The sequence below is a fragment of the Psammomys obesus genome, unplaced genomic scaffold, assembly GCF_907164565.1.
Source record: "Psammomys obesus unplaced genomic scaffold, mPsaObe1.curated_primary_1811, whole genome shotgun sequence".
NCBI classification, from domain to species: domain Eukaryota; kingdom Metazoa; phylum Chordata; class Mammalia; order Rodentia; family Muridae; genus Psammomys; species Psammomys obesus.
Window position 1 is genome coordinate 2127142 of NW_026596402.1, and position 72089 is coordinate 2199230.

The following is a 72089-nucleotide window of genomic DNA, read 5'->3' on the forward strand; positions in this document are numbered from 1 at the left end:
CTTTACAGACCTTGAAAAAAAGATTCTCAGCTTCATATGGAGAAACAAAAAACCCAGAATCTCCAAAACGATCCTGTACAACAACAGATCATCTGGAGGTATCTCCATTCCCGATCTCAAGCTGTACTACAGGGCAATAGTAATAAAAACTGCATGGTATTGGCATAGAAACAGAAAGGAGGATCAATGGAATCGCATAGAAGACCCAGAAATAAACCCACACACCTATGAATACTCAATATTTGACAAAGAAGCCAAATCCATTCAATGGAAAAAAGACAGCATCTTCAACAAATGGTGCTGGACCAACTGGATGTCTACATGCAGAAAAATGAAAATAGATCCATATTCATCACCCTGCACAAAACTAAAGTCCAAGTGGATCAAGGACTTCAACATAAAACCAGATACTCTAAATCAGCTGGAAAAAAAAGTGGGAAACAGCCTAGAACTCATTAGCACAGGAGACAACTTCCTGAACAGAACACCAACAGCACAGGCTCTAAGAGCAACAATCAATAAATGGGACCTCATGAAACTGAAAAGCTTCTGTAAAGCAAAAGACACTGTCATCAAAACAAATAGACAGCCTACAGATTGGGAAAGAATCTTCACCAACCCTTTATCTGACAGAGGGCTAATATCAAGTATATATAAAGAACTAAAGAAGCAGAAAAGCAACAAACTAAGTAATCCACTTAAAAAATGGGGAACAGAGCTAAACAGAGAATTCTCGAAAGAGGAACATCGAATGGCAGAGAAACACTTAAAGAAATGCTCAACCTCATTAGCCATTAGGGAAATGCAAATCAAAACGACCCTGAGATTTCACCTTACACCCATCAGAATGGCCAAGATGAAAAACTCAAGTGATAGCACATGCTGGAGAGGTTGTGGAGAAAAGGGAACCCTCCTCCATTGCTGGTGGGAATGTAAACTGGTTCAACCACTCTGGAAGTCAATCTGGCGCTTTCTCAGACAACTAGGATTAGTGCTACCTCAAGACCCAGCTATACCACTCCTAGGTATATACCCAAAATTTGCTCAAGTACACAACAAGGACATTTGTTCAACCATGTTTGTAGCAGCTTTATTTGTAATAGCCAGAACTTGGAAACAACCCAGATGTCCATCAACGGAGGAATGGATACAGAAATTGTGGTATTTTTACACAATGGAATACTACTCAGCAATCAAAAAGGAGGAAATCATGAAATTTGCAGGCAAGTGGTGGGATCTAGAAAAGATCATTCTGAGTGAAGTATCCCAGAAGGAGAAAGACAAACTTGGTATATACTTGCTTATATAGACCTACAAGACATGATAAACATAATGAAATCTACACACCTATAGAAGATAATCAAGAAAGTGGACACAGGCGAAGGTGATTAATCCTCATTTAGAAAGACAAATGGGATATGCACTGAACTTATGACAGGAGTCTACCACAAAAGGCATCTGAAAGACTCTACCTAGCAGTGTTTCAAAGCAGACACTAAGATTCATAACCAAACCCTCGGCAGAGTGCAGGGAATCATATGAAAGAAGGGAAGTTAGTATGATATGGAAAGGATAGGAGCTCTACAAGGACCAAATATATCTGGGCACAGGGTCTTTTCTGAGACTGACACTCAACCAAGGACCATCTATGGATATAACCTAGAACTTTTGCTTGGATGTGGCCCGTGGTAGCTCAGTAACCAAGTAGTTTTCCAAAGTAAGGGGAACACGGACTATTTCTAACAGGATCTCAAGGGCAGGCTGTTTGACACCCCCCCCCCCAGGGGAGGAGCAGTCTGTTAGGCCACAGAGGAGGACTTTGCAGCCAGCCCTGAAGATACCTGATAAAACAGGGTCAGATGAAAGGGGAGGAGGTCCTCCCCTATCAGGGGACTTGGAAAGAGGCAGGGAGGAGACCAGGGAGGGAGTGTGGGGTTGGGAAGGGAATGAAAAAAAATAATAATAATAAAAAAAAGAATATCCCAGAATCCAGACACAGATGGACTCAGTATGCTGCATAGGTCCCAGGAACAAACAGTGAAGGTTAGGAATAAGGAGATGGCTAGAGACCTGCATAAGAACACATTCAACAAAAATCAGGACATCATGGCTTCACCAGCAACCCCAAAACACAAATGGATATTTTAATTCATCACAAACACAGGAAAATGATCTCAAATCAATGCTCATCCAGTTATTAGAAGCACATAAAGAGAAGCCAAACAAAGTTCTCAGTGAAATACAGGCAAACACAGCCAAACAAATAGAGGCACATGTAGAGGAACATTTAGAGGCACATATAAAGGCATACAGAGAGGAAACAAAGAAAAAAATAGAGGCCATCGAAAAGACAGGAATCCAAATAGAAATATATGAAGGAAATTGTGCTAGACATGAAAAAAATTAGAATCAATAAAGTAAACACACATAAAGGAACTCTTGCAGATGGAAAACCTAGCAAAGAAATCAGAAAACACTGAAGTAAGCATCATCAACAAAATTCAAGATATAGAGGACAGAATCTTGGGTGCTCTAGACACAACTGAAGAAATCAATACATTTATCAAAAAAGACATGAAATCAGAAAAGGTCCTGAAACAAAGCATTCAAGAAACCAAGGACACCATGAAAAGACAAACCCTAAAAAAAAAAAAAAAAGAAAGAAAAGAAAAGAAATAGACAAAAAAGAAGATTCCAGGCTCCAATGTCCAGAAAATATTTTCAAAAAAATCATAGAAGAAAATTTCCCCAACCTAAAGAAAGAGATGTCTGTAAACACACAAGAGGATTACAGAACACCAGACTAGACTAGAAAAGAAACTCCTCATGACACATAATAGTTAAAACAGTAAATCTACAAAACAAAGAAAAATATTAAAACTACAAGGGAAAAAAGCTAGGTAACATACAAATGTAGATGTATCAGAAGCACACCAGACTTTTCAACAGAAACTATAAAAGCCTGAAGGGCCTAGGGAGATATCATGCAGATTCAAAGAGACCACAGATGCCAATCCAGACTACTATACCCAGGAAAGCCTTCAATCAACAATGATGGAGAAAAAAAATATTCCATGTCAAAACTAACTTAAACAATATCTATACAGTAACCCAACCCTACAGGAGATACTAGAAAGAAAAGTCCAATTTAAAGAAACCAACTACACACATAAAAAGAAAGGATATAGGTAATTGCACAACAAAAAAAAATAAAAGAGAACAAGCACAGAAACATGTTATTACCACAAACTACACAATAAAAGGAACTAACATTCATTGGTCAATATTATCTATCAACATCAATGGACTTAACTCTCCAAAACACAGACACAAACTAAGAAAATGGTTGAAGAAACAGGATCCAGAATTCTACTTAATCCAAGAAACATACTTCTGCAACAAAGATAAACACTACCTCAGAGTAAAGGGCTGGAAAAAGTGTTTTCATGCAAACAGACCCAGAAATCAAGCTTAAAAAGCCATCCAAATATCTAATAAAATAGATTTTCAACCAAAATTTATCAAAAAGATGAATGAAACTTCCTTCTCATCAAAGAAAAAAAATCTATCACAACATCACAATCCTGAACATTTATGCCCCAAATACAAGAGTACCTGCATTTGTAAATGAAACATTATTAAAGCCTAAAACACCTTAATAGAGGCAGACATCAACACTCCACTCTAACAAAGGGAAAGATCATCAGAAATTAAATAGGGAAATAATGACACTTAAAATGCTCCTAATTCAATAGGACCTAATAGATGTCTACAGAACATTTCACCCAAACTCTAAAGAGTATACCTTTTTCTCAGCACCTCATGGAACCTTCTCCAAAATAGACCATACAGTCGGACACAAAGCAAGCCTGAACAGATAGATATAAGAAGATTGAAATAATCCTTTATATCCTATCATGGCATAAAACTAGATCTCAAAAATAACAGAAATAAAATAAACCCTACACATGAGAGAAAACTAAAGAACTCTCTACTCAATGACAGCTGGGTCACAGAAGAAATAAAAAAAATTAATTAGAGATGGTCTAATATTCCGTGGAAATGAAGGCACAACTTACACAAACTTATGGGACACCATGAAAGCAGGGCTAAGAGGAAATTTCATAGCATTAAGTGCCTTCAAAAAGAAGTTTGAGACATCTCATACAAGCAATATAATGGCACATCTAAAAACCATAGGAGAGTGAGGGAAGAAGCAGACACACCCAAGAGGAGAAGATGATTGGAAATAATCAAACCCTGGGCTGAAATCAACAAATTAGAAACAAATAAAAGAATTCATAGAATCAATGAAACAGGGAGCTGATTATTTGTAAAACCAACAAGAGAGACAAACCCTTAGGCAAACTAAATTAAAAAGCAGAGAGAAACTATCAATATCAACAAAGTCAGAAATTCAAATCGGGGACATAATTACAAACAGTAAGGATATCTAAATAACCCTAAGATCTTACTATAAAAGCCTATATGCCAAGAAATTGGAAAATCTAAATATAATGGTAAATTTTCTTGATAGATTTTATTTACTAAAATTAAATTAACATCAGGTAAATAGATAAAATAGTCCTATAACCCTCAAGGAATTTAAAGCGGTCATAAAAATCTCCCTCCCCCTCCCCCCCAAAAAAGCCCAAGGCAAATTGGTTTCCATACATAATTCTACCAGTCTTTCAAAGAAGAGCTAACTGCAATATTTTTCAAACTATTCCACCAAATATAAACAGAAAGAACATTACCAATCTCATTCAATGAGGCCACAGTTACCTTGATACCTAAACCAACACAACAAAAAAGAGAACTTCATACTTACTGTCGATTATGAACATTGGCACAAAATACTCAATAAATTTCTCACTGAATCTAAGGACACATAAAAGATATCATGGACCCTGACCAAGTAGGCTTCATCCCAGGCATGCATTGATGGTTGAATATACAGAAATTCACCAGTGTAACTCACCACATAAACCAACAGCTTGAATAAAACAAACACACATGATCAATTCCTTAGATGATGAAAAAGCATTTGAAAAAAATCCCACAAGCATTCATATTTAAAATCTTGCAGAGATCAGGAATACAAACCCCATACCTAAATAGAGTAAAGCTAACACACAGCAAAACTATCGCCAACATCAAACTAAATGGAGAGAAACTTAAATCAATCCCACAGAAATCAGGGACAAGGCAAGGTTGCCTACTCCATATGTTGAAGAGATATCTCCATATCTCTTCAACATAGGACTTGAAATTCTAGGCAGAGTAATAAGACAACTAAAGAAGATCAAAGGGATACAAATGAGAGAAGAAGAATTCAAAGCATCACTATTTGCAGATGATATGATAGTGTACATGAGTTACCCCAAAAATTCTACCAGGGAACTCCTTCAGCTGATAAAAAATTTCAGCCAAGTGGCTGGATGCAAAATTAACTCAAAAAATCAGGACCCCTCCTGTATACAAAAGACAAAAGGACTGAAAAAGAAATTGGGGAAACTACACCCTTCACAATAGTCACAACTAACATAAAGTACCTTGCTGCAACTCTAACCAGGAAAGTGAAAAGACCTATTTGAAAAAAATTTCCAGTCTCTGAAGAAAGAATTAGAAGATATCAGAAGATGAAAAGATCTCCCATTCTCAAGGCATGGCAGGATTAACATAATAATAATGGCCATCTTACCAAAAGCAATCTACAGATTCAATGCATTTCCCATGAAAATACCAAAACAATTATTTACAGAACTTGAAAGAACAAGTCTCAATTTCATATGGAATAGCAAGGAACCTGAATAGCTAAAACAGTCCCCTACAATAAAAGATTTTCAGGAGGTATCTCTGTCCCTGATCTTAAGCTGTACTATAGAGCAACACTAATAAAAAAAACTGCATGGTACTGGCATAGATGCAGCCTGGTGGATCAATGGAATCGAATAGAAGACCCAGAAATAAACCCACACACCTATGGATACTTGATTTTTGACGAAGAAACCAAAACCATAAAATGGAAAAAAGATAACATCTTCAACAAATGATGCTCTAACTTTATGTCAACAGGTAGAAAAAAGGCAAATAGAACCATGCCCATCACATCGCGTGAAACTGAATTCCAGTTTGATCAAAGACCTCAAAATAAAACCAGACACACGAAACCTGTTAAAAGAAAATGTAGGGAAGAACCTTGAACTCATTGCACAGGGGACAACTTCCTGAACAAAACACCAACAGCATAATCTCTAAGATCAACAATGAGTAAGTGGGAACTCATGAAACTGAAAAGCTGCTGTAAAGCAAAGGACCCTGTCCTCAGAACAAAATGACAGTCTACAGAATGGGAAAGGATCTTCACCAACCCTTTATCTGAGAGAGGGCTAATATCCAAAAAACATAAATAACTGAAGAAGTTAAACAACAATAAATGAAGTAATCCAATTAAAAAAAAAATAGGATACAACACTAAACAGAGAATTCTCAATAGAGAAATACCCAGTGGCAGAGAAACACTAAAAGAAAAGTTCAATGTCCTTAGTCATCAGGGACATGCAAATCAAAACAACACTGATATTTCAGCTAACACCCATCAGAATGGCTAAGATCAAAAACTCAAATGACAACACATGCTGGTGGGAATTTTACCTTGTACGACCACTTTAGAAATCAATCTGGCTCTTTCTCAGACAATTAACAACAGTGCTTCCTCAAGATCCAGCTATACATAGATCCTAGGCATATACAAGATCCTAGGCATATCTCCAAAATATGTACAACTATACAACAAGGACATTTGCTCGACCATGTTTATGGCAGGTTTATTTGTAATAGCCAGAAGCTGGAAACAACCCACATGTCCCTCAGCTGAGGAATGGATACACAAATTGTAGTACGTTTACACAAAGGAATACTAATCAGCAATTTAAAAGAGGAAATCATGACATTGTAGGCAAATGATGGGAACTAGAAAAGATTATCCTGCGTGAGGTAACCCAGAAGCAGAAAGACACACAGGGTATATACTCACCCATAAGTGGATGTTAGACATATAATATGGGATAAACATAATAAAATTCATACTCCTAAAGAAGTTAAAAAAGAAGGACGATGCTAGCAAAGATGCTCAATCTCATTCATAAGGATAAACAAAATAGACATCAAAAGCAAGAGTAGACAGGAAACAGGACAGGAGCCTACCACAGGCTACCTCTGAAATTTTCTACTGATCAAGGTATCAAAGAAGAGACCAAAACTCATAGCCAACCTTTGGGCAGAGTGCAGGGAATCTTATTAAAGTATGGAAGAGAGAAAGAGCTGGGGGGCCTGGCCCTCCCAAAGGATACCAACAGTTCAATAAAAACTGAGTCCTGAGGTCTCCGAAGAGAATGTTACCCTAACCTATGACAGGACATAGGTTGAGGACATAAAACCCTGGCTCATATGTAGCCCATAGACTCTGTCTCCAAGTGGGATCACTACTAAGAGGGATTTTCTATGTCATGAAGTTAGTGGCAGGTTCTCTGATCACTTCCCCCTAAGAGGAAGCCTTGCCAGGTAACAAAAGAAGACAATGCATTTGACCATGAGTCTCAGATGCTCCTCAATGGAGAAATGGATACAAAACTTGTGGTACATTTATAAAAGGGAATGCTACTCAGCTATCAAAAACAAGGTAAGTGTGAAATTTGCATTTTCATCAATACCCTGCTGGAAAGAAACTTTCAGAAGCCCTCTGTGGTAGGCTCCAGCTCTGTTCTTTGTTTTCTCCCTCTTCTGATGTCCATCCTGTTTGCCTTTCTGAATGAAGATTGAGCACCTTACCCAAGGTCCTCCTTCTTGCTTATCTTCTTTAGTTGTACAGATTTTAGTATGATTACCTTATATTGTATGTCTAATAACCACTTATGTGTGAGTATATACCATGTGTGTCTTTCTGCTTCTGGGTTACCTCACTCAAGATGATCTTTTCTATGCCAGTACTCTGAGGGTTTTTATTACTGTTGCTCTACAGTACAACTTGAGATCAGGAATGAAGATAGCTCCAGATGATCTGTTATTGTAAAAGATTGTTTTAGCAATCCTGGGTTTTTTTGTTTTTCCATAAGAAACTAAGAATTCTTCTTTCAAGTTCTTAAAGAATTTTGTTGGTATTTTGATGGGTATTGCAATGATTGTTTAGATTGCTTTTGGTAAGATGGCCATTTAAATTACATTAATTCTACTTATTCATGAGCATGGGATATCTTTATGTTATTTGTGGCTATTGAGAAGGGGGTTGTTTCCCTAATTTCTTTCTTATCCCTTTTTTTCTCATGTATACTGGAGGTCTACTGATTTTTTTTTTGAGTTAATTTGTAAATTAGTCCCATTGCTGGAGGTGTTTATCAGCTGAAGGAATTATTTGGTAGATTTTGTGTGTGTCACTCATATATGTATACTATCATATCTTCTGCTAATAGTGATACGTTGACTTTTCCTTTCTGATTTGTATCTAATTGTTCTCCTTTGATTGTCTTATTTCTCTAGCTATGACAATGTACTATGGTGAAGAGTTAAGGAGAGAATGGGAAGTCTTTTCTTCTCCCTAATTTTAGTGGGATTGATTTACGTTTCTCTTCATTTATTTTGGTGTTGACTATAGGCTTGTTATATATGGCCTTTACAGTGTTTAGGTATGTTCCTTGTATCCCTGATCTCTCCAAGACTTTAAACATGAATGGGTTTTGGATTTTGTCTAAGGCTTTTTCCACATCTAAGTAGAGATCATGTGGGTTTTTTTTTTCACGAGTTTCATAATGTTCCTTCTGTTTCTATTTTTTCTTTTTTAAAATTTCTTTATTAATTACACTTTATTCACTTTGTATCCCCCGTGAAGTTCTCTCCCTCCTCCCCTTCTGTTTCTATTTTTTTAGAATAGGTTGAAGAGAATTGGAGTTTATTCTTCTGGTTCCAAGTCCTTACTAATAAAATTGAATGACTGAGATTTTTGTTAAAAACAACTTTTAATATATTTTTTTTTCTTTTTCTAATTCTATTTTTATTAGTAAAAAATTATATATTTTTATGTCTGTTAAAATACATATGCATATTTTAAAGTATGTTTTATTAGAATTTACGTAAATGTAATAATAGCTTAGGGACTCTACCTATTTATACAATAGTATTAATATTAATGATTCAGGATATTTGAATTCATCAAAAGTATGACAAATTTATAGTAACTGATAAAATGAATTGCATAGGAACTGGTTTAAAATTTTGAAAGCTGAGGAAGTTAGCTTTTCCTACAAAATAATTAATTGTTTCTTTACGTCTGCTGGATGAGTGGCAGTTCTAATCACCCCTATCGCATGGGGGTGATTTAGCCTTTCAGAGTGATTTAAGTAACTGGGAAATACAATTTTCACATATCTGTGCTACATGAAGATTATACCACATACTTAGCAGTAGGCGAATGATACCTACTTTCAAGCCTGAAATTCTCGTTATTGATAAAGGGATACTTTAGCAAACTTGTAATATTCACTTTTACCTAACTGAAATATAATTATTATTGGTAACATACTTCTGTAATCCCAACACTAAGGAAACAGTCAGGAACATTGTAATTTTAAGGCAATTGTGGGCCATGTAATAAGACTTTGTCTTAAAAAAATCTTAGAAAAGCCAAATTATAGAGAAATTAATTTAACCATTAAGCATAAAATAAATTGAACAATATTACTCTTTATATATTAGAAAATTTAGTTTAATTATAAAAACAATACTACTCAAATCAATGCATTTATTCAATACTATCTCTAAAAACCTTGAAATCAGGGTCTGGAGAGATGGCTCAGTGATTAAGACTATTTGTTGCTTTTGCAGAAGACCTGAGTTGAGTTCTTATCACACACATGGTGGTGCATAACTCTTTTTCTATAACTCCAGTTCCAGAAGAAATTGACCTCTTCTGACCTCAACAGGCACCAAATACACATGCAGTTTACCTGAGAAAAAACACTCATATACATAAAATTAAAAAAAAATACAATCAATTTTCTTAGAAATTGACTACTACCCTTAAAAATAAATCAATAACAGCATGGGATCCAGAATTGATAGGCCAGCCTTTTCTTAGAAGAGTATTGAAGATTAGCATCTCTCTGTTTAAAAACACTACAAAACCATAATTATGAAAAAGATTGTTACAGACATTAAATATAGACATCTTTCTTTGACTCTGGAATTGGAAGTTCCATAATAAATTTATATCCGCTGGATTTCATAATCAATTTATTTCTAAAAAGTCATGCAGAATCTCCCTTAAGATAGTCAAAACATAAACTACAAAATGGAAAATATGCAAATAGTGTATATAATAGCTGACCTCTATCCATTCTTTGTAAAATCTTTCCAATTCTGGAATTAAAATGAGAAAACTCACTTAACATGAAAACTCAAATAGGTATTTCTCAAAAAATATGTACAAATGATTAATAAGTAAACTCAATAATGTTGAAGATCCTTATTAAATAAAAATATCCATTTGAAATCATGAACTATCACTCCATACACATTTTGATCTCAATAATGAAGACAAAGAACCAATGATACTTACTAATGAATATGAAATGTCAAGCAAGTTTTGTACTGTTGACCTAAAAAATAATTTGGTTTTCTTTGATAAATTTAGTGAATGCTAAGCAATTACCACTTGAAGGGATATTATCCAAAAATATGTAAAACAGTCAACAGAATCCAACTACCTATATGTGTTTGTAGAAGAATATCAATGGTGCTCAAAGGGTAGAAAGTATTCAAGTATTCATGAGCTTATGAATGGATAGAATAAAGCACAGACATGGAATAGGATATTATTATATCATAAGAAAAATGAATTACTTTTATATTCTATCATATAGACTAGTGAACACATGTTAAATGAAGTAAATCACAAATGACTTCACATTGAACAATTTCTTATATTTAAAATGTCTACACTATTTAAGTTTATACAAATGAGTAACTTCATAGAGAAACAAACTAGTAGTTCTCTAAAGCATAGAATTAAGGAAGGAAAAGGAATTACTGATAGTGAATATGAGATATCTTTGGAATTACAAATATGTTAAAAGATGAGAACTGGTGATCATTGTATATCTCTCTAAGTATACTACAAAGATAAAAATTAAGGGGTGTTTTTTAAATTTATGAATCAAATCTGATTTTAAATGAAAACAGATATAACAGATTCTGTAACTGAGCTTCTAGTCTCTAACATTGGATTCTGCCTTGTTTTTATATGGTTGCTGGTGTATTAATGATGCTTCTTCTCCCTATGACTATTGACATTTTCTGGCAAAACTGATTATTTTTGTTGACTCATTCATTGTTTTCGAACACCTCACTCAGCATATGTTATTTAATTTCTTAAGGGAATGGGATGCATATGTTGTTTCCAGGAAAGATCTGGCAAATAGATGAGCATTAGATTATAAGTGAACTGTAAAGCTTGACTAGACTCTTAAACCTGATACATAATTCATGCTTCTCACTCCTTCCCATTTTCTATTATATTCCAAACGCAGGGGAAGTGAGATGGCGAGGTAATCTATTTAACAATTTGAAATAATTAAAAGATAAGTAAAATAAATATGGTAGCTGAAACTAAAGACAAGAAGGTGATATTAGCAAATTGATTGACACCCTATTGTTGAGAGCTACTTGATGCCATTATCTGTCACTTGAGTAGCATAGCTGTGACAGGAAAATTCCATTTGTTATCTGGAAGCACTAATGTGTATATATCCTGACCTTTGATTTGGGTCACTTAATCTTAGCCTTGGTTCCTCTCTTATTCTCTTGCTACCATTTCTTCCCCAGCTATTTCTATTTATACAAAAAAAAAAAAAATACAGAATTTTTGTTTCTGTTTTCCTGTGTAGCTTTTGCCTCATATCTTGGACCTTGGCTCCTCTTGAAGTGTGCCTTATCATCATTTTTTAAGTTTTTATTTAAATAGAACATAATCACTGGTTAAAGCATCTAGTATCTGACCATTCCTAGACTTGCACTGTAAAGAGAACTCTAACAATATTTAATGTTGTGTGACTTTGGACATAGTTAAAGGATATAGTAACTCTACATCCTTTATGTTTTTTTTTTTACCTACAAATGGGATAATAATACTATCCAATATTTTGCTTGCAGTCAATATTTAATTTGTTAACACGTGTAACTGATCAAAAGCATTAGTACTACTTGAATAACACCAAGGGTAGTTTTTCAGTAGTCTATTGAGTATGCAGAGTAGCTACTTCCCTTCATGAGCATTACATCTAAAACCAGAAAGTAAGAAATTTAAGAAGCACCACGTTATATTCATTTATTCTGCCAATAGTAAGAACTTGTTCTTCTTTGCCTCTGAATGAAATTCAGTTGGAAATATGCTCAATATTTCTATATATATTCATCCATTGACAGGCATATGGAAATATTTTATATTTTACATGATTGTATTCTGTGTATTTCCTCTTATGTTGACAGTGTGAGATGATGAGAGTAAATTTGTTGAAAGGAAATTTAAGATCACTTGTGGAGCAGGAGAACTGACATTATACTGAAATTTCTCAGTTTTCAGAAAAAGGGTTTCAGATAGATATTTGTCAAAAACTTTATCTATATCTTTTCATAGCACAATCAGTTTAAACTGGAAATCCAAAAATATCTTCTACAATTCATTAGTATTTTTCATTACACTAGAAGATATTTAAATAATCTTGTTACTTATTATTTTTAGAAGCCAGGGTAAAAACACAATCAATAACAGCCAGGGCAATATGTCTCCAGAATAGCCCAGCTACCTTACTACAGCAAGGCCTGAATATTTCAACATAGACAAAGCACAAGCAAAATACCTTAAAACCAATTATATGAAGAAGAAAGAGTTCTTTAAGGAGGAAATGAGTAAATAAATATATTAATAATACGGAAGAAAATAAAAACAGTTGGATGAATGAATGAATCACTCAGATCAATCCAAGCAAACACAAAATAACAGAGGAATGAATTGAATAAAACTGTTCTGTAGCTGAAAATAAAAATAATATCAAAAGAAAACCACAAACTAAGGAAATCCAGAAAATGAAAATATAAGAATATAAACAGGAAAGAGGGACACTTCACTAACAGAATACATAGGATAGAAGAAAGCATGTCAGGTATTGAAGATATTATAGAAAAGATGAGCATATTGTTAAAAGAAAATGTTAAATATAAAAAGTTCCAGACATAAAACACCCAGGAAGTCTGGACACTATGCAAAACCAAATGTAAGAATAATAAGAATAGAGGAAGGAGAAGAAACCCAGCTCAAAGTCACAAAAAAATATATTCAATAAAATATTTGAAGAAAATTTTTATAACCTAAAAATGAAGCTGCCTATAAAGGTACAAGAAGCACACAAAACAAAACTGGATTGGACCAGTAAGGAAAGTTCCTTTAGCAAATAATAATCAAAATAGTAAATATATAGAACAAAGAAATAATATTAAAATCTGCAAGGGAAATATATATCAAGTAACATATAAAGGTAGACCTATTAGAATTATGCTTGACTTCTCATTGGAGACACTCAAAGTCAGAAGGGCCTAAACAGATGTCTTTCAGACTCTAAGAGACCATCCATGCCAGCAAAGACTACTGTACTCAGAAAATTTTCAAACACCCTTGATGAAGAAAATAAAATATGACATGATGAATACAAATTTAAACAAGTGCCTAGAAATTCATCCCTATGAAGTTGCTAGAATGAAAATTCAAATGTAAAAAGGTTAACTATACCCATGAAAACACAAATAATAAATAATTTCAGGCAAGAATAATCAAAAGAAGTTAAACACACACACACACACACAACAACAACAACAACTACCACCACCACCAACAACAGGAAAATATTAGGAATCAAAAATGACTGATCAATTCTCCAAAAAAGAGACATGGATCAATGGATATGAAAACAAAGTGCATCCTTTTGCTGCATTCAAGAAACATACCATAACAGCAAAAATAGAAGCTTTTTCTCATGGGGAAAGTTGGGAAAAATATTCCAAGCAAATGGATGTGAGAATTAAAATGGTGTATTCATTTTAATATCTAACAAATTAGACTTCAAAACTAATCAAAAGAGATAGGGAAGGCCACTACATACTAATCAAAGAAAAACCAAAAAAGGTTGAATTTTAATTCTTAGTATCTATGCCCCAAACACAAAGGCACCCAGGTTTGTAAAACAAACAAACAACAACAAAACAAAACAACAAAACACTATTACATCTTAAGTCATATATTAACCCTCACACTGATAGTGGGACATTTCATTATCCCACTCTCACCAATGGACATTTCATCCAGACAAAACCTAAACAGAGAATTATTGGCATTCGTAGAAGTTATAAACCAAATGGAACTAACATATCTATTGAAGATTTTACCCACAGAAAAGACTGTAACTTCTTTTCTGAAACTTTTGAAACTTTCTCCAAAATTGACCACATACTGTGATTCAAAGCAAGTCTCAACAGATATAAGAAAACTGAAATAATCCCCTGCATCCTCTCCGACAACCATGGATTAAAGCTCACAAACTCAAGGAAACTGAACAGCTCTCTACTGAGTGAAAAATTGTTTCAAGACAGAAATATGAAAGAAATTAGAGAATTCTTAAAATTCAATAAAAATGAATACATAACATATACAAAATTATTGAATATAAAGAAGATGTTTCTGACAGACAAGTAATTACATGAAAAAATTAAAACTGGAGAGATCGCATACTATCAATTTAACAGCTCACCTGAAAGTTCTACAACAAAAAGAAGTACATACACCTAAGAGGAGTAGATGCCAAGAAAGAATCAAACTCGGTGCTGAAATTAATAAAATATAAACAGAGAGAACAGTGAAATGGTAGGAGGCTCCAAGATAGCAGCTACCAGCATGCACCTTATCTGAGGGGGAGAGGATCTAAAACTATGAAACTGGTGAGTAGAGGGGAGGTTGAAGCTAGAACATTGCCTTTGAGGCTTCCAGGGCTAGAGGGGAGAACCCCTGAGCTGGGACAGACTGAATCCAAGTCACCCATGGTGAACTCTCCATGGTCTCAGAGTGGTGGACATTCAACTCCCTGTACTTTTCCTGGCCCAGTAAGCAGGTATTGCCCCAAGCACTGACTTCCTTGGTCTGCAGAAGCTGCAGCAGGTGCCCCAAGTACTGTCCTCCCTGCTCAGTGACTGAGATGACAGAGGCAGCAGAGGCTGCTCCAAGCATGGTACTCCCTGCTTGGTGGCTGAGACAGTTGAGGCTGCTCAAAGTATGGGCCTCCCTAAGTGAGTACTTGCAGAGCCCCAATCCAGGGTCCCTCTACACTAGCAGCCAGAAATCAATTCGATTCCACACACACTCCCACTGTGGGAAAAGTAGGGATCTTTAAGACAGAATTCTCAACATTGAAGCTCCTGTTTTGTGGGTTTTCCAGTGGAATCCAGGCAAACAATTCCTGGAGCCAAGATTGTCCAACACAGAGAGATCTGAGTACCTGGAGGAGATTATTATAGGCCTGTGGGAAACTGAGCCATTTAGGACACCTGCACACACACCTTTGCCTGCAAACCAAGCCAACACCCCCACCTGCATTTACAGTCCACCGTTCCAGGAATCTACCACTAGCACCTGGTCCTTCAACACACATTTGCATGCACATTCCCACACTTGCACACATATAATTGAGAACTTTATCCCTTGGCTATATCTGAAACACCAACATCCAAACTCAAACAGGTTGACCTGTCTTACTTTCCTAAAGAATACTCCAGAATCCAGACACAAACAGACCCAGTCTACATCACAGGCTCCAGGAACAAACAATGAAGACTATGGACCACCAGATGGCTAGAGGCCTGCACAAGAACACAGCCAAAAATATCAGGACATCACAACTTCACCAGCAAACCCCCAAAATCAATGAATATTTTTGTTCATTGGTAACACAGAAAAAAATGGTCTCAAATCAATGCTTATCCAGGTATTAAAGGCACATAAAGGGGAAATGAACAAAACTCTATAAAAATACATGCAAATACACCTACAAAATAGAGGCACACACACACACACACACACACACACACACACACACACACATACACACAAAAGATAGAGACCATCATGGACAGACAGGGATTCAAATGCACATAGATGAAGGAAATGGTTCAAGTCATGAAAACGGAATTAAAATCGATAAAGAAAGCTCAAACTGAGAAACTCCAGGAGTTGGAAAACCTAATGAAGAATTAAAAAACCACAGAGGTAACAATCACCAACAGAATTCATGATATGGAGGAGAGAATCTGAGGTGAAGACACCATTGAAGAAATCAATGAACATCTCTCAAAAAAGTCATAAAATTCAAAAAAGTCTTCACAAAAAATATCCAGGAAATCAAATGAAAAAACAAAATCTAAGAATAACAGGAATAGAAGAAAAAGAAGATTCCAGGATACAAGGTCCAGAAATTTTCAAGATAATCATAGATAGAAGAAAATTTTACCAACTTAAAGAAAGAGATGTCGATAAACATACAAAAGGTCTACAGAACACCAAATAGACTAGACCAGAAAAGAAACTCCTCACATCATATAATAGCCAAGAAAATTAAATCTACAGAACAAAGAAAAAATATTAAAAGCATCAAGGGAAAAAGACAAAGTAACATATAAAAGTAACCCTATTAGTATCACACCAGATTTCTCAATAGAAACTATGCAAGTCAGAAGGACTTCCGCAGATGTCATGCAGATTCTAAGAGACCACAGATGCCAGCTTAGACTACTATACCCAGCAAAGTTTTCAATCAACATTGATGGAAAAAACAAAACATTCCATGCCAAAACTAAAAACAAAGGGGAGGAATCTTACATGGCGGTGCTGGGAGGACACTGTGTCTGAGGAGCAGTGTCAGCACAGTGACCAAGAGGACCAAGAGAATGAACTCTGGGCCCTAAAACACCAATGATTGTGTTTCCCAGGTGAGAGGAAACCCCATAGTGTGGGAAGCAATTGGGTCTATGCTCAGGTCACCCAGATATAACCCAGAAGAGTTCCCAGGCCCTCGCAGGGACTTGGGCACCAGAGCAGAGCCACACACCTGTGTGTCCTGATAACCTACCCAGGACGAACTGTGGTCATCAAAACACCAGAGACTAGGATTCCTAGTTGTAAGAAAACCCCACAGGGAAGGAAGCAAACGAGACTGACCTCAGGCCACCCAGTCTTTCCCTGGAAAAGGACCCTGACATAAGCTGACACATAGCCGACAGTCCAGAGTGGGGCACCAGCCACCAGCCCAGAGACCTGCTGTGAACCTGACTCTCCCTCACAGACAGAACTGTGATTCCCAGAGCACCAGAGACTGCGTTTCCCTGTCGAAAGAAAACCCCACATTGAGGGAAACAGAAGGTGCAAGCTTAGAGAACTCATCCAACTCCTCATCACACATGGAAAAGTTATCAGGAACTTCCTGGGTCCCTGTAGGCGCCCAGTTGCCAGATTGGAGCCAACACCTGCCTGTGCCTCCATGCTCTACTTGCCAGATAGAACTGTGGAACTCAAAACACCAAAGACTGAGTCTCCCTGTTGGGAGGAAACTCCACAGTGGGGGGAAAAATATCTTGTCCTACCTCAGGACACCCAGCTACGGAAAAGGTTCTGGGTCCCTGCAGGTTCCAGGCTCTAGACTCCTGTGGCACTCATGCAAGCTGTGCTCTCCTGCCACTGATTACCACTTGGTTATTGGGGCACAGAGCTCCAACCTCAGACCTACCAAAGCCTTGGATCTATGGAATCAGCCCCCAGGTACTACTCCAAGGGGCAACCAGTTATCCCTAAATAAACAGACCAAAGTGTGAGACACACAGGTTACATCAGCAGCTCACTAATTTTAGAGCAAGAAACCCAGAAGCAGGGCAGCTGTCTCTAGGACTTCTCTGGGTGAGAGGAGAGCCACCTTGACTAACAAGGACCACAGTTACCACTCAGGTCTATATGCGTGAGGTGAGCTGTGGCAATTCCTCAGAAACACCAGCCTTTCAGTGACCATACAAAAAGCTGAGGAGGCCTCCTTCAGGAAAAATCATCTTCCTGCCAAGGTAATTCTCCCCACTCCAGGAATTCAGGAAGCGCTAGAAACTAACACACAACACCTAAGATAGCCTAATGGGTAGAGGCAAGCTTAAAAGCTCAACAAATAAAAGACAGAGCAATATGGCATCTTCAGAATCCATTTATCTAGGGGCAAGCAGCCCTGAACACCTCAGCATAAATGAAATTTAAGATGACCTTACATCTATGCTTATGAAGAGGACAATAGAGGAAAAAAAATAAAATGAGTAAAGAATTAGGGAAAATAGAGTCAAACAGATTACGGCCATCTGTAAAGAAATAGAGGAAGATAAAGATAAACAGATTATGCAATCTGTAAAGATATACAGAAAGATGCAGCCCAACAGTTTGTGGCATTTAGAAAGGAAATAATTAAGTTAGTGAAAAAAAAAATAAAAGAAACAGAGAAATGTTCAAACAAGCAGATGAAGGAGTTGAAGGAAAAATAACAAAATACAGTAAGACAGGTTAAGAAAATCAACAAAATTGCTCAAAATCTGAAGATAGAATTTGAAAAATTAAAGAAAATAAAAAAAGGAAGAAATAATAGAGAGAAAGAACTTAGGGAAGAAAACAGGAACTACAGAAGTAAGAAAAATCAATAGAGGGAGCCAAGATGGCGGCACCAGGAGAACACCATGTCTGAGAAGCAGGACAACACACTCCAAGCAGCGACCAGGAGACTGAACTCTGGGCCGTAAAAGAACAGCAATCGATCGTGTTTCCCAGGTGAGGGTAGGCTCCCATGGCGTGGGAATCGGTCGGGTCCACTCTCGGCTGCCCAGCCAGAACCCGGAAGAGAACCCGGCTAATGCGGGCTTTGGGTCTCCAGGCTGGTGCGGCAAGCCTGCTTGTCCCGATCAGTTTCCCAAGCTAATTGGTAGGCACATGGGAGCCTGAGGCTGGGAGTCCCAGTCGCAACAAAACCCAACGGGGAAGGAAAGTTGCCAGACTGGTCACCGATCACCTAGTCTTTCCCTGGAAGGTCTCTCCGACCTCGGCGGGTACCTGCCGCCATCACAATTGAGCTCCTGCCACGCACGGATCTCGGCTGCGCGCCCAGCTCAAAATCCCTACTCCCTCTTCGGAGGAGGCAGGAGGTATCCAGCAGAATCTGCCACAGACCACATTGTCTGTACCCCAACCCGAGATCGGGGCTGAGAAAACCCAATCCTTTCGGGCACTCCCCCAAACGCCGCCATAACCCTGCCACAGTGGAGTGGAAGGATAAAGAGGCACACAGCGGCTTCACAGTGCAGGAACTCCAGTGCGACCTGCCGCTCCTAGCAAACAAACTATAGCTCAGGATCTGGGACTGTGGTCATTCTACAAATCCTGAGATTATCCTGGGTCCAGCGAAATAAGGTCTAGCAGCAAGTTCTATCACCGGCGCCTCTTCCCCTCTCCCCCCCCCCCTGCAGAGAAACGCCGCCAGCTCAGGATTGGACTGAGAAGCCCCAACCCCTGCTGGCACTCCCCTGAGAGCACATCCATAAGCTTGACCTAGCAGAGGAGAAGGTCAGCAGAGGGGAAGGACAGAGAGGCAGCCTGCCAAGGACACAGCACCCTCTCTCCAGCGGCCCCTAGCAGAGAAACCCAAGCTCTGGATCTGGAGTCACTCAACCCTACCCAGTACTCTCTTGGGATCAGCAAACATAGATTCTACCGCTAGGCTGCTTCTGGCAGAGAAATCTGGGCCCGGGATCTGGGATTGAGTACACTCACCCTAACCCTTTCCTGCACCACCCAGGGACCAGTCAACATAACCCCTCCTGGCAGAGGGAAAGGACAAAGAGGCAGCACACAGGAAAGGTGGACACCGAGTTCTGCAGCCACAGTGTCACAGAGCTGACTGATAGCCTACCCGTGCACTTCTGCAGTAGGACCAAAACAGAGAGTAGTGAGCAAGGGGAACCTCTGTGCATTCCAACTGGTCCTGCAAGAGAGTGAGTGAGCCTTCTAGGGAGAGATTGCCCCAGACACAGGGCCTCTCCACAGAAGCAACCAGACGAGATCCCTGCCACCCACACTCCTAGTGTGGGCATCAGAGGGATTCTTGGGATAGCGACCCCAACATTGAAGCCTCTGCCTTGCGGGTCCACCAGGGCAATCCAGGCAAACAATCCCTGGATCTCAGTCAGAACTGCGTAATAGTGGCTTGCAGGCCACTGCAATAGTCCACGCATGCACACTGCGCCCGCTAAAAGCGCATGCGAATAGCGCCAGCGTCACATTCTTTACTTAGGCAAAACTGAAAACACAGTGCACACCCCCAAAGCAGTGAACCTCTCTCATCTTCCTGAAAAAACAGTCCAGAAAACAGAAAGAGAGGATCATAGCCCAAACTACAATCTCGAGGAACAACCAGTGAGGATTATAAATAACCAGATGGCTAGAGGCAGACGTAAGAACACTCCCATCAAAAATCAGGACATAATGATCTCACCAGCAACCCCACAAAAAAATGGACACTTCAATTCACTAGATATACAAGAAATCGACCTCAAAACTATGTTTCTCCAGCTATTAGAGGCCCATAGAGATGAAATGAACAAAGCCCTCAGAGAAATAACCAAGGAAATCGAGACTAACCAAGAGGAAACAAATCGTTCTCTCAGAGAAATGACCACGAAAATTGAGGCAAACAGAAAAGAAATGCACAAAGCTCTCAAAGAAATGTCCACACAAATGAAGGCAAATAAAGAAGAAATAAACAAAGCTCTCATAGAAATACAGGCAATTATACCCAAAGAAGTAGAGGCACAATTAGTGATACATAGAGAGGAAACTAACAAAAAAATAGAAGCTATCATTGAAAATCAGGAGTCCACATTCAAACAGATGAAGGAAATGGTGCAAGACATGAAAACAGAATTAGAATCAATGAAGAAAACACAAATAGAGAAAAACCAGGAGCTGGAGAACATAGAGAAAAGATCAGGCACCACAAAGGTAAGCATCACCAACAGACTACAAGAGATGGAAGAAAGAATCTCAGGAGCCGAAGATACACTTGCGGAAATTGACATGTCTCTCAAAGAAAAAATAAAATCAGAAAAGTTCCAAACACAAAACATCCAAGAAATCAAGGACACCATGAAAAGACAAAACCTAAGAATAATAGGAGTAGAAGAAAAAGAAGACATCAGGCTCAAAGGTCCGGAAAATATTTTCAAGAAAATTATAGAAGAAAACTTTCCAACTTAAAGAAGGAGATGGCCATAAACATACAAGAGGCCTACAGAACACCAAGTAGACTAGACCAGAAAAGAAATTCTTCACGTCACATCATCGTCAAAACACTGAACCTACAAAACAAAGAAAAAATTCTAAAAGCAGCAAGGGAAAAAGGCCAAGTAACATATGAAGGTAGACCTATCAGAATCACACCAGATTTCTCAACAGAAACTATGAAAGCCAGAAGGGCCTGGACAGAAATCATACAGTCCTTAAGGGACCACAAATTCCAACCCAGACTACTATACCCAGCAAAACTTTCAATCAACATAGACGGAGAATTCAAGATATTCCAAGACAAAACAAAATTTAAACAATATCTACATAGTAACCCAGCTTTACAGAAGTTACTAGAAGGGAAACTCCAAACCTAAGAAAACAACTACATCGAGGGAAACAGAGGAAATAGATAACTACACAACAAAAAAACCAAAAGATGACAAGCAATGAAACTCAGTGACACCACCAACACCACATCTAAAATAAGTAACCATTGTTGGTCACTAGTTTCTGTCAACATCAATGGACTCAACTCCCCAATTAAAAGACACAGACTAACAGAATGGTTGCGGAAACAGGATCCATCATTCTGTTGCATCCAAGAAACACACCTATGCAACAACGATAAACACTACCTCAGAGTAAAGGGCTGGAAAACTGTCTTTCAAGCAAATGGTTCCAGAAAACAAGCGGGAGTAGCCATCCTAATATCTAATAAAATAGACTTTCAACCCAAGTTAATCAAAAAAGATTAGGACGGCCACTGTATTCTCATCAAAGGAAAAATCCACCAAGAGGACATCACAATTTTGAATATCTATGCCCCAAATACAAGAGCACCTACATTCGTAAATGAAATAATATTAAAGCTTAAATCACACATGGATCCTAAAACCCTAATAGTGGGAGACTTCAACACTCCACTCTCACCAAGGGACAGATCAACTAGACAGAAAACAAATAGGGAAATAAAAACACTTACAGAGACCCTAAATCAAATGGACCTAATAGACGTCTACAGATCTTTTCATCTAAACTCAAAAGAGTATACCTTCTTTTCAGCACCACATGGAACCTTCTCCAAAATAGACCATATAGTTGGTCATAAAGAAAGCCTCAACAGATACAAAAAGATTGAAATAATCCCTTGTATTCTATCTGACCACCATGGACTTAAGCTGCACCTCAACAACAACAGAAATAACAAACTGCCTACACGCACATGGAAACTGAACAACCTGTTACTCAACGACAGCTGGGTTAAGGAAGCAATAAAGAAAGAAATTAAAGACTTCCTAGAATTCAATGAAAATGAAGGCACAACATACCCAAATTTATGGGACACCTTGAAAGCAGTGATCAGGGGAATATTTATAGCACTACGGGCCTGCAAGAAGAAATTTGTAACATCACATACAAACAACTTAATGGCCCAACTGAAAAACCTAGAAAAAAAAGAACCAGATACACCCAAGAGGAGCAGAAGGCTGGAAATAATCAAACTCAGGGCTGAAATCAATCAATTAGAAACAAATAAAACTATTCAAAGAATCAATGAAACAAAAAGCTGGTTCTTTGAGAAAATCAACAAGATAGACAAACCCTTAGCCAAACTAGCTAAAAAGCAGAGAGAATCTATCCAAATCAACAAAATCAGAGATGAAAAGGGTGACATAACTATAGACACAGAGGAAATTCAAACAATCATTATGTCATACTACAAAAGCCTATATGCAACAAAATTTGAAAATCTAAATGAAATGGACAATTTTCTTGATAGATTCCATCTCCCAACATTAAGTCAAGATCAGGTAGAAAGACTGAACAGCCCAATATCCCCCAAGGAAATTGAAGCAGTTATTCACAGTCTCCCATCCAAAAAAAGCCCTGGGCCAGATGGTTTCAGCGCGGAATTCTACCAGACCTTCAAAGAAGTGCTCACACCAATTCTCCTCAAACTATTCCACAAAATAGAAACAGAAGATACATTACCAAACTCTTTTTATGAAGCAACAGTCACCCTGATACCTAAACCACACAAAGACCCAACAAAAAAAGAGAACTTCAGACCTATCTCTCTTATGAACATTGACACAAAAATACTCAATAAAATACTTGCAAACTGAATCCAAGAACACATCAAAGATATCATCCACCACGACCAAGTAGGCTTCATCCCAGGCATGCAAGGATGGTTCAACATATGGAAATCCATCAATGTAATCCACCACATAAACAAACTGAAGGAGAAAAACCACATGATCATCTCCTTAGATGCTGAAAAAGCATTTGACAAAGTCCAACACCCATTCATGTTTAAAGTCTTGGAGAGATCAGGAATACAAGGCACATACCTAAAGATAGTAAAGGCAATATACAGCAAGACTATAGCCAACATCAAACTCAATGGAGAGAAACTTAAATCAATCCCACTGAAATCAGGGACAAGACAAGGCTGCCCACTCTCTCCCTACCTCTTCAACATAGTACTTGAAGTCCTAGCCAGAGCAATAAGACAACTAAAGGAGATCAAGGGGATACAAATCGGAAAGGAAGAGGTCAAAGTGTCCCTTTTCGCAGATGATATCATAGTATATATGAGCGACCCCAAGAATTCAACCAGAGAACTCCTCCAGTTGATAAACACCTTCAGCAAAGTGGCAGGATACAAAATCAACTCAAAAAAATCAGAAGCCCTCCTGTATACTAAAGACAAAAGGGCCGAGAAAGAAATTAGGGAAACAACACCCTTCACAATAGCCACTACCACATAAAGTACCTTGGGGTGACACTAACCAAGCAAGTGAAAGACCTGTTTGAGAAAAACTTCAAGTCTCTGAAGAAAGAAATTGAAGAAGATCTCAGAAGATGGAAAGATCTCCCGTGCTCATGGATTGGTAGGATTAACATTCTGAAAATGGCCATCCTGCCAAAAGCATTCTACAGATTCAATGCAATTCCCATCAAAATACCAGCTGAATTCTTTACAGACCTTGAAAAAAAGATTCTCAGCTTCATATGGAGAAACAAAAAACCCAGAATCTCAAAAACAATGCTGTACAACAAAAGATCATCTGGACGTATCTCCATCCCTGATCTCAAGTTGTACTACAGAGCAATAGTAATAAAAACTGCATGGTATTGGCATAGAAACAGAAAGGAGGATCAATGGAACCACATAGAAGACCCAGAAATAAACCCACACACCTATGAATATTCGATTTTTGACAAAGAAGCCAAAACTATTCAATGGAAAAAAGACAGCATCTTCAACAAATGGTGCTGGTCCAACTGGATGTCCACATGCAGAAAAATGAAAATAGATCTATATTTATCACCCTGTACAAAACTAAAGTCCAAGTGGATCAAAGACCTCAACATAAAACCAGATACTCTAAATCTGTTAGAAGAAAATTGGGGAACAGCCTAGGACTCATTGGCACTGGAGACAACTTCCTGAACAAAACACCAACAGCACAGGCTCTAAGAGCAACAATCAATAAATGGGACCTCATGAAACTGAACAGCTTCTGTAAAGCAAAGGACACTGTCATCAAAACAAAACACCTGCCTACAGATTGGGAAAGAATCTTCACTAACCCTTTATCTGACAGAGGTCTTATATCGAGTATATACAAAGAACTAAAGAAACTGAAAAGCAGCAAACCAAGTAATCCACTTAAAAAATGGGGAACAGAGGTAAACAGAGAATTTTCTGTAGAGGAATATCGAATGGCAGAGAAGCACTTAAAGAAATGCTCATCCTCATTAGCCATCAGGGAAATGCAAATCAAAACGACCCTGAGATATCACCTTACACCCATCAGAATGGCCAAAATGAAAAACTCAAGGGACAACACATGCTGGAAAGGTTGTGGAGAAAGGGGAACCCTCCTCCACTGCTGGTGGGAATGTAAACTGGTTCAACCACTCTGGAAATCTATCTGGCGCTTTCTAAGACAATTAGGAATAGTGCTTCCTCAAGACCCAGCTATACCATTGCTAGGTATATACCCAAAGTTTGCTCAAGTACACAAAAGAGATATTTGCTCAACCATGTTTATAGCAGCTTTATGTGTAATAGCCAGAACCTGGAAACAACCCAGATGTCCAACAACAGAGGAATGGGTACAGAAATTGTGGTATTTTTACACAATGGAATACTACTCAGCAATCAAAAAGGAGGAAATCATGAAATTTGCAGGCAAATGGTGGGACCTAGAAAAGATCATCCTGAGTGAAATATCCCAGAAAGAGAAAGACAAACATGGTATATACTCACTTATATATACCTATAAGATATGATAAACATAAAGAAATCTATACACCTAAAAAAAAAAATCAAGAGAGCTGACATGGGGTAAGATTATCAAACCTCGTTTTGAAAGACAGATGGGATGCACATTAAACATTGACAGGAGTCTACTGAGCGCATTTGAAAGACAAACTAGCAGTGTTTTCAAAGCAAAGACTCATGACCAAACCTTTTTCAGAGTACAGAGAATCATAAGAAAGAAGGGGAGTTAGTCTGATGAGGAAAGGATAGGAGCTCCACAAGGACCAAACATATCTGGGCACAGGGTCTTTTCTCAGACTGACATTCAACCAAGGACCATGTATGAATGTAACCTAGAACCTCTGCTCAGATGTAGCCTGTGGTAACTCAGTAACCAATTGGTTTCCCATAGTGAGGGGAACAAGGACTATTTCTAACAGGAACTCAATGACTGGCTCTTTGGCCTCCCCATCCCCCAAGGGAGGAGCAGTCCTGTTAGGCCACAGAGGAGAGCTTGCAGCCAGTCCTGAAGATACCTGATAAAACAGGATCGGATGAATGGAGAGGAGGTTCCCCCTATCAGTGGACTTGGCAAGGGGCATGGTGGAGATGAGGGAGGGAGGGAGGGACTGGGAGGGAGGGAGGGAGGGATTGGGACAGGGCTGGGATACAGAGTTAATAAAATGTAACTGATAAGAAAAAAATAAAATTAAAAAAAAACATAAAAAAATGGACAGAATACAACTAAGCAGAAATGACAAAGGTGATAATAAATTTTAGTCAGTATAATCAAGCTATTATCTCACAGAAAACTAAAAATAGTTACCTTATGGTTCAGCTATCCTATTCCTAGGAATATATCTAAAACTTTTTGTGCATTATGTTACAGAGAAATGCATACTAACATTCATTATACCACTACATATAATACCAAAGTTACATGATCAGCCATTAAAACTTAAATGAGTAAAGAAAATGTGGGATAAATAAAAAATGAAATTTTATTCAGTCATAAACACAATGTGTCATTCACAAAATAAGTGTATGGAACTGGAGATACTCATAAGAAACTAAAACACAGACTTAGAGAGACAAATATGACACTTATTTCCCTCCTTCAAATATTGAATCTGTGTTCAATTATGTATAACTAGTATATTGGGAGGACAGAGGGTGAGTAAAGTAAGTAGTACAGGAGAGTAAATTTGTTCAAATTATATAATATTCCTCCATGGAAAAGTCATAGTGGAACTCATCAAGTTTCCCAATGAATGTATACTCATATTGTAACGTTTTAAACTATAGCTATAATAAATTTGGTTAAAGTAAATGTAGATTCAAGACAGAATTGAGAATGAGGAAAAATTAATAAAATTTTACTTGAAATCATATCAACAATATGTATAAAAATGAAAAAGTGTAGGTCACTACAAAAAGACATGACTTCTATATTGATGTTGTGTTTCATTCCCACTAAAAAATTTAAGATAAGAAAGGAAAAGGAAATTGAAAACTACTAAAAAAAATACTTACAAAGGTAAAAAAAAATAGTAAGATCTGTGGTATGTAATAAAGAAATAATAATATTTCTTTTGGAATTTCCTCAACAATAGGGAGTAAAATACAAATCATTTGGAAGAAAATAAAAGGCAAAATAAAAATAAAATTGATAAATATGACTAAGGTAACTTTTTATCATAACTAGCCACAAGAAATAAAATACAACTAAAACACCAACAAATAAAACACCTATATCAAAGCCCATCTTAATCCACCCCAACTGTACAAAATATTGACAAAGAGGAAACATTATTTGCATTCATTGACTTATTATCTGGATGGTATGGGGTATGCATATTAGAGAACAACTCCCCTTTACCATGTGAGCCTACCCCTCTGACAGTAAGGCTTGGTTACAAGTACTTTACCACTTAGATCTAAACCTCTGATGCTCAGGTTTGGTTCCAAGCCCCTTTACCCACTGTTCAAACTTCAATAAACTGTTAGGTGGGCAGGGGTGATACACACATTTAATCCCATCATTTTGGAAGCAAACACAGACAGATCTCTAAGTTTGAGGCCAGCCTAGTCTACAAAGCAAGTAACAAATCAGACAGGGATAAACAGAGAAACTCTGTGTCAGAAAAAACAAAGGAAGAAAGGAAGGGGGAGAGGATAGAAGGAGGAATGGAGGGAAGGAGGGAAGGCAAAGACATTTAACAGGAAGGAGTTAATGTATCAAATAAATGAACAAAATTGTGAGTAACAAGAGATTTTTACTTAGAAACTCAAGAGGGTAAAGAAAACAATTCTGTATAAACATAAATGATTTGGAGATGAAATCTTGGTGTATGCAAATAAATAAACACAAAATAGTCACCATGTCCATAAATATAAGTGTTATTGTATATCTTTAAAAATAATTTAGTTTTAGAAGTTAAATATATATAAATATATATTTAATATATATTATAATATATATATATTAATATAAATATAATGTTATAGCCAATGACTATAGTCATATAGCCAAAGACTTACTCTAGGTCAAAATGCATTAAGCCTAATGATTTAGCCCAGGTTAGCATCAAACTTAGAGAAATTATCCTACTTCAGCATTCTATATGCTGAGATTTTAAGACTGAGCAACTATTTAATATAAAACTTTGATTATTATTACAGGAAAAGTAGAAGGAGAAAAATGAATGATCAGCATTTTAGTTTTGGTATAATTTACATGAAATGATATAGTATCACTTAACTATATGTATTAACATAAAAATATATAATACAAGCATAAAGAATCAAATAACACAAAAACATAGTTAATATCAAAGAAGATAAAAATTAATTAAATGCAGTCAAGAATAAGGAAGTAAACAAAAATTTAGTAAATTATGTAAGTAGTCAAAAACTGACATCATGAAAATTTAAATACCACCAGACCCCCCCCATCATATTAAAAACCATAATAATTATCACTAAACTAAATTAAATAATGAGATAAATTTAGAGAATTTATATATACCTTTAACTCATCTCCAAAAATGTAGACAGTTTTCTTATGTGAATATAAAGGTTCTTGTAAATCTTCAATTCAGTGTAGAGTCTACATAGGAAACTGAACTTTAAAGCATTCCGAGTTGTGGGTCAATGCATGGCTATAAAAGTAACAGCCCATAAATGAGAAATGGTGATACCTTTCCTATAAGAATGTATTTTTAAAATGCCTCAATGTGACAGTGGTAGAGCTGATAAACTCTTTATGTCAAAATTCCCAGCAAATAATGTCCTTTCTGATAATTGTAGCACTTTGTTTTACTCTCTCAATTTTTTGGCTTACATGGAAGTACTTTATTGTTTGTATTCCCCAAACTTTCTATTTTATTATTATTATTGCTTTATTATTTCTGAGTGTACAAGCGTGTTCATGTACTTGCCAGAAGAAGGCAATACTGCTAAAGTTACAGGTGATAGTAAACTTTACAGTTGGTGTTAGAAACTGAACTCCAGTCCTCTGTAAGAGCAGTAAATGCTCTTAACTAAAGAACTATATCCCCACCTACCCCACTTTTTCAGAAAGGCTTTCACTAGGTAGCACTGGTTTGTGTAGAAATAATATGTAGACTATGCTGGCATCATACTCACAGAGATTCACCTGTCCTTAACTCTAACAATACTGGACCGTCAGGCCTACCCAAATCTCATATTTTAAATGGCAATGATAAAATTATAGTGGAAGCTCAATGTTTTAACATTGAAGGAAAAAAAAATCACTACTTGTTTATGTGAGGTTTAACAAAACTTAGAGCCTTATATTGCAGATATTAAAAAGTTAGTTGATGACTAAGGCATTTTAAATTTTTAAAAGTTTCACAAACCCTTTGGGATATTATTTAATTAAGTATGCAAACACAAAACTGAAAGAATGACTATTAAATCATTCTCTGTATATAATAGTCTATATACTACATATATTTCTTCTATAATAAATCAAATAATTCTCTCCACAATACTTTCTACTCTCAGAAAACAATAATATTTCATATGCAGTAAGCCTATGGACTTGGATGTCTATCCATCACCCTTCTTATTGTCATTAATATAAAAAATTACCTACAAAAAGAAAAATTAATTCCAACCTTGATGTCAAACTGTTAAAATTAAATCTTTGAGGCACTGATGTTCCTTTTTTTGTTTCTGAAGTAAGGCGAAAGAAAAATTAAGCAATATTCCCAACATTAATCTTAGTTATCTGTGTTTACATGTGCATATACACTCTCTCTTTTTCTTTTTCACACACACATACAAACACACACATATACACTATCAACAACAATAACAATAGCAACAACAGAAAAAAGTTAATTAAGACTTCAAAAACAATAGAAAATATACACACTGCATAAGTATTATCCTTAATAAAGGTGTGACATTTAAAATTTTAAATTTATTTATATATTTTTATTGTAATTTATTCAATTTTTATCCCCACTTCAGCACCCTCCCTCATCTCCTCCCAGTCCCACCCACCTTCCCTCTTCTCTCCCTATGGCCTTTCCCTAATCCCCTGATAGGGGAGGACCTCCTCCTCTTCTATCCGATCCTAGCTTATCAAGTCTCATCAAAGATGACTGCATCATCTTCCTCTGTGGCCTGATAAGGCTACACCACACAGGGGAAGATGATCAATGAGCCTGCTACTGCATTCATGCCAGGGACAGTACCTGTATCCCTTATTAGGGAACCCTGTTTGAAACTGGACAGTCAAAGGCCTTCCTTTGAATAGAAGGTCTAGGTCATCTCCGTGCATGGTATTAGTTGGAGAATTGGTCTCTGCAGGCCACCCTGGGTCCAAGTATATTGGCTCTGTTGTTCTCCTTGTGGAGTTCCTGTCCCTTCAAGGTCTTACTATTTCCCTTTTCTTCCATAAGGATTCCAGCACTCTTCCCAAATTTTGGCTATGAGTCTCAGTATCTCCTTAGATACCCTGGTGGATAGAACCTTTCAGAGGCCCTCTGTGGAAGACTCCTGTCCTCTTCCTTGCCTTCTCCTACTTCCAATGTCTATCCTGTTTGTCCTTCTGAATGAGGATTGAGCATCTTCCCTAGGGTCTTCTTGGCTGTTTAGCTTCTTTAGAACTCTAGATTTCAGTATGTTTATCCTATATTATATGATTAATATTTACTTATATGTGAGTATATATCATATGTGTCTTTCTGCTTCTGGATTACCTAAATCAAGATGGTCTTTCCTAGTTCCCACACTGCATGCAAATTTCATGGTTTCCTTGTTTTTAATTGCTGAGTAGTATTCCATTGCATAAATGTACCACATTTTCTGTATCCATTCCTCCATTGAGGGACATAGAGGTTGTTTCCAGATTCTGGCTATTATGAATAGAGATGCTACAAACATGTTTGAGCAAATGTCCTTATTGGATGGTGGGACATCTTTTGGGTATATGCCTAGGTGTGGTATAGTTGGATCTTGCGGTAGCACTATTCCTAATTTTCTGAGGAAGAGCCGGATTGATTTCCAATGTGATTGTGAAAGGTTACATTCCCACTAGCAAGGGAGGAGGGTTCTCCTTTTTCCACATCCCCTCCAGCATGCATCAACCCTTGAGTTTTTTCTTAACCATTCTAATGGGTGTGAGGTGAAATCACTGGGTCATTTTCATTTGCATTTCCCAAATGACTAAGGATGTTGAGAATTTCTTTAGGTTTTTCCCTGACATTTGATATTCTTCTGTTGAGAATTCTCTGTTTAGATCTGTACCCCATTTTTTAATTTGATTACTTGGTTAGTTGATGTTTAAATTCTTCACTTCTTTATACATCCTAGATATTATCCCTCTGTCAAATGAAGGGTTGGTGAAGATCTTTTCCCAGTCGGTTGGCTGTCATATTGTTCTGATGACAGTGTTCTTTGCTTTACAGAAGATTTTGATTTTCATGAATTCCCATTTATTGATTGCTGATCTTAGAGCCTATTCTATTGGTGTTCTATTCAAGAAGTTATCTCCTCTGCCAATGAGGTCAGGCTCTTGCCCACATTTTCTTCTAACATATTTAGTGTGTCTGGTTTTATGTTGAGGTCTTTGGTCCACATGGACTTTAACTTTGTGCAGGGTGTTAAATACAGGTCTATTTGCATTTTTATATGTGTAGACATCCAGTTAAACCATCACCATTTGTTGAAGTTGTTGCCCTTTTTCCATTGTATTGTTTTGTCTTCTTTGTCAAAAAATAATTTTCCATAGGTGTGTGGATTTATTTCTGGGTTTTCGATTCAATTCCATTGGTTTACCAGTCTGTTTCTATTCCAGTATCATGCTATTTTCATTACTGTTGTTCTATAGCACAGCTTGAGTTCTGGGATCGAGATACCTCCAGAAGATCTTCTATTCTACAGTACTGTTATTCTCTTTGGTTTGTTTGTTTGTTTGTTTGTTTTTCTATATGAAATTTAGAATTGTTCTTTCCATGTGTGTAAAACTTTTGTTGGTATTTTGGTGGGAATTTCATTGATTTTGTAGATTACTTTTAGTAGGATAGCTGTTTTCGCTATGTTAATAGTACCAAAATATGAACATGGGATATCTTTCCTTCTTCTGATATTTTCTTCAATTTCTTTCTTCAGAGAGTTAATTTTTTTTTTAATACAAGTCTTTGACTTGCTTGGTTGGAGTTATACCAAAATACTTTATGTTATTTGTAGCTATTGTGAAGTGTTTTGTTACCATGATTTTTTTTTCTCAGCCCATTTGTCTTTTGTATACAGGAGGGCATCAGAATTTTTTGAGTTAATTTTGTATCCAGCCAATATCCTGGCAGTGTTTTCCAGTTAAAGGAGTTTGCCGGTATAATTTTTGGAGTCATTCATATATACTATCACAACATCTGCAACTTGACTTCTTCCTTTCTGATTTATATCCATTTCATTTTGGTTAGTTGTTTTATTGCTCTAGCTAGGACTTCAAGAACTATGTTGAAGACATAAGGAGAGAGTAGGCATCCTTGCCTTGTCCCTGATTTCAAAGGGATTGATTTAAGTTGCTCTACATTTGATTTTATCCCTGGTCTCTCCAAACCCATAAACATGAATAGATGTTGAAATTTTTCAAATACTTTTTCAGAATCTAAGGAGATGATCATGTGTTTTTGTTTTTTGTTTTTTTTCTTTTGGTTTGTTTATATGGTGGATTACATTGATAGATTTTCGTAAGTTGATCCACCTTTGCATGCCTGGGATGAAGCTTACTTGGGTTATGGTGGATGATATCTTTACTGTGTTTTTGCATTTGGTTTGCTAGTATTTTATTGAGTATTTATGGGTCAAAGTTCATAAGAGATATTGGTTTGAAGTTCTCTCTCATTGCATGAGTTTGACAATGTTCCCTCTGTTTCTATTTTGTGGAATAGTATGAAATATATTGGTGTTAGTTCTTCTTTGAAGTTCTGTAAGAATTATACACTGAAATCATCTGGCCCTGGGCTTTTTTTGGCTGGAGACTTTTGATGATGGCTTCTATTGTCTTAGGGGATATATAACTATTTAATTTATTTACCTGGTCTTGATTCAGCTTTGGTAAGTAGAATTGATGAAGAAAATTGTCCACTTCATTTACATTTTTAAATTTTGTAGCTTATAGGCTTTTGAAGTAGGACCTAATGGTCGCTTTGATTTCTTCAGTGTCTTTTTCATTTCTGATTTTGATGATTTGGACAGTGTGTCTCTGCCTTTTTTTTTTTTTTTTTGGTAGGAGGAAGGGGGAAATTTCCTCATATCAAGACACACCATACTTGACGCAAAAGAAAAGTCTCTGCTTAGCAACATATCATTGTGTGTGTTTAGTGTGGAAGGACACTGGGTTGCTTTTTTTTTTCTTTTTTTCTTTTTATTAATTACACTTTATTCACTTTTTATCCCCCCATAAAACTCTCCCTCCTCCCCTTCCAATCCCACCTTCCCTCCCCCTTCTCCATGCATGTCCCTCCCCAAGTCCACTGATAGGTGAGGTCTTCCTCTCCTTCCTTCTGATACTAGTCTATCAGATCTCATCAGGAGTGGTTGCATTGTCTTCCTCTGTGGACTAGTAAGGCTGCTCCCCTCTCAAAGAGAGGTGATCAAAGAGCAGGCCAATAAGTTGTTGTCAGAGGCAGTCCCTGTTCCCATTACTATGGAACCCACTTGGACTGTTATGGGCTATATCTGTGGAGGGGTTCAAGGTTATCTCCATGCATGGTACTTGGTTGGAGTATGAGTCTCAGGAAAGACTCCTGTGCTGATATTTTGGTTCTGTTGCTCTCCTTGTGGGGTTCCTGTCCACTCCAGATCTTACTATTTCCCATTTCTTTCATAAGAGTCCATGCACTCTGCCCAACAGTTAGCCATAACTCTCAGCAGCTGTTTTGATAGTCTGCAGGGCAGAGCCTTTCAGAGGCCTTCTGTGGTAGGCTCCTAACTTGTTTCCTATTTTCACGATTTCCTTGTTTTGTTTTGTTTTGTTTTTTTGGTTTTTTTTTTTTTGTTGTTGTTGTTGTTTTGTTTTTGTTTTTGTTTTTTTTTTTCTGAGTAATATTCCATTGTGTAGATGTACCACAACTTCTGTATCTATTCTTCAGTTGAGGGGCATCTGGGTTGTTTCCAGCTTCTGGCTATTACAAATAAAGCTGATACTGCTACAAACATGGTTGAACAAATGTCCCTGTAAAGCAAAGGGCACTTGTCATCAAAACAAAATGATTGCCTACAAATTGAAAAAGAATCTTCACCAACCCTCTATCTGACAGAGGGCTGATATCCAGCATATATAAAGAACTTAAGAAGTTGAAAAGCAGCAAATTAAGCAATCCAATTAAAAAATGGTGAACAGAGCTAAACAGAGAATTCTCTGTAGAGGAATATTGAATGGCAGAGAAACACTTAAAGAAATGCTCAACCTCATTAGCCATCAGAGAAATGAAAATCAAAAAGACACTGGTATTTCACCTTACACCCATCAGAATGGCCAAGATGAAAAAAACTCAAGTGACAACACATGCTGGAGAGGTTGTGGAGGAAGGGGAACCCTTCTCCACTGTTGGTGGTAATGTAAACTTGTACAACCACTCTGGAAATCAATCTGGTGCTTTTTCAAACAACTAGGAATAGCACTTCCTCAAGATCCAGCCATACCACTCCTAAGCATATATCCAAAAGTGCTTCTGCCTTTTAATTAGTTTATCTAAGGGTTTTCCTATTGTGTTGATTTTCTCAAAGAACCAGCTCTTAGTTTCTTAATTCTTTGAATTGTTCTCTTTGTTTCTACTGTATTGATTTGAGCCCGAGGTTGTTTATTTCCAACAATGTACTCCTATTGGGTGTGTCTGCTTCTTTTTTTGTTGTTTGATTGTTTCTGTTGCTTTCAGGTATACATGTAAGTTGATTGTATTAGATGCCTGGAATTTCTTTCTGAAGGCACTTAGTGCTATGAACTTTCCTCTTAGCACTACTTTCATTGTGTCCCATAAGTTAGGGTAAGATGTACCTTCATTTTCATTAAGTTCTAGGAATTCTTTAATTTCTTTCTTTATTTCCTCCATGACCCAGGTGTCATTGAGTAGAGAGTTTTTAGTTTCCATCGGCTTGTAGGCTTTTTCTTTTTTCTGGTATTGTTGAGGTACAATTTTAGATTATGGTGGTCTGATATGATACAAGGGATTATTTTGATCCTCTTGTATCTTTTTGAGGCTTGCTTTGTGCCTGAGTATATGGTCAACTTTGAAGAAGGTTCCATGAGTTTCTGAGAAGATAAATCTTTTATGTTTGGGTGAATGGTTCTGTAATAATCTGTTAGGTCTATTTGATTTAAGACCTCTATAATTGTTATTATTTCTCTGTTTAGCTTCTGTCTCAATGATCTATCCTTTGGTGAGAGGGGGTTGTTGAAATCTCCTACATTAAGGTATTGGGATCAATGTATGATTTAAGCTTTAATAATGTTTCTTTGACAATTGAAAGATTTTTTGTGTTTGGTGCATAGGTCTTTATGATTGTGATGGCCTCCTGGTGCATTTTACCTTTGATGAGAATGACGTGTCCTTCTCTATCTCTTTTGATTAATTTTGGTTGTAAGTTTATTTTATTAGATATTAGGATGGATTTTTCAGCTTTTTTTTTCTGGGTCTGTTTGCTTAACAATGCATTTCCAACCCTTAACTCTGAGGTAGTGTTTATCTTTGTTGCAGATGTGTGTTTCTCGGATATAGTAGAATGTTCAATCCAGTTTCCTCAACCATTTTGTTAATCTGTGTCTTTTTATTGGAGAGGTCAGTGCTTGATATTAATAGATAATAGTGACTAATAAATGTTATTTCCTTTTTATTTGGTGTTGGTGGTGATTTTGTGTTTGTGTCTTTGTTTTCTTTTACTTTTTTGATGTGATGGTGTCTTTATCATCTGTTTTCTTGTGTGTAGTTGATCTCTTTGAGTTAAAGTTTTCCTTCTAATATCTTCTGTAGGACTGGATTTCTGAGGATATATTGTTTAAAATTAGATATGTCATGGAATATTTTATTTTCTCCATCTATACTGATTTAAAATTTTACTAGATATAGTAGTCTGTGTTGGCATCTCTGATCTCTAAGCTTCTGCATCATATCTATCCAGGCCATTCTGGTTTTCATGGTCTCTGTTGAGAAGTCTGGTGTGATTCTAATTTTTGCTTTTATATAGTACTTGTCATTATTCCCTTGCCAGTTTCAATATTTTTTCTTTGTTCTGTAGATTTAGTGTTTTGATTTTTATGTGGCAGGAGGAGTTTCTTTTTTGGTGTAGTCTATTTGGTGTTCTATTGGCTTATTGCATGTTTATGGGCATCTCTTTATTAAGGTCGAGGAAATTTCTATGATTTTCTTGAAAATATTTTCTGGACATTGTTGCATGGAATCTTCTTTTTCATCTTAGGGTTCTTCTTTTCATGGTGTCATTGATTTCATTGATGCTTTATATTGTAATTTTTCCAATTTTATTTTTTCTTTGAGTGATGTGTCAATTTCTGCAATTGTAACTTCAGCACCTGAGATTCTCTCTTCCATCTCTTTTATTCTGTTTGTGATGCTTACTTTTGTGGTTCCTGATCTCTTCTCTAAGTTCTCCAAATCCACTGTTTTCTTTGTTTGTGTTTTTTTCTTTTAATTTTTTTACTATTAATTACACTTTATTCATTTTGTATTCCCCCATAAGCCCCTCCGTCTTCCTCTCCAATCCCACCCTCCCTACCCCTTCCTTGTGCATGCCCTTCCCCAAGTCCACTGATAGGGGAGGTCCTCTTCTCCTTCCTTCTGATAGTAGTCTATCAGATCATCTCAGGAGTGGCTGCATTCTCATCTTTTGTGGACTGGTAAGGCTGCTCCCCCGTCAGGGGAAGGTGATCAAAGAGCAGGCCAATCAGATTGTGTCAGAGCCAGTCCCTCTTCTCATTACTATGTAACCCACTTGGACACTGAACTATCATGTGCTACATCTGTGTAGGGATTATAGCTTATCTCCATGAATAGTCCTTGTTTGGAGTATGTGTCTCTGGGAAGTTCCCTGTGTTCAAGTTTTCTCGTTCTGTTGCTCTCCTTGTGTGGTTCCCGTCCTCTCCAGGTCTTACTATTTCCCACTTCTTACATAAGATTCCTTGCACTCTGCACAAGAGTTGGCCATAAGTCTCAGCATCTGCTTTGATTGTCTGCAGGGCAGAGGCTTTCATAGGCCCTCTGTGGAAGGTTCCTAGGTTGTTTCCTGTTTACTTCTTCTTCTGATGTCCAGACTCTTTGCCTTTCAGAATGGGGATTGAGCATTTTAGTCAGGGTCCTCTCTCTTGCTTAGTTTCTTTAGATGTACAGTTTTTAGTAGGTGTATACTATGTTATGTCTATATGAGTGAGTATATACCGTGTGTGTCTTTCTGCTTCTAGGACAGCTCACTCAGGATGATCCTTTCCAGGTCTCACCATTTACCAACAAATTTCATGATTTCCTTATTTTTTCATTGCTGAGTAATATTCCATTGTGTAAATGTACCACAATTTCTGCATCCATTCTTCAGTTGAGGGGCATCAGGGCTGTTTCCAGCTTCTGGCTATTACAAATAAAGCTGCTACAAACATGGTTGAGCAAATGTCTTTGTTGTGTACTTGAGCCTCTTTTGGATATATGCCTAGGAGTGGTATGGCTGGCTCTTGAGGAAGCACTATTCCTAATTGTCTGAGAAAGCACCAGATTGCTTTCCAGAGTGGTTGTACAAGTTTACATTCCCACCAGCAGTGAAGGAGTGTTCCCCTTTCTCCACAACCTCTCCAGCATGTGTTGTCCCTTGAGTTTTTCATCTTGGCCATTCTGATGGGTGTAAGGTGAAATCTCAGGGTGGTTTTGATTTGCATTTCCCTAATGGCTAATGACATTGAGCCCTTCTTTAAGTGTTTCTCTGCCATTCAATATTCCTCTACAGAGAATTCTCTGTTTAGCTCTGTTCCCATATTTTAATTGGATTACTTGGTTTGCTGCTTTCCAGCTTCTTTTGTTCTTTATATATACTGGGTATTAGTCCTCTATCATATAGAGGGATGGTGAAGATTTTTCCCAATCTGTAGGCAGTCGTTTTGTTTTGATGATGGTATCCTTTGATTTACAGAAGTTTTTCAGCTTCATTAGGTCTCATTTATTGATTGTTGCTCTTAGAGCCTGTGCTGTTGGTGTTCTGTTCAGGAAGTTTTCTCCTGTGCTAATGAGTTCAAGGGTATTCCCCACTTTTTTTTCTAACCTATTTAATGTGTCTGGTTTTATGTTGAGGTCTTTGATCCACTTGGACATTAGTTTTGTGCAGGGTGATAAGTATGGATCTATTTGCATTTTTCTACATGTAGACATTCAGTTGTACCAGCACCATTTGTTGAAGATGCTGTCTTTTCTCCATTGTATGGTTTTGGCATCTTTGTCAAAGATCAGGTGTCCATAAGTGTGTGAGTTTATCTCTGGGTCCTCTGTTCGGTTCCATTGATCCACCATTCTGTTTCTATGCCAGTAACATGCAGTTTTTATTACTGTTGCTCTATAGTACAGCTTGAGATCAGAGATGGAGATACCTCCAGAAGATCTTTTCTTGTAGAGGATTGTTTTAGCAATTCTGGGTTCCGTGTTATTCCCTATGAAGTTGAGAATTTTTCTTTCTAGGTCTGTAAAGAATTGTGTTTGTAATTTGATAGGAATTGCATTGAATCTGTAGATTGCTTTTTGTAAGATGGCCATTTTTACTATGTTAATCCTGCTAAGCCATGAGCATGGGAGATCTTTCCATCTTATGATATCTTCTTCTAATTCTTTCTTCAGAGACTGGAATTTTTTTTCATACAAGTCTTTGATTTGCTTGGTTAGGGTTACTCCAAGGTACTTTATGTCATTTGTGGCTATTGTGAAGGGTGTTGTTTCCCTAATTTCTCAGCCCTTTTGTTTTTTGAATATAGGAGGGCTACTGATTTTTTTGAATTAATTTTGTGTCTGGCCACATTGCTGAAGTTGTTTATCAGCTGTAGGATTTCCCTTGTAGAATTTTTGGGGTCACTCATGTATACTATCATATCATCTGCAAATAGTGATAATTTGACTTAACTTTTTCAATTGTATCCTCTTGATCTACTTCAACTGTCTTATTGCTCTAGCAAGGACTTACAGAACTATGTTGAAGAGATATGGAGAGAGTAGGCAGCCTTGTCTTTTCCCTAATTTCAGTGGGAATGATTTAAGTTTGTCTCCGCTCAGTTTGATGTTGGCTATAGGTTTGCTGTATATCGCCTTTACTATATTTAGATATGTGCCTTGTATCCCTGATCTCTCCCATACTTTAAAAATGAATGGATGCTGGATTTTGTCAAATGTTTTTTCAGCATCTAGGGAGATTATCATGTGTTTTTTATCTTTTAGTTTGTTAATATGGTGGATCACATTGATGGATTTCCATATATTGCACCACCCCTGTATACCTGGGATGAAGCCTACTTGGTCATAGTGGATGATATCTTTGATGTATTCTTGTATTCGGGTTGCAAGTATTTTATTGAGTATTATTGCATCACTGTTCATAAGGAAGATTGGCCTGAAATTCTCTTTCTTTTTTGGGTCTTTGTGTGGTTTAGGTACCAAGGTGACTGTGGATTCATAGAATGAGTTTGATAAGGTTCCTTCTGTTTCTATTTTGTGGAATAGTTTGAAGAAAATTGGAGTTAGCTCTTCTTTGAAGGTCTGGTAGAATTCTGCACTGAAACCATCTGGTCCTGGGCTTTTTTTGGATGGAACACTTTCGATTACTGCTTCTATTTCCTTGGAGGATATAGGACTATTTAATTGATTTACCTGGTCCTGATTCAGCTTTGGTAAGTCGAATAGATCAAGAAAATTGTCCATTTCATCAAGGTTTTCATATTTTGTGGCATATAGACTTTTGAAATAAGTCCTAATGATTGTTTGGATTTCCTCAGTGTCTGTAGTTATGTCCCCCTTTTCATTTCTGATTTTGTTGATTTTGATGGTGTCTCTCTGCCTTTTAGTTAGTTTGGCTAAGAGTTTGTCTATCTTGTTGATTTTCTCAAAGAACCAACTTTTGGATTCATTGATTCTTTGAATTATTTCATTTGTTTCTAATTGATTGATTTCAGCCCTGAGTTTGATTATTTCAGCAGCCTACTCCTTTTTGGTGTGTCTGCTTCTTCTTTTTCTAGCGTTTTTATGTGAGCCATTAAGTTGCTTGAATGAGCTTTCTCGAATTTCTTCTTGAAGCTAGTTAGTGCTATGAACTTTACTTTTAGCGCTGATTTCATTGTGTCCCAAAAGTTTGGGTATGTTGTATCCTCATTTTCATTGAGTTCTAGGAAGACTTTAATTTCTTTCTTTATTTCTTCCCTAACCCAGCTGTCATTTAGTAGCAAGTTGTTCAGTTTCCATGTGTGTGTAGGCTTTTTGCTATTTCTGTTGTTGTTGAGGTCCAGCTTTATTTCATGGTGATCAGACAGGATACAGGGGATTATATCAATCTTCTTGTATCTGTTGAGGCTCGTTTTGTGACCAACTATATGGTTTATTTTGGAGAAGCTTCCATGAGGAGCTGAGAAGAAGGTAAATTCTTTTGTGTTTTGGAGTAAGGTTTGTAAATGTCTTTCAGTTCCATTTGATTCATGGCCTCTGTTAGAGACATTTTTTTTTTTTGTTTAATTTCTGTTTTGTTGACCTGTGCTTTGTTGAGAGTGGGGTGTTGAAGTCTCCCACTATTAATGTGTGGGATCTATGTGAGGTTTAAATTTTATCAATGTCTCTTTTACAAATGTGGATGCCCTTGTATTTGGGACATAGATGTTCAGGATTGTGATGTCTTCTTGTTGGCGTTTTCCCTTCATGAGTATGAAGTGTCCTTCCCCATCTGTTTTGATTAATTTTGGTTGAAAGTCTATTTTATTAGCTATTATAATGGCTACTCCTGCTTGCTTCTTGGGTCCATTTGCTTGGAAAATCGTCTTCCAACCCTTTACCCTCACGTAATGTCTATTTTGTGACTTAGGTTGAGTTTCTTGTATGCAACAGATTGCTGGGTTTTGTTTACGCATCCATTCTGTTATTCTGTGTCTTTTTATTGGAAAATTGAGTCCATTAATGTTGAGAGAGATTAATGTCCAGTGGCTGTTAGATCCTTTGATTTTGATGTTGCCTGTGGTCATAAGGTTGTGTGCTTGGTTGCTTTTTGTTTTACTATAGTAAGGTTAAGTATTTCCTGTGTTTTCTTGAAAGAACCAATTTTTTGGGGATTGTATTTTCCATTCTAGTGTCTTCTGTAATGCTGGATTTGTGTGTAGGTATTGTTGAAATTTATTTTTGTCATTGAATATCTTGTTTTCTCCATCTATGAGGACTGAAAGTTTTGCTGGGTATAGTAGCCTGGGCTGACATCTGTGTTCTTTTAGGGTCTGCATGGATATCTGTCCAGGCCCTTCTGGCGTTCATAGTCTCTGTTGAGAAGGCAGATGTGATTCTAATGGGTTTGCCATTATATGTTACTTGGCCTTTTTCCCTTGCAGCTTTTAGTATGTTTTCTTTGTTCTGTATACTTACTGTTTTGATTATTATGTGATGAGAGATTTTCTTTTCTGGTCTAATTTATTGGGTGTTCTGTAGGCTTCTTGAATTCTTATTGGTCTCTCCTTTAATTTGGGGAAATTTTCTTCAATGATTTTGTTGAAAATATTTTTTGGTCCTTGGAGCAGGGAATCTTCTTTTTCCTCTACACCTATTATTCTTAGGTTTTGTCTTTTTATGTTGTCTTGAATTTCTTGGATGGTCTGTGTCAGGAATATTTTAGATTTAAGATTTTCTTTGACAGATACATCTATTTCTTCCATTGTATCTTCACACCTGAGATTCTTTCTTCCATCTCTTGTAGTCTATTGGTTATGCTAACCTCTGTGGTTCCTGTTTTCTTCCCTAAGTTCTTTCTTTCCACAATTTCCTCCCTTTGTATTTTCTTTAACTTTTCCAATTCTATCTTCAGATCTTGAGCCATTTTGTTGATCGTTCACTTGTCTGACTTTATTTTCCTGTTTTCCCATCAATTCCTTCAGCTGTTTGTTTGAACAATCCTCTTTTTCTTTTATTTCATTCAGTGACTTAAGCATTTCTTCTCTATAGGCCACTAACTGTTTGGCTGCAACTTCCTCTATTTCTTTAGGGATGGCCATAAACTTTTTTGTTTGTTTGTTTGTTTGTTTGTTTGTTTAATCTTCCTCTATTTCTTTACACATTTTATTTGCTTCCTCTGTTATCTTTTTTTGTGATCATAGATGCTAGGTCCTCTTCTTGCATTTGAATTATGCTGGGGTGTCTAGGGCTACCTTTCCCTGGATAACTGGGTTCTGGAGATGCCATATTGCTGTGGCTTTTGTTGTTTGAACTTTTATGCTGGCTTCTACCCATTTGGTTATCGTAAGTTTTTGAAGTTGGTTTCTGGTTTTTCCTGGAATCCTGTGGTGGAGAGAATCCCTTTGGCAGGAAGATGTTTTTTTCTGAAGGAAGCCTTCTAAGCTTTTTGGGTATAGTCACTGGATGGCTGGTATTTTTTAGGAGTTGACACTGCTCACGTCAGGCATAGAGACCTGAATGGTAACTGTGGTCCTTATTAGTTGAGAGGGCTCTCCTCTCACCAGGTGAAGTCCTAAAGACAGCTGCCCAGTTTCTTGCTGTGAATTTAGTGATCTGCTGCTGTAACCTGTGTGTCCCGTGGTTTGGTCAGTTTTGTTAGGGGTAAGTGGTTGCCCCGTGGAGCAGTATCTGGGGGTTGATCTTGGGGATCCCAGGCTTTTGAAGGTCTGAGGTTGAGGCTCTGTGCCCCAGTACCCAAGCAGTAATTTGTGGCGGGTGAGTACTGCTCTCCTGGTAACAGCAGGCTATCTGGTGCACAGCAGGTCCCTGGGTTGGGCCAGTCTGTATGATATTTTCCAGGGATATACTTGGTGGCCTAAGTCGGGCCCCTTTGCTTAGTTCCCTGTGAGGATTTCTCCAGACAGTGACACCAAGTCTCTGGTGTCCTGGGGCACACAGTTCTGTCTGTGAGGAATAGTTGGTACAAAGCAGGTCTTTGGGCTGCTGGCACGCGCGCCTGCTTGCTAGTCTATAGGAGCTCGGTACCCAACTACTCTTTGTGCTTCTGGCCTGGAGTCAGTTGAGTGATGGGGCTCGTACTGCCGGTCTGTGAGAGACTTTCCCCAGGTAAAGCCTGGGTCGCCCAAGTCAGTACTGTTTCCTTCCTTCCCTGTGGGGTCCTCTCCCGACAGGAACTCCCTGTCTCTGTTGCACTAGGGCGCACAGTTCCGTTTGTGCTAGAGAGCTGGGTGCAACCACTCAGTGCTGGCAGCGGGAGGCCAGTTCAGTGATGGCGGCTGGTACCTGCAGTCTGCGAGACTTTTTCCAGGGAAAGACTGGGTGACCTGTGGCCAGTCCCACTGCTTTCCTTCCCTGTGGGTTTTTCTCACGACTGGGACTCCCCGTCTCTGGTCTCTGGTGTTTGTTTTTGTGCCCACTGATCAGCCTGGGAAAATGATTGGGACATTCACCCGTGTGGCTCTGGTTTGGGGACCTAGTGCCTGCGTGACCCAGGATCTCTTCCGAGTTCTGGCTGGGTGGACTGAGCTTGGACCCCTCTGATTCCCATGTCGTGGGGGTTTCTTCTCACCTGGGAAACACGATTGCTCTTGTTTTAGGGCCCAAAGTTCAGTCTCTTGGTCGCTGCACGGAAAATATTGTCCTGCTTCTTAGATGCAGTGTTCTCCTTGTACCGCCATCTTGGCCTCCCCCAGTTTTTAGCTGTTTGTGTTTTCTTTATTGATTGTAATTTGGTGTTCATATCTTGCACCATTTCCTTCATCTGTTTGAATGTGGATTCTTGTCTGTCCTTGATTGCCTCCATTTTTTGTTCATTCCTCTTTTTGTACCTTGAATAACTGCATAATTATAGGTTCAGATCATTTCCCTGTGTTTCAACTGCAATAGATTATCTGTTCTTTTTTTCAAAGATTCTGGTGGAGCCATGATGTCCTGTTTTTTGTTGTATGTATTCTTTTCTGGTCTCTAGCCATCTTGTTGTCTGTAGCCTTGACTGATTATTCTTTATGCCTGTACTGCAAAATGGATCCACCTATATCTGGAATCTTGAGTTGTCTCCCATGGATTCACTAGCTCTGCGGGCTCACTTTTTTTGACCTCGGTAACTAGGGCACAGGTGGGAAGATCTCTGAGTCTACAGTTACTCCAGAGTCCAACAAGATTCCTTAAGAAGGTGGATGATGGGAGGAGATCCAAGATGGCAACGACCAGGACACAGTTTCTGAGAGGCAGAGGAGCTGAAGTGAGGGAGTTGGTGAGTGGAAGGACAACTAAAGCAAGGGAAATGATGGTGAGGCTTTCTGAACAAAAGGGAACATCATTTAAGTTGAGACCTTTAGTCTCAGGTCACCTGCTGACTTCTTTGGGGAAGGAAAGAAATGATCCTGTGATCCCCCTGCATTTCCCATTTTCGGGCCTCCCTTCTTCTTGGCACAGCAGGATCAAAGAGATTCTCAGCACAGAGCTCACTGCCTGGGGACTGCAACAGCAGAGGCAGTGTTCCTAGCTCCTCAGCTGTGGCAGCCAGCTGTACCGTCCTTCTGAATCCCAGATCCTAGGTACCATACTCCCGGGGTCCCACATCTGCAAGCAGCCTTACCAACTCTGCAGGGACTCCCAGCTAGTGACTGTAAGGCCTGCCCAACCCCTCAGTGGCAAATAGTAGGCTATACAGCCACCAAAGTCCAGCAAACCCACTAAACAAACTAAGCACACCAGGAGCCAAGCCACTCAGGTCTGTGGACCACTGGTGTGGGCCCCTGGGACTTCCCAGAAGGCATCTGGACTAACATCCCAGTCTTTGGCTGCAAATAGATTCCATAATGTGGTGACTGCAGAGCCACTGTGCTGGCAGAGCTCCTCAGTCCTCCTGCATATGACTCACCAGGTGCAAAACAGAGAATAGAGAGCATGAATACCCTGATCTCTACCAAATTGAACTGCTTGAGAGTGGGTGTGCCCTCAAGTGCCTGCAGAGCCCCAGACCCAGGGTCCTTCTAAACTAGCAACCAGATATCAGACTCCTCCCACCAACACCCACTGTGGGAAACAGAAGGGATCTTGAGACAATGAAGGCCCTACTCTGCAGGTCCAACAGCTCAGGCAAATAATGCCAGGAGCTCAGACAGAGCCTAATACCAGTAGCCTGTATGCCACTGAGGTATTCAGGGAATTTGCATAAAAAAATTGTGCCACGTTTATCACCAGCACCTGCTAAATCTACAGTGCATGCACAAGTAACACAGTTAAATGCCTGCAAGGCAGAGCCCCTCCCACACACTCAAGGGTTCTACATTCTCTATCACTCTGTCCCTCAAGGCACACTTCAATGCACACACACACACACACACACACACACACACACACACACACTGACACACTCAAACACATTTGTCCTTCTGAACCTGCAGACTTTCCTCCCATAAGTGCAGCTGAAACACCAATACACAGGTTAAAACCGCTGGACCTCTCTCATTTTTCTGAAGAATCCTCCAAACACCAGAGAAAGACCATACCAGTCTGAACTACAGAATCCAGGAACAAACAATGAAGGTTATGGATAAGCAAATGGCCAGGGTTGGTGAAAGAACATATCCAATATAAATCAGGGCATCATGGCTTAACCAGCAAGGCCCAAAATTAATGGATACTCCAACTCATCAGATACACAGGAAAATGTTATTAAAGCTATGCTTAAATAGTTATTTGAGGCACCTAAAGAGGAAAGAAATAAATCAGAATCACACCGGAATTCTCATCAGAAACTATGAAAGCCAGAAGGGCCTGGGAAGGTGTGATAAAGACTTTAAGGAACCACAGATACCAACCTAGACTACTATACCTAGCAAAACTTTCAATCAACATAGATGGGAAAACAGAATATTCCATAACAAAACAACATTTAAGCAATATCTATACAGCAAATCAGCCCTACAGAAGATACTAGAAGGAAAATTCCTTATAAAAAACAACTATACCCAAGAAAACATAGGATATAGAAAATTTCCAAACAAAAATTACAAGAAAACAAGCAATGAATCACAGTAAAACCACAAACTCCAAAATAAAAGGAATTAATATTCATTAATCACTATTATCTATAAATATCAATGGACTCAACACTCCAATAAAGAGACACAAACTAAGAGATTGGATGCAGAAACAAGATCCAACATTCTTCTGCATCCCCAAAACACACCTATGCAACAAAGGTAAACACTACCTCAGAGTGAACGGCTGGAAAAATATTGTTCAAGCAAATGGACCCAAGAAACAAGCTGGGGTAGCTATCCTAATAGCTAATAAAAGAGACTTTCAACCAAAATTAATCAAAAAATATGAGGAGGGGCACTAAAATCTCATCAAAGGAAAAATCCACCAAAAGGACATCACAATTCTGAACATCTTTGCTCCAAATAAAAGAGTGCCTACATTCGTAAATGAAACATTATTAAAGCTTAAATCACACATCAATCTCAATACCTTAATAGCAGGAGACTTCAATACCCAACTCTCACCAAGGGACAGATCATATAGGCAGAAACCAAATAGGGAAATAAAGGCACTTACAGAGGCCCTAGATCAAATGGACCTAATAAATGTTTACAGAAGTTTTCACCCAAACTCAAAAGAGTATACCTTCTTTTCAGCACCTCATGGAACCTTCTCCAAAATAGACCATATAGTTGGTCACAAAGCAAACCTCAACAGATACAAGAAGATTGAAATAATCCTCTATATTCTATCTGACTACCATGGACTAAAGCTGGACCTCAACAACAATAGAAATAACAAAAAACCTAAAGCACATGGAAACTGAACAACTTGCTGCTCAATGACAGCTGGGTTAAGGAAGAAATAAAGAAAGAAATTAAAGACTTCCAAGAATTCAATGAAAATGAAGGCACAACATACCCAAGTTTATGGGACCCAATGAAAGCAGTGCTCAGAGGAAAATTCATAGCACTAAGTGCCTTCAAGAAGAAATTTGTAACATATCATACAAGCAACTTAGTGGCCCAAATAAAAGCCCTGGAAAAAAAGAAGCACATACACCCAAGAGAAGCAGATAGCTGGAAATAATCAAACTCAGGGCTGAAATCAAACAATTAGAAAGAAATAAATTTATTGAAAGAATCAATGAAACCAAGAGCTGGTTCGAGAAAATCAACAAGATAAACAAACAGCCAAACTAACTAAAAGGCAGAAAGAAACTATCCAAATCAACAAAATCAGAAATGAAAAGGGGAACATAACTAAAGACACTGAGGAAATCCAAACAATCACTTGGTTTTACTACAAAAGCCTATATGCCTCAAAATTTGAAAATCTAAAAGAAATGGATAATTGTCTTGATAGATTCCATCTACCAAAATTGAGTCAAGATCACGAAGAAAAATTGAATAATCCTATATTCCCCTCCCCACCCAAAGAAAAAGCCCTTGGCCAGATGGATTCAGCACAGAATTCTAATTGATCTTCAAAGAAGTGCTAACTCCAATTATTTTCAAACTATTCCATAAAATAGAAACGGAAGTAACATTACCAAACTCATTCTATGAAACCACAGTCACCTTGATATCTCAACTGCAGAAAGACCCAACAAAAAAAGGAGAACTTCAGACCTATCTCTCTTATGAACACTAATGAAAAAAATACTCAATAAAATACTTGAAACCAAATCCAAGAACACATCAAAAAAATCACCCACCATGAGGTACAACATATGGAAATCCATCAATGTAATCCACCATATAAACAAAGTTAAGTAGAAAATCTACATGATCATCTCCTTAGATGCTGAAAAGGCATTTGAAAAAATCCAACAACCCATTCATGTTTAAAGTCTTGGAGAGATCAGGAATATAAGAAACATACCTAAACATAGTAAAGGCAATATAGAGCAAGCCTATAGCCAACAATAAACTCAATGGAGAGAAACATAAATCAATCACACTGGAATCAAGGACAAGGCACAGCTGCCCAAACTCTCCATATCTCTTGAACATAGTACTTGAAGTCCTAGCTAGAGCATTAAGACAACTAAAAAAGATCAAGTGGATACAATTCGGAAAGGACGAGGTCAAAGTTTCAGTATTCGCAGATGATATAATAGTATACAGGAGCAACCCCAAAAATTAAACTAGGAAACTCCATCCACTGTTAAGCACCTTTAGCAAAGTGGCTGGATACAAAATAAACTCAAGAAAATCAGAAGCCCTCCTGTATACCAAAGACAAAAGGGCAGAGAAAGAAATCAGGGACACAAAACACATCACAATAGCCACTAATAACATAATATACCTTGGGATGGCTCTAACCAAGCAAGTGAAAGACCTGTTTGAAAAAACAAAACAAAACAAAACAAAACAAACAAAAAAAAAAAAACCTTCAAGTCTCTGAAGAAACAAATTGAAGAAGATATCAGAAGAATGTAAGATCTCCCATGCTCATGAATCTGTAGGATTAACATAGATTCAATGTAATTCCCATCAAAACACCAATCCAATTCCTTACAGACCTTGAAAGAAAAATTCTCTACTTCATATGGAGAAACAAAAAACCCAGAATTTCCAAACTGATCCTGTACAACAGCTCATCTGGAGGTATATCCATCCATGATCTCATGCAGTGCTACAGAGATATAGTAATAAAAACTGCATGGTATTGGCATAGAAAAAGAAAGGAGTATCAATGGAAATGAATAGAAGACCCAGAAATAAACCCACACACGTTTGGATTCTTGATTTTCTACAAAAGAGCCAAAACCGTTCAATGGAAAAAAGACAGCACCTTCAACAAATGGTGCTGGTCCAACTGGATGTCTACAGCAGAAAAATGAAAATAGATCCATATTTATCACCCTGCACAAAACTAAAGTCCAAGTGGATCAAAGACCTCAACATAAAACCAGATACACTAATTCAGTGAGAAGAAAAAGTTGGGAAGAGCCTAGAATTCATTAGCATAGGAGACAACTTCCTGAACAGAACATCAACATCAGAGGCTCTAAGAGCAACAATCAATAGATGGGAACTAATGAAACTGAAAACCTTCTATAAATCAAAAGACACTGTCATCAGAACAAAACGACAGCCTACAGACTGGGAAAGGCTCTTCACCAACCCTACATCTAATAGAGGGCTGATATCCAGAATATATAAAGAACTAAAGAAGTTAAAAGGCAATAAATCAAGCAATCCAATCAAAAAATGGGGTATGGAGCTAAACTGAGAGTTCTCTGTAGAAGAATATAGAATGGCAGAGAAACACTTAAAGGGATGTTAAACATCCTTAGCCATCAGAGAGATGCAAATGAAAAGGATCCTGAGATTTCACCATACACACATTAGAATGGCTAAGATCAAAACCTCAAGTTACAACACATGCTGAAAAGGATGTGGAGAAAGGGGAACCCTCCTCTATTGCTAATGGGAATGTAAACTTTTAAAACCAATTTGGAATTCAATCTGGCTCTTTCTCAGACAATTAGGAATAGCACTTTCTCAAGATCCAGCTATACCACTCCTAAGCATATATCCAAAAGATGCTCAAAGTACACAACAAGGACATTTGCACAATCATGTTTGTAGCAGCTTTGTTCATAATAGTCAGAACCTGGAAGCAATCCAGATTTCCCTCAACGAAGGAATGAATACAGAAATTGTGGTACTTTCACACAATGGAATACTACTCAGCAATTAAAAACAAGGAAATCATGAAATTTACAGGCAAATGGTGAGATCTAGAAAAGATAATCCCGAGTGAGGTATCCCAAGATCAGAAAGACACACATGTATATACTCACTTATAAGTGGGTACTAGACCTATAAGATAGGATAAACATACTCGAATTTGTATACCTAATGAAGATAAACAAGAAAGAGGACCCAGGGTAAGATGATCAACCCTCACTTAGACAAATGTGCTGGACATTGGATGTAGGATTAAACCAGTAACAGGACAGGAGCCTACCACAGAGGGTCTCTGCAAGACTCTACCTAGCAGTGTATCAAAGTAGATGCTGAGACTCATAACCAAACCTTCGGCACAGTGTAGGGAATCATATGAAAGAAGGGGTGTTAGTTTGACCTGAAGAGAACAGGAGCATCAAAAGAACCTAATATATCTGGGTACAGGGATCTTTTATGAGACTGTATCTCTAACCAAGGACTGCATATGGATATAACCTAGAACCCCTGCCCTGATGTAGCCCATGGTAGCTCAGTATCCAAGTGGGTACCCTAGTAAGAGGAAGAGGGACTATTTGGCTGACCCTTTGACCTCCCTGCCCCTGAGGGAAGAGCAACCTTGCTAGGCCACAGAGGAGGACTTTGCCAAAATGTCTGAAGATACCTGATAAGATAGGGTAAGATGGAAGGAGAGGAGGATCTCTCCTATTAGTGGATTTGGAAAGGGGCAGGTCGGAAATAAGGGAGGTAGAGTGGGTTTGGTAGGGAATGAGGGAGGGGACTACAACTGGGATACAAAGTAAATAATCTATGATTAATATAGAAAATAAAAATTATGAAAGAAAAAAAAGAAATTAGAGATACAACACCCTTCAAAATAGCCATTAATAATATAAAGTATCTTGGTGTGACTCTAAGCATGTAAGTGAAAGACCTGTTTGAAAAAAAACTTCACGTGTCTCAATAATGAAACTGAAGAAGATATCAGAAGAAGGAAAGATCTCCTGTCCTCATGGATGGGTAGGATTAACATAGTGAAAATGGGCATCCTACCAAAAGCAATCAACAGATTCAATGCAATTCCCAAAAAAATACCAACAAAATTTTTTACAGAACTTGAAAGAAAAATTCTCAACTTCATAATGAAAAGCAAAAAACCCAGAATTGCCAAAACGATTTGTATAACCACAGATCTTATGGAGGTATCTCCATCCCTGATCTCAAGCTGTACTACAGAGCAATAGTAATAAAAACTGCTTGGTACTGGCATAGAAACAGGATGGTTGATAAACAGAATTGAATAGAATCCCAGAAATAAACCTACATAAATATGGATAGTTGAATTTTGACATAGAAAACAAAACCATAAAATGGAAAAAAAGACAGCATCTTTAACAAATAGTGTTGCCCTAACTGGATGTCTACATGTAGAAAAATGCCAATAGACCCATATTAATCATTCTGCACAAAATTAAAGTCCAAGTAGACCAAAGACCTCAACATAAAACCAGATACACTAAATCAATGAGAAAAAAAAATAAAAAAACAATATGACAATGTGGAATAGCCTAGAACTCATTGGCACAAGAGACTACTTCCTGAACAGAACACCAACAGCACAGGCTCTAAGAGCAACAATCAATAAATGGAACCTCATGAAACTGAAAAGCTTCTGTAAAGCAAAAGTCAATGTTGTCAGAACAAAACGACAGCCTACACACTGGGAAAGGATCTTCACCAACCCTATATCCGACAGAGGCCTGATATCCTGAATATATAAAGAACTAAAGAAGTTAAAAGGCAACAAATCAAACAATTAAATTTAAAAAATGGGGTAGAGAGCTAAACAGAGAATTCTCTGTAGAGGAATATAGAATGGCAGAGAAACACTTAAAGAAATGCTCAACATACTTAACCATCGGTGAGATGCAAATCAAAACAACCCTGAGATTTCACCTTATACCCATCAGAAAGGCTAAGATGAAAAACTCAAGTGACAAAACATGCTGGAGAGGTTGTGGAGAAAGGGGAACCCTCCTCCATTGCTGGTGGGAATGTAAACTTGTACAACCACTTTTGAATATAATCTGGTGCTTTTTCAGACAACTAGGAATAGTGCTTACTCAAGATCCAGCTATACAACTCCTAGACATATATCCAAAAAAATGCTCAAGTACATAACAAGGACATTTGCTCAACCAAGTTCATAGCAGCTTTATTCGTAAGAGCCAGAATCAGGAAACAACACAGATACCCTTAAACAGAGGAATGGATACATACATTGTGGTACATTTACACAATGGAGTAATACTCAGCAATTAGAAACAACGAAATAATGATGTTTGCAGGTAAATGGTGGGACCTAGAAAAGATCATCCTGAGTTATGTATCTCAGAAGCAGAATGACACAAACGGTATATATTCGTAAGTGGATAGTAGACACATATTATAGGGTAGACCTACTCAAATCTTTACACCTATAGATGCTGAGCAAGAAGGAGGACCCTGGGTAGGAGGATCAATCCTCACTCACAAAGACAAACCAGATGGATATTAGATGAAGGAGAAAACAGGAAGCAGGGTGGCAGCCTACCACAGAGGTCCTCTGAATGACTCTACCTAGCAGTGTATCAAAGCAGTTGCTAAGACTCACAACCAAACTTTGGGCAGAGTGCAGCAAAACTTAGGAAAAAGGGGGAGATAGAAAGACCTGGTGAGGACAGGAGCTCCACAGAGAGAGCAACAGAACAAAAAATTCTGGGCATAGTGGTCTTTTTTGAGACTGAAACTCCATCCAGGGACCATTCATGGATATTACCTAGAACCACTGTTCAGATGTAGCCCATGGGAGCTCATTATCCAAGTGGGTATCCTAGTAAGGGGAAAAGGGACTGTCTCTGAAATGAACTCAGTGGCTGGCTCTTTGATCACTTTTTTCTGAGGGAGGTGCAGCCTTGCCAGGCCACAAAGGAAAACAATGCAACCAGTCCTGATGAGACCTGATAAGCTAGTGTCAGATGGAAGGGGAGAAGGACCTCCCCTATCAGTGGACTTGGATCAGGGCATGGGAGGAGATGAGGAAGAAATGGTGGGATGGGAAGGGAATGTGGGAGTGGGTTATAGCTAAGAACAAAATTAACAAACTCTAATTAACATATAAAAATAAAATTTTAATTAAAAAAGTTTTAAAAATCAGTGATATCATGATAAATCCTGATAGCATAAGAAACAAAAGACTGGAAGTAAAGAGACCATTGTTTAAATATTAAGCTAAGACTGAAAAGAAGTTGTATTAGAAAACAAACATTACGGTCAAACACATTATACTGAATATACTAACATATTACTAGTGAAAACTATACAGAAAACTCAGCAGTTGAATTAATGTCTTTTATAATATTGGAAAGGTTTCCAACTGGGGAGAAGAATAATTGTTTCTGAATGAAAGTTTGCTTTCAGAAAATTACAATAAAAATGAAGTCATACAAAGGATTAACTTGAAATAAATACAGTAATTCTTATATCAGAAATAGAACATGGTATCTTCAATATTGGAAAACTATTTGATCACCAATAAAATTCTTCCCCCACTTTCCCCTTTACATTCTGCCTAGGAATGCTGATATGTATTGATGGTGTGCACCAACTAAAGTAGTATCTACTGAACTTTGGAGAGAGAGAGAGAGAGTAGGAAATGATAATTTGCCTCCTTAGTTCTTGTCAAGCTACATCACCTCAGCTGTCCATCTTAAGAAAAAGTACACTGTTCCTCTCTCTGAAGCCTCATTTTCTCTATGTTTGTGTAAAACATCCCTCCCTTCTTTCTATATGGGCTTAGTGCTGTTGATAGCACTTGGATTTCTATTTCTGGTTATCTGCTTTATCTGGAATTTTTTTTTCCCATTATGAAAAAATTTTCTTTGATGTATCTTCATGTGAATATAGTGTATATTACTACTGAGACATTTACTGTTATAAAATAAAGATTTTTCTCCATGTCTGCAATAAATATTTATTTGGTTGTCTACTTTGTGAAACTTTTCTTCTCTATGTTAGGGTGAAGCCTGGAAATACAAAAAAATTCTATTCCCACAAAATTTTTAGTCTAAAAAAATCACAGAATACACACAATGAAGCTTTAGCATTTGACCATTTTATTCTTAAGTATTCTGTCAAATTATAGTATATCAATTTAAAAAAATGTAAGAACTATTATTAGACAAACACGTAAAAAGTTTCTGAACGAAAGAAGGAGATGACTTCCCAAATCATATTGTACTATGCTACAGGGAACAAAACACTGTTCTGTTCATTAACACTGAGATTAATGATAGTAATAAGGCCCACCCAAACTTTTTCCAGAGCCAACCCTTTGAAGCCTTCAATATGATGTGATCTGGCTGCAGGATATTTGAAACCCCAATCCAGTGATTTTTCAGAAGGAAAAGTCTCCCTCAGTATATATACAAGTCTCATAAATTTTAAAGCCAGTGACAATAGTAACCCCAAAGACATGATCCTTGAATACCTCATAATAAATTTGATATCCTAAAAGAACAAAATCTTTACAGTCCAAAATAATCCCAAAGAAAAACTAAAACTATTAAAATCCAAAATGCCTAAATCTTGGAAACAGTGCACTTCATCGAAAAGAAACTTACATATAGAAGAATTAAGGTGCATTATTGAGTTTTCAGTTTTATGTGGGATATTTAAACTGTCAATGTTCAGGAATTTTCTTAAGAACAATTTGATATATGAGCAAGGGACATTTTCTAAAACCATGTGTGGGTCTAAATGGACTAGCAGAGATATAATACAGTCAAAATTAATATAAATTTATTTATCAAGGCAAAATGAGGCAGCTAATCATCACAGTTCAAAGCTTTATAACATGTAGCTATGAGCCTCGTGACATAGCTAGATTGCAAAGATGCTTATGTTTCAAACCTGGGCATCTGTGTTCAATACTTACAGCTCAAAAAAAAAAAAAAAAAAAGGTAGAAAGAGAGAACATATTCCCAAAAGTTGGGATCTTTAGACTTTAAGAAGTTTCTTATTTTTAATTTTAATATGAAGGATTTTCAACATTCAAGATCATGTCAGTATGTGGTTCCTTTTCTGAAATTATGATCTCATAACACTTTTAACAAAGTTTAGCCTTCCCAAAACAGCATAATCTCCCTTCGAAAAATAAATATACACTAACTGACTTAGGTTGCATTACAGGTATACAAATGTGGAAAGAATACCTTAAACTATGAAAATAACATCCAGAGAGAGTACCTCTGGATTTCAGAATGAACTGGCTGAGGTTACTGACCTACTGGCAACCTAGAATAAACTGTATCACCCACTCGCCAGCCAAAAATAAAAGCCATGAATGTACACAAAGGCTTTATAAGGAGGTCACAGGGGATGGGATAGAATAAGAGAGGATGCATACTTACAATAATAAAAAAGCACTATAAACATTAATAAAATTGTCAAAGAAGAAATTCAGTGTTATTATTTAATTCAAATTTTATTTTTTTATAATTACAGCTTATTCACTTTGTAGCCCATCTGTAGCTGCCTTCCTCACTCTCTCCCAGTCCCACCCTCATCTCCTTACATGCCCCTCTCCAAGTCCACTGATAGGAGAGGTCCTTCTCCCCTTCCATCTGACCCTAGCTTATCAGTCTCATCATGACTGGCTGTATTGTCCTCCTCTGTGGCCTGGCAAGGCTGCTCCATGCACAAGGGGGGATAGTCAAAGAGCCAGCCACTGAATTCATGTCAGAGACAGTCCCTGTTCCCCTTACTAGGGTACCTACTTGGATATTGAGTTGCCATGGGCTACATCTGAGCAGGGGTTCTAGGTTATCTCCATGAATGGTCCCTAGTTGGAATATCAGTGTCAGAAAAGACTCCTGTGCCCAGATATTTTGGTTCTTTTGCTTTCCCTGCGGAGTTCCTGTCCTCTTCAAGTCTTACTATCTTCCCCTTCTTTCATGAGATTCCTTGCACTCTGCTCAAAGTTTGGTTATGAGTCTCAGCATCTGTTTTGGTACACTGCTGGGTAGAGTCTTTCAGAGGCCCTCTGACAGGTAGTAGACACCTGTCCTGTTCCCTGTTTTCTCCTTCTTCCAATGTCCATCCTACTTGCCTTTCTGAGTGAGGATTGATCATCATACTCAGGGTCTTCCTTCTTGCTTAGCTTCTTTAGGTGTACAGATTTTAGTATGCTTACCCTATATTATATGTCTAGTATCCAGTTATTAATGAGTATATACTGTGTGTCTTTCTGCTTCTGGGATACCTCACTCAGGATGATCTTTTCTAGATCCCACCATTTGCCTGTAAATTTCATGACTTCCTTGTTTTGAATTGCTGAGTAGTATTCCACTGTGAAAATGTACCACAATTTCTGTATCCATTCCTCCCTTGAGGGTCATCTGTCTTGTTTCCAGGTTCTGGCTATTATGAATAAAATTGCTACAAACATGGTTGAACAAATGTCCTTGATTGTTGACAAAGAAGCTAAAATGATACAATGGGAATAAAAGACAGCAACTTCAACAAATGGTGCTGGTCTAACTGGATGTCTTCATGTAGAAAAAAATGCAAATAGATCCATATTTATAACCCTGCACATAATTAAAGTCCAAATGAATCAAAGACCTCAACATAAAACCAGACACACTAAACTCTTAGAAGAAAAAGTGGGGAAGAGCCTTGAACTCATTTGCACAGAAGACAACTTTTTTAACAGAACACCAACAGCACAAGCTCAAAGATCAACAATCAATAAATGGGACCACATGAAACTTAAGTCTTCTGTAAAGCAAAGGACATTCTCATCAGAACAAAATGATTGCCTTCAGACTGGGAAAGGATCTTCACAAACCCTATATCTGGCAGAGATCTAATATCCAGAATATATAAAGAACTCAAGAAGTTAAAAAGCAACAAATCAAGTAACCAAATTAAAAATAGGTTACAGAGCTAAACAGAATTCTCAGTAGAGGAATAGAGAATGAGAGAGAAACACTTTAAGAAATTCTCAAAGTCCTTAGCCATTAGGGAGATGCAAATCAAAATGACCCTGATATTTCACCTTACACCCATCGGAATGTCTAAGATGAATAACTCAAGTGACAATAGATGCAGGAAAGGATGTGGAGAAATTGATTCCCTCCATTGCTGGTGGCAATATAAACATATACAACCTCGTTGGAGATCAATCTGGCACTTTCTCAGACAATTAGGAGTAGTGTTTCCTCAAGATCCAGCTATACCACTCCTAGGCATAAATTCAAAATATGCTCAAGTACGCAAGGACATCTGTTATTTTCATTAAAGAAAAATATCTTTTTTCATTGGTCTGCATGACCAGTTTTATTTCAGTGTCATGCTGTTATTGTTATCATGGATTTCAATAATGAAGGTAGATTCTCTGCCTTCTAATATGCTTATGTGAATGTTAAGATTGTGTAAATGTGGCTTTTATTTCTTCAGATGAGAGGATGACATGAGATCCATACCCAAAATTATGAGTATATGGTTTGGGCTGAAGCCAGAGCATTTCTATCTAACTATCCCTAGGCCTAGGCCTGAAAGGGTCTAGCATGCATACAGTTTAAACTTCTATAAATTTGGACCTTGAAGGCTTCAGCTTCCAGCCTCCACCTGCTAACTTTGGCCTAGAATGTTTTCAGCCTGTGAGACTTACTGCTGAATAAACTCACCCTCTCTAGTTATTTCTGAACTTTGGCTGGCTAGTTCAACTCAGTCTTTCTGTCTCAAAACTCCTCTCTATGATGACTGATTCAAGTTGGTTTCTCTTTGCTTCTCATTGCATAGCTCTGCTTTAAAAAATCTGCTTCTAGACAGCAGGAACTGAATGGCATAAAGCTGTAGTATACTGATTGCATGAAGTCTACTGTATGCCTGTACAGTACTTTCCTCCTTTCTCTATACTGTCTGACTGACTCTCTGTGCTGCTCATAAGTAGTGTTTTTCTCATGAGAGTTGGGCATATCTTATCTCTGATTCATTCTGTCAAATCTTTCTCTGACTCATTTTGTCCCTCAATTAGATGTCATTGTTTGGGATTAAGGGTGTGTATTAATTCTTAGCCAGAGGGAATAAATGTATGTCTGGTTTCTATTCCATACAAAGGGACTAAAGATGTGTACTAAGGGTGTGTTTGCATTCCAGCTGGATCCCACAGTCCTATGTCTTTGTATGTGTTTGCTTTCCAGGGCATCCATGTTGCCGAAATAAAATTTCTATGCAGGATTGTTTAATTTTTTTCTCTTATAAATATCATTAGAATTTTTGGAAGGAGGGGACCCTTGGGATAAGATCACATTATGAAGCTTTGCTGGTTTAGAACTCACTATGTAGACCAAGGCTGGCTTCAACTTACAGTGCATCTCCTATGTTTGCTTCCCAAAAGTTGGGATTGCAGCCTGAGCCATGATGTCCAGAAAGCATAACATTAGACTTTTGATGGCAATTTCACTGAATCTACAGAATGCTTTGGTTAATATGGCAAATGGAAGTATATTAAATTTTAGCCAAAAAAAAAAAAATGAGCCCACCAGATGATATTATCCATTCCAGCAATGTTCAATACTAAAGAAAAGAATAGGGGAGACAAAGATGGCAATGACCAGCATAAACTGTATCTGAGGGGCACAGGATGGAAATATCTGAAACTGGTGAGTGGAGGAGCAGCTGAAGCCAGAACATCCACATTGAGGCTTCCTGGGCAAGAGGGGACAACCCATGAGCTGGGACAGTTTGGATCCAGGTCACATGTGCATGTCTCCAGGAACTGAGAGTAGTAAATATCCAACCTGACTGCACTGTCCTTGCCCTACTCACAGGCCTCCCTGCTCTGTGGAGACAGCTGGCAATGGCTGCTTCCCCAAGCATGGTCTTCCCTACTCAATGGAGTTAGCAGTGGATACCCCATGCAAAACTGCCACACTCAGTGACTGAGACAGCAAAGGCAGGCCTCCAAGGTTCGTGGCTGGTGTAGGTGATTGGACAGGCCTCACAGGTCTGCAGCTGTGGTAGGGCAGCAGCATGCTTAGTGACTGAGACAGCAAAGGCAGCTGCCCCATGTACAGGTCTTCATTTGGCCTTTTAGGCCCCAACCTGATAATAGAGAACAGGAGGAACCCCTGTGCTTTCTAATTAGGCCTTCAAGTGAGTAGGTGTTCCTTCAGGTGAGCGCATGCAGAGCCCCAGATCCAGGACCTCAACACTAGCAGCCAGACATCTGATCTATCCCACTCACAACCCCATTGTAAGTAACAAAGCTATCCTTGGGGCATGGTTCTCAATATTTAAGGCTCTGTTCTGTGTGTCTACCAGTAAAATAGAGTCAAACAACTCCTAGAGCCCAGATATATCTGAATACCAAGAGGAGAATAGGACAGGCTTGTAGACCACTGAGATATTGAGGACACACATGTACCACCTCCTGTACTTAATCTTCACCGTTCTATGCATCTATAAGCTCTAGCACCCTGTCCATCAAGGTACACATAAACGTCCACTTTCCTACACATATGCCTGTGATCTTCATCCCTTAGCTACAGCTGAAACACCAACATCCACTCTTGAACCAGTGGACCTCTCTTACCTTCCTAAAGAATAAGTCAGACACCAGAGAAAGATGAACCCTGTCTGAACCAGAGAATCCAGGAAAAAAAAAAGTGAAGATTACAGATAAGCAGATGACTAGAGGTCATCAGAACACATCCATCAAATATCAGGATATCATGGCTTCACGAGCAACCCAAAAGAAATAAATAGATATGCTAATTCATTGGGAACAAAGGAATATGATATCAAATCTGTGCTTATCCAGTAATTAGAGGCAAATAAAAAGGAAACCAACAAAGATCCCAAAGAAATACAGGAAAATACAGTCAAATAGAGCCACGTGTAGAGGCACAAGTAGAGACATAGAGAGGAAATGAACAAAAGGAACAAGTACTGGAACATAGAAATAAAAAAAAAATAGAGCCCATCATGGAAAGACAGGAATCCACATTCAAACAGATGAAGGAAATGGTGCAAGACATGAAAACAGAATTAAAATAATAATAATAATAATAATAAAACAGAGAAAACTCTGGAGCTGGAGAACTTAGAGAAAAGTTCAATAACCACTAAGGTAAGCAGCACCAAAAGAATACAAGAGATGGAAGAAAGAATTTCAGATGCAGAAAATACAATTGCAGAAATTGATACATTTCTCAAAAAAAAAGTAAAATCAGAAAAATTATATACACAAAACATCCAAGAAATCAAGGATACCATGAAATGACAAACTTGAGGAATAATAGGAATAGACTAAGAAGAACATTGCAGGCACCAAAGTCGAGAAAATATTTTAAAGAAAACCATAGAAGAAAAATTTCCCAACTTAAATAAATATGTCCATAAATATACAAGAAGCCTATAGAACACCAAATAGACTAGACCAGAAAAGGAACTCCTCAAGTCACATCATAGTCAAAACACTAAATCTACAGAACAAAGAAAATTATTAAAAGCAGCAAGGAAAAATGGCCAAGTAACATATAAAGGTAGACCTATCAGAATCACACCAGATTTCTTGACCGAAACTATGAAAGCCAGAAGGGCCTGGCCTGGGCAGATGTCATGCAGACTCTGAGAACACAAATGCCAACCCAGACTACTATACACTGCAAAGCTTTCAATCAACATAGATGGATAATACAAAATATTCCATGAAAAAATTAAACATAAAATATACACAGCAACCCAGCCCTATAGAAGAAACCAGAAGGAAAACTCCATCCAAATATATCAACTACATGCAAAAAAACACAGGTTATCAATAACTTCACAACAAAAAAATGAAAAGAAAACAAGCACGCCAACACACTCTCACCTCCAACTAGACAATAAAAGAACTAACATTTATTGGTCACTATTGTCTATCAACATCAAAGAACTCTACTCTTCAATAAAGAGAAACACACTATCAGTTTGGTTGCAGAAACAAGATCTAACATTCTGCTGCATCCAAGAAACACACCTCTGCAAGAAAGATAAACACTACCTCAGAGTAAAAGTCTGGAAGATATTTTTCAAGCAAATGGACCCTGAAAAGCAGCAGGATTGTGTAGCCTAATATCTAGCAAATAGATTTTCAACCAAATTTATCAAAAAAGATGAGTAAGAGCATTTCATTTTCATCAAAGGAAAAATCTAACAGGAGGATATCACATTCCTGAACATCTATGTCCAAAATATAAGAGTAAATCGATTTCTAAATGAAACAATGTTAAAGCTTAAATCACACATCAATACCAGTACCTTAAGAGTGGGAGTCTTCAATATTCCACTCTCACTAGAGACAGATCATATAGGCAGAAGCAAAATAGGGAAATAATTACGTCCTAAATCAATTGAAACTAAAAGATGTCTAGAAAACTTTTCACCCAAACTCAAAAGAGCATACATTCTTTTCACCACTTCACAGAACCTTCTCAAAATTTGAGCATAGAGTGGGGCACAAAGAAAGCCTTGGCAGATACAAGAGGATTGAAATAATCCCTTGTATCCTATCAGACCACCATGACTAACAACTAGACCTCAACAACAAAAGAAATAACAAAGAGCCTACACCCACATGGAAAATGAACAACACTCTTCTCAATCACACCTGGGAAAGGGAGGAAATAAAGAAATTAGAGACTTCCTAAACTTCAAAGAAAATAAAGGCACAATTTACCCAAACTTATGGGACACAATGAAAGCAGTCCTAAGAGGAAAGTTCATAGCACAAAGTGCCTCCAGAAAGAAGTTTGAGACATCTGACACAAGCAACATCACAACACACCTAAAAGCCCTAGGAGAAAAAAAGCAAAAGAAGCAGGCAAACCCAAGAGGAGTAGATGATTGGAAATAATCAAACTCGGAGCTGAAACCAATGAATTAGAAACAAAACAATTCAAATAATCAATCACACCAACAGCACATTCTTAGAGAAAATCAACAAGATAGAGAAATCTTTAGCAAACCTAAATAAAAGGCAGAGGAAAACTATCCAGGTCAGCAAAATCAGAAATGAAACTGGGGACATAATGATAAATTCTGAGGAAATCCAAACAACCATTAAGTCTTACCATAAAAGCCTATATGCCACATAATTAGAAAATCTAAATGAAATAGAAAATTTTCTTTATATATTCATTTACCAAAATTAAATCAAGATTAGGTTAAGAGATTAAACACTCCTATATCTTCCAAGGAAATAGAAGCATTTATTAAAAGTCTTGCTTAAAAAAAAAAAAAAAGCCCAGTGCCAGACAGTTCCAGCACAGACTTCTACCAGAACTTCAAAGAAGAGCTAACATCAATATTCTTCAAACTATTCACCAATATAGAAACAGAAGAAACGTTACCAAACTCATTCTATGAAACCACAGTCACCTTAATACCTAAAACACACAGAGACACAACAAAAACAAGAATGTCATACCTAACTCTCTTATGAGTATTGATGCAAAAATACTCATAAAATACTCACAAACAGAATCAAAGAACACATAAAAGATATCATCCAACATGACCAAATAGGCTTCATCCCAAGCATGCAGGGGTGGTTCAATATATGGAAATCCATCAATGCTATCCCCATATTAACAAAATGAAGGAGAAAATACACATGATCATCTATGTAGATGTCAAAAAAGCATTTGACAAAATCCAACACCCATTCATGTATAAAGTTTTGGAAAGATCAAGGATACAAGGCTCAGACCTAAACATAGTTAAAGGCAATATAGAGCAAGGCTACTGCCAACATCAAACTACATAGACAGAAACTTAAATCAATCCCACTGAAATCAGGGACAAGGCAAGGATGCCCACTCTTTCCTTATCTCTTCAACATAGAGCTTAAAATCCTAGCTAGAGCAATAAGACTACTGAAGTAGATCAAGGGAATCTAAATTCGAAAAGAAGGCAAAATATCATTATTTGCAGATGATATCATAGTATACATGAGGAACCCCAAAAATTCTAAAAGAGAACAACTTCAGCTGATCAAAACCTTCAGCAAAGTGGCTGGATACAAATATAGCTCAAAAAAAATCAGTAACACTCTTGTATGTGAAAGACAAACAGGCGGAGAAAGAAATTAGAAAAACTACTCCCTTCACAATAGCCACTAATAACACAAAGTACCTTGGTATGACTCTAAGCAGGCAAGTGAAAGACCTGTATGAAAAAAAATCTTCAAGTCTCTGTAGAAAGAAACTGTAGAAGATATCAGAAGATGGAAAGATTTTCCATGCTCATGAATAGTAGTATTAACATAGTAGAAATGGCCATTCTGCCAAAAGCAATCTATAGAGTCAATGCAATCCCCATCAAAATACCAAAACAATTATTTACAAAAGTAGTAAAAACAATTCTAAGTTTCATATGGAAAAAACAATAAAACCAGAATTGCAAAAACAATCCTGAACAACAACAGATCGTCTGGACGCATCTCCATCTGTGATCTCTAGCTCTACTACAGAGCAAAAGTAATAAAAACTTCATGGTACTGACATAGAAACAGAATGGTGTATCAATGCAATTGAATAGAAGACCCAGAAATAAACCCACACAACTACAGATACTTGATTTTTTTACAAAGTGGCTAAAAAATAAAATGGAAAAAAAATATAGCATTTACAACATATCTTGCTGGTCTAACTGGATGTCTACATGTAGAAAATTACAAGTACATCCATAATTATTATCCAGCACAAAACTAAATTCCAAATGGATCGAAGAAGTCAACATAAAACCAGATACACTAAGTCTGTTAGAAGAAAAAGTGGGAAAGAGGCATGAAGTCATTGGCACAGGAAAAAACTTCCACAACAGAAAGCCAAGAGCATAGGCTCTAAGATCAACAATCAATAAATGGGACCACATGAAACCAAAAAGCTTCTGTAAAGTAAAGGACACTGTCATCAGAAAAAAAAAAATGACAGCCTTCAGACTGGGAAAGGATCTTTACCAACCCTCTATCTGACAGAGGGCTAATATCCAGAATACGTAAAGAACTCAAGAAGTTAAAAAGCAACAGATCAAGAAATCCAATTTAAAAAAATGGGTTACAGAGCTAAATGGAGAATTCTCAGTAGAGGAATATTGAATGGCAGAGAAACAAAGAAATGCTCAACGTCCTTAGTCATCAGGGAAATGCAAATAAAAAAAATCCTGAGATTTCTCCTTACACCCATCAGAATGGCTAAGATAAAAAACTCAAGTGGCAATACATGCTGGGGTGGATATGGAGAAAGGGGAACACTGCTCCATTGCTGGTGGGAATGTCAACTTTTACAATGACTTTAGAAATCGATCTGGTTCTTTCTTAGACTGTTAGGAATTGTGCTTTCCCAGGATCCAGCTATACCACTGCTAGGCATATATTCAAAATATTCTTAAGTATACAACAAGGTCCTTTGCTCAAACATGTTCATAGCAGCTTTATTCATAATAGTCAGAAACTGGAAATAACCTAGATGTCCATCAATGTAGGAATGGATACAGAAATTGTGGTACTTTTACACAAAGCAATACTACTCAGCAATTAAAAACAGGGAAATAATGAAATTTGCAGGCAAATGTTGTGACAGTGGAAATATCATTCTGAGTGAGTTATCCCAGAAGCAAAAAGACACACATAGTATATACTCATAAGTGGATATTAGACATACAATACAGGATAAACATACTAAAATCTTTATACCTAAAGAAGCTAAGCAAAAAGGAGGACTCTGCATAATATGATCAATCCTCACTCACAAACCCAAATGGGATGGACATCGAAAGAGGGAGAAAACAGGGAACAGGACAGGAGCGTACCAGAGAGTGCCTCTGAATGACTCTACCCAGCAGTGTATCAAAGTAGATGTTGAGATTTATAGCCAAAGTTTGGCCAGAATGTAGGGAATCTTAAGAAAGTAGGGGGAGATAAAAAGACCTGGAGGGAACAGGAGATCCACAAGGAGAGCAACAGAACCAAGAAATCTGGCCACATTGTTCTTTTCTGAGACTGATACTCCAACCCAGTACCATGCATGGGGATACCCTAGAATCCCTGCTCAGATAGCCCATGGCAGCTCAGTATCCAAGTGGGTTTCCTAGTAATGGAAACAGGAACTGTCTCTGACATCAACTCAGTGGCTGGCTCTTTGATCACTGGCCCTTGAGGTGGGGATTAGACTTATCAGGCCACAGAGGAAGACATTGCATCCAGTCCTGATGAGAGCTGATAGGGTAGTGTCAGAGGAAAGGGGAGGAGGACCTCCCCTATCAGTGAACTTGGGAAGGAGCATGGGTGGTGTAGAGGGAGGGTGGGTGGGAGTGGGATGGGAGTAAGGAGATGGCTACAGCTGGAATGCAAAGTGAATAAATTGTAATTAATAAAAAATAAATAAATGTAAAAATAAAATCATATAGAATCACTTAAATATATGAACATAGTCAATGAATTTCTGAGTAGCACTCAGGAAATGGCCAACAGATGAACATGATCTCCTGAATTAAAAGAGAGAGACATCTTATAGAATTCGAGTAAATTTTTGCCACACATTCATTCAACATGCCAGTAATATCCAGAATATGTAAAGATTTAAAATATAAAATCAATCACAAAAAGAAGAAAATGATCTGATCAATAAATGTGTACATGAACTGAACACACTTCAAATGAAATACAAATATCAATAGAAACACACAAAATAGATTGACAAGATGAGTTGGTTACTTGAGAGACTTATAGCCAAGACTGAGAACTTACATTTGATACCCAGAGTCCACATGGCAGAAAGACATACTAACTTCTGTAAATTATCTCCTGAAGACCCCTAGACCATTCATGTATACACACACATAGACATGCGTACATATGCATACACATGCATACATTCTGAATAAGTAAATATAATGAAAATAGTTTAAAAGTGAAAAACATATAGAGATGTTTATTATCCTTAGTCATCAGAGAAACAAAAATCAAAATGATGTTGAGATCCCATCTTAATATCATTAACATGTAATAGGTATCATCTAAAATAAATAAGAAATTGCTGATGAGGGTTAAGGCAGGAAGGAGCCAGTATACGCTTTTGATAAGAATGTAAATTAGTCTACCATTATGGAAATCAATATGGACTTTCCTCAATAAATCAGACAAACAAAAAACTGCCACATGAATCTGATACATTACTCCTAATTATATTCTTGAAGAAATCATAGTTTCAATAACACTGTGATACTTGCATATCCATGTTTACTCCAGCACTGTTAACAGGAATCAAGCAATACAGTCAACATAGGTGAAACAATGGGTGAATGGATAAAATGCTGTTTATATATACAATATAATATTAATTTAAGAAAAATAAAATTATGAAATTTTCAGTTAAATTGATAGAACTGTACTTCTTCATGTTAAGTGAGGTAAGCCAACCTCATAAAGACAATTATCTCATGTTTTCTCTAAAATGTGAATTTAGAAATAATTATGAAAATTAGGTATAGTGGTACACACTGTTAATCCCAGCACTCAGGAGGCAGTAGTACATGGATCTCTGTGAGTTTGAGGCCTGCCTTACCTATATATTGAGTTCTAGGACATCTAGGGTTAGATAGTAACACCCTGTCTTTAAAAATAAGACAGTACATAGAGAAACTATTAGGGAATATAAAGTAAAACAGTAGAAGAGACAAAATGACATCAATGGATAATAAAGCAAAAAAATACAAACATAGTGCTTATATACATATAGAAAAATGGCATCATAATACCTAAGTTTTTCACAATTCATATACTTTAATAGAAAATTAGAAATAGTACCACCATATAGTACAACAATTTCACACTTGAGGGTGTACCCAGAGACTGAAATGAGTACATGAAAGTGAAATGTAGGCTACCATGCTATTGCAGCACTAATAACAACAGAAAACTTAAGTGTTCATTGTGAGATAATTGAATAGTTAAAATATGATGGAAAGAAGTGAGGAAAAGGGAGACTAAAAAAAAATAAGTATCCTGACATTTGTAATAGCATAGATGAATAGGAGGAAATTATTCTAAGTAATAGACACAGAAAGACACTGTGTGATAGCACTTACATGCAAAATTCAAATAATCAAACAGAAACAAGCCTAGCACAATTTAGGTTCCTAGGAGTGGTTCATGTAGAAATTTGTGCAATGTTAGCTTTAAACTTCAAAAAGAAAATAAATTAGTTGGAGTATCTAACTATACCATAGATACTCCTTTAAAATTATGAATTATTTACTTGGAATTTGATCTACATCAGAATATATAAATATATGAAAGAGGTAACAGTGAAAAAGAGGTCAAAAATTTGAAGGAGAGCAGGAAGATGTGTATGAGATGTTTTGAAAGAACTAAAGAGAAGGGAGAGTTATAATTATATTATCACAGAAGTATAAATTTTCAAAAGTAGACCTGCAGTGTCATTGCTATAAATATAAACATGAAACACCAATGAAACATGTTAAATGTATTAATTTGATTAGAGACATTTTAAAATGTATATCAGATTACAAAACTATATGCCATGACTTATCCTTTAAGAGTCATGTCTTAGCTGTTTAGTTTTACATACTTTCAGTGTAGTTAAAATATTTAAATGGTATAAATGAAAACTAAAGCCTTAATATTTTTCCTAGCGGTTCATTGATATTACCATTCTGCCACATTTTTTTTAAATAGAATCCTCAAAAATGAAATGTTAATGTATTAGAGAAGTGGTCTCTGTTACTTAAATTGTAAAATAATTCTCAGTCACTTGGATAAATACTTGTATTGTGAACTCATGATATCAGAACTGTGAATGCTTTATGATGGTACATCAAAGGTGTTGTAACTATGACTACATTAAGAAAAAGTATTTAAGTTGTCACAAGTGTTTCCCAAAATTTGACAACATACACTCACCAGTAAGACACAAATACTCACTGCAAAGCAAAAGATACTTAATAAGGTTTGTATCTATCAGTATGAATGAGAACCAATGACAGATATGGAAAAATTATAACAATTAAAATTAATGTATTTTCATGTAACTATACCAAATATTTCAAGAATTATTGCAACATCATGTAAGAGGTATTGTATATTTTAACTTTTGAGAATTGTATATATCAGTATGCTGTATTTCTATCATTTCTAATTTACTCCTTCATCACTTACTCCTCTTTCCCTACCACCTTCTCAGATTATTGACATCATCTTTTGTAATAATTCTTGATAGATATATATTAGCAAATAGATACAGAAAATGTGAGTCCATTTAATGTTCCTGGTTTTAACATGTTTTAATGGATTACCACTTGATATTGGATAACCTAGAAAGACTATTATCTAATAAGTAGAAAACTTATTCCCTTTACCTAAACAAACGTTGACTTCCAATATTTCTTGATCTAGGATGGGACCATATAAAAATTTCTCCTATCTCTATTATCATGTCAACTATTGTGATTATGTTGCAACATGGTTGATATCTCCTAGGTGCACCATCCATGTCATGCCTAGTAGATACTAATGGCAGGTATCTTGGTACTCTGGCTCTATATCCCCATTCCCTCTTCCCCAATGGTCTCTGAACCTTATGGGTAGGTTGTACATGTGTGAATTTACATGTATTAATTGGAGATGGGACCCCCCCACACACTGCAGAGTCATTTACTTTCTGCATTTTGAGAAGTTGTGTATCTCTGACATAGCCTATATTTACCATAAAAACAACTCATTTGATGAGGGATGAAAGTTGCACTTATTCACAGGTATAAGGAGAAATACTGAGAATATAGTTAGAATTACATTGCTTTAGAGTATGGTAGTATTGGTTTCTCGTGTAACGCTCCTGATCTTCCTAGAAATAAGTAGTTGGCTAGATTTAGATTACCACCATCTTGTTGAGCAAGGAATAAGTCCAGTTACACAACTGTTTCAAGTAACCAAGATAAAACTGTCACTTCCACACCACTGAGGATATCTTATGGAGCCATTCATTATTGTGGTTCCTAGGCTTCACAGCTGGGCAGCACTACTGTTTCCTTCCTTAGCAGGCTGTATGGTGTCTTCCAATAATATGAGGGGGATTTCTTTTTAATATTAGTTTAATTTATCCAAGTTCTGTGTCTGGAGTATGTGGTGTCTTCAGAAATAGGATCTTAACTTCAAGTTTGGGCAATCAGCCAAGAAAAATGGCAATAGTCTATATTGTTTGGGGTTTTTCTTGAACTCCCTGACAAAAAATTTGAGAGAGTTTCCGTTGCCTGATACTGATATATTTGTTAGATGGTATATGTCTCTTTGTGGGAGCATTATCACCCTTCATGGAATAATAACATGTAAATACTAAGTGTGTATGTATGTATGTATGTACGTACATATGTATGTATGTATGTATGCATATACCTATATGTAATATCTTTTTAAAGTAATATTATAAAACATTTTCCTATGGATTCTTCAAACATCCCCTTTTGTTCCAAGTTAAAAATCTATATTTTTCTCCTTTCCCTGTTTAAATCATTAATTTCATTGCTAATAAAAATTCATGACAGCAGAGGTAAGGTTTAGATGCTGTATCATAGGGGGCTATAATATCTTTGGAGGTCTTAAATATTATTAAAGATACATTTTTCCTTTAGTCAGAGTTAATATTATTATATTGAAATATTATGACCAAAGCAACCTGGAGAGGAAAGTGTTTGGCTGTTCATTACTGAAGGAAATTTTTTTGCTATTCATTACCGAAGGAAGTCAAGGCAGGAACTCAAACATAGCAGGAATTTGGAGGCAGGAGCTGACACAGGGACCATGGAGGAGCGCTGCTTACTGGCTTGAGTGTCATGGCCTGTGCATTCTTTTTTCTTACAGAACCCAGGTTCTCCAACAACCAGTATTTCCATCCACAATGGTCTGGTTGCACCCCTATCAAATTAGCAATTTAAAAAGATCCTTACAGGATTGTCTGCCTACAGCCTGATCTTATAGAGGCATTTTCTTAATTGAGGTTCCCTTGTCTCAGAGGTGCCAACTTGACTTGAAATTAGCCAAGACAGTTAAGTTCACACAACTGTATTTTTTTGCTATATTTTAAGATATAACTAACTTGCTTACCACATTCATGTTCTCAATCTATTGTTCTTTGTTAATTAGAATGAACTGACAGGATGCAGAAGACAAAGATAATTTCTTAGAGAAAGACACATGAATGTCTTAAGTGTTTATTAAATTGAACTAGTAATGAAAATAAAAGTTATATTATCTGAAAAAAGTGATTTAGTGTCTTGGAAAAATTAATTATGGTTATGTAATTAGATGAAAATGTCATTAAGCTTTGGTATCATCTGAATTGATTAGTGAGCAGCCTTACAAATTTAGATTGATAAAGCTACAATAAATACCTTTGCTTCCCTAAGAAGGTTATAGAAAAACTAATCAGTAATATGAAAGATAGGTAAATTATAATGAAAATATTTTATTTTTATTTTTTTTTAATTTTTTTATTTTTATTTTATTTTTCTTTTTAGTTACATTTTGTTAACTCTGTGTCCCAGCTGTATCCCGCTCCCTCATTCCCTCCCCAACCCCACACTCCCTCCCTGGTCTCCTCCCTGCCCCTTTCCAAGTCCCCTGATAGGGGAGGACCTCCTCCCCTTTCATCTGACCCTGTTTTATCAGGTATCTTCAGGGCTGGCTGCAAAGTCCTCCTCTGTGGCCTAACAGACTGCTCCTCCCCTGGGGTGGGGGTCAAACAGCCTGCCCTTGAGATCCTATTAGAAATAGTCCGTGTTCCCCTTACTTTGGAAAACTACTTGGTTACTGAGCTACCACAGGCCACATCTGAGCAGAAGTTCTAGGTTATATCCATAGATGGTCCTTGGTTGAGTGTCAGTCTCAGAAAAGACCCTGTGCCCAGATATATTTGGTCCTTGTGGAGCTCCTATCCTTTCCATATCATACTAACTTCCCTTCTTTCATATGATTCCCTGCACTCTGCCGAGGGTTTGGTTATGAGTCTTAGTGTCTGCTTTGAAACACTGCTAGGTAGAGTCTTTCAGATGCCTTTTGTGATAGACTCCTGTCATAAGTTCAAGGCACATCCCATTTGTCTTTCTAAATGAGGATTAATCACCTTCGCCTGTGTCCACTTTCTTGATTATCTTCTTTAGGTGTGTAGATTTCATTATGTATATCATGTCTTGTAGGTCTATATAAGCGAGTATATACCAAGTTTGTCTTTCTCCTTCTGGGATACTTCACTCAGAATGATCTTTTCTAGATCCCACCACTTGCCTGCAAATTTCATGATTTCTTCCTTTTTTATTGCTGAGTAGTATTCCATTGTGTAAAAATACCACAGTTTCTGTATCCATTCCTCCGTTGATGGACATCTGGGTTGTTTCCAAGTTCTGGCTATTACAAATAAAGCTGCTATGAACATGGTTGAACAAATGTCCTTGTTGTGTACTTGAGCAAATTTTGGGTATATACCTAGGAAAATATTTTAAATGTAAATTTTCACTTATTTGCTTAAGATATACAATTTTTCTAAGTAAAGCTAATAGTGAAATATAAAAAATACTCTAATTTACTATATTATTTACTTTTTCAGCTGTAATAAAACACAAAGATGAAAATAAATAATAGAAGAAAACATTTAATTTGGATTACAGTTTTAGAGAGTTCAATTCCATGATGTTAGAACAAAGGCATAGTGGCATATAGCTGGAATAATAGCCTAGAGTGAACATCTCATAAGCAAAAGACAGAGGAAGCATACTGGGATTTATGGGAAGGTTTTGAAGTTTCAAAATATGCCCCCAGTGACATATATCCTTCAACAAAGCCATACCTCATAATCTTTACCAAGACATTCCAACTGAAGACCATATTCAAATATATGAGATTG